Consider the following 72,089-nt stretch of genomic DNA (forward strand, 5'->3'; position numbering starts at 1 on the left):
TAATCTTGATGTGATGCACATTGAGAGAAACGTATTTTTCAATATTTTGTTCACAGTCATGGATACCAAAGGAAAAACAAAGGATACTATCAAATCTAGAAAGGACTTGGAAGTTCATTGTAAGCATAGAGGTTTAGAACTACATGTCGGCAGGACTGGGAACCTTGTAAAGCCAAAGGCACAATATACATTAACCAAACAACAAAGACTAGCTATTTGTCAATGGGTTATAAGTCTCAAGCTTCTAGATGGTTATGCTTCCAATTTGAGTAGGTGTGTTGACTTGAGGGAAGCAAAGTTATTTGGCATGAAAAGTCATGATTGTCATGTGTTTATGCAACGTTTGCTTTCACTCGCATTCAAAGTGTTGCCTAAGCCAATATGGAGCACTCTTACTGAGTTTAGTCAATTCTTTAGAGAAATTACTTCGTCCCTGCTTTCAGAAGAGAAGTTGTGTGTGTTACAAGATAAAATTCCAATCATAATGTGCAAACTAGAACAAATATTCCCTAATATTCCCTCCAAGTTTTTTTTGACTCAATGGAACATCTACCAATTCATTTAGCATATGAAGCAAGAGTTGGTGGCCCTGTTCAATATAGATGGATGTATCCATTTGAAAAGTTAGTTATTATTAATATTAAATCTATTACAACATGCTTATTTTTTTTTGCTTGAATTTTAAGACTTACTTTTTTCATAGGTTTATAGGATCGTTAAAAAAGAAAGTTACAAACTAAGCTTATGTGGAAGGCTCAATTTGTAAAGCATATTTACTTGAGGAGATGTCGACATTTGCATCATATTATTATCCTTCCCATATTCCATCAAGGAGAACAAGAGTGTCATGAAATGATGACGGTGAACAATCTTCTTCATATCCTCCATTGTCAATTTTTAATTATTCATGTTGTCTTTTTGGGAAACGTATCAATTCTACCTTGGAAGAGAAAGAAATGGAAGTTGCACATTTGTATGTGCTTTTAAATTGTCCAGAGATGGTTCTTTACTTAAAGTAAGTATATTTAATATAAACATCGTGTGATAAATTTAAATCAGACTTAAAAATGATTAAATCCTAATCTTGGATATGCAGTATGTACTCACATTTGTTACGGGAATTGAACCCTGAGATAAATGAAGCCAACCTAGACAAGGAAATTTCCATGAACTTTTCTACTTGGTTTAAAACACATGTACGTGAAATGATTATTTTATTTCAAACAAGGTACCTTACTTTATTGGCTTTGACTAACAAAGTATCAAATGTAGGTGCTTAACCCTGATAATGCAGTTGATGATGTGCTTTTAAGGAGTTTGGCATGGGGCCCTATTAGAAAAGTCACAAAATGGCCTAATTGTGCTATCAATGGATACAAGTTTGTAACTAAATCCCAAAATGAGGGATTGAGTACAACAAACCATCATGTTTGTGTGCGAGGAGGCCAATATGAAGTAATGGAAAATGATTATTATGGAGTGTTAATTGATATTTGTGAATTGGAGTACACTGGGTGACCTAACAAAAAGTTGGTTTTATTTAAATGTGACTGGTTTGGTTCCAGTTCTCAAGGGACAAAAATAGATATTTATGAGAATATTGAAATTAAAAAATCTAGGAGATATCATAGCTATGATCCTTTTATACTAGCTCAACAAGTAGAACAAGTGTATTTTACATCCTTTCCTGAGGGACAACAAGGTTGGTTTGGTGTCATAAAAAACAAGGTACGAAATATAATTCAATCATTAGGAAATGATAAATTTGAAACAAATGTTGCTTACCAAGATGATGATCTACAACAAATGCCTTTAGTTGTTTCAAATGATGATTTTCAACAAAGTCTTGTTGATAGTATGGGCATAGCAGGGGAAGTTCCAAATGACATAGAAGAAGAAGAAGAAGAAGACATACAATTGACATAATGAAGACGATTATGATGAAACTTATGAAGATATAGATTCAATTAACTTAATCTCATGTTTCATATTGACTCTTTTATGTAATAGAAGAAGAAGAATTAACTTAATTTCATGTTTCATATTGTCATCAAGTAATGTTGTAATTGTTGTTGATATGTGTACATTAATAGACTTTGATGTCATAATCTTGTGGTTGTTGTGGATATGCATATATTACTATATAGTAAATATTATTTGTTAATCTTGAACTTATTATTGATGTCTTAATAAACTTCATTTGTTAATGTTGTGCATTGTGTATATAGATTGTGAGCAATAACATGACTGATAGAGGAAGAGGGAGAGGAACTGGTAGAGATATTAGTAGAGGTAGGGGAAGAGGTAGAAGTAGAGGTACCACCATTGTGCCACCACCTTCTACTTCTCAGCCAACACATTCTATTGGAGAACCCCCTCATTGTACTACACAACCTACACATGGTTCCACCTCCCAAACGCCTACAACTCCCCAAAGTAACCAAGCTACACCTACCCCTCATGTTACTTCCACTTCCCAACCACATTTAGTTCCTCAAACTAACCACTCTATACCTACCCCTCATGTTTCTTTGACACAATCCCCAAATATGACTGAAACACCACAGACAAATCCCTTCATTGATGCTACTGGTAGTCCAATTGTTGGATCATCATCCTTTATTGATCCATCTTTAGAAATTGGAAGTTTTGACTCTGATGGACGTATTTGGATTTGTCCAGGTCCACAAAACACGTAAGTATTAATAATTCTTTTCTTTTAGATCAATATAAACATGTTTCATGTTATAAGTTATTTTAGTTCTTATATTTTATTTTTATAGATTTGACCCACCAATTCACCCTACACGTGAAATTTCAAGAATAATCAAAGCGAAGTTTGAAGGGTCATGGGAATCATATGGAGAGGTCAAAAGCACTAATGAAGGTGTGGCAAACATGTGGTTTGAAGAGTTTCAGGTATAAAGAACTACAAATATTATAATAACCATTTTATATTTTTCATTGCATTAAATTGCACATTGTTTAAATAAAATTTTAGAAATTTTTGATGTAGAGAAAGTTCAAGTGGTTGCTTAATCATGATGCACAAATAAGAAAAGCATTTGACCATAAAGCATCTAAAGGGCTTTCAAATGCTATGTATAGGGTGTGACGAGGCATTGATCTAGGGAGTTGGATTCCAAAGCAAAAATGTGTAGAACTTCAACAAAAATGGAATGATGAGTGTGACACCCTTCTACCCCAACATTAATATACAACAAATGTAATAATAAAAAAAATTTCTTTCTTTTTGAGTAAATAAAATCTTTCATAGTTGACAAATGTCTCAAATATCACAAGGTAGAAGATTCACATTCATAACTCATATCATAACTCCAATGTAAAAATTACAAAAGAAAAGAAGTTAAGATTTTCAAACAATTTAGTGACAACAAGAAATCATATATATATATATATATATAATAATACAGGAAATATAAATTAACTCCAGTAAAGGTGGCAGTGCCTCCTGGTTAGGAATTTATTTATATTTTCCAAATCATGTAATAAAAATATAACAAAGATATTCATTCTGGTCTTTTATCAAGAACGTTCAAATTACAATTCTTAACATACATTTTCCTTAGATTATAAACTTTATCTACGTTATCTCTTTGTTAGAAATTACAAAAGAAGAGAAACTAAAGTTATTAAAATAATAACATATTAAACTAAGCTAACTATGCCCCGATGTCACATCCTATCAGAGCATGCCCAACTGAAGCCTTAAGCCTCATCACCAATATCCTCATGATGCTGATCACCTGCATCATAATTTAAACATATACAAGAACAACAAGGGAGTGAGAAACATCTCACTCAGTTTCAGGTGCAGAAATAAAGGTTAAATAGCCCACACACACACAACAAATATAAGTCACATGTAAATAACATACATAAATAATCAATATCACATATATATTCATTTATCATGCTATGATGTCATGGACTCGACTCATAAATGCATGCATGTGGCGCCATAAGGAAGTTTCACATATCATCACTGGTGACCCTAAGGTACACCTTGTTAGCATGTTACATTGTGGGTGACCATAAGGTACACCTTATTAGCATACACATCGTGGGTGACCATAAGGTACACCTTATTAGCATATTATATCGTGGGTGACCATAAGGTACACCTTGTTAGTCGTGGGTATGCGGCCTCAGCAGCACACCTGGAGTAATATATGCATATGATGCATGTCATACATTTATAATCTCATTGACTCAACATTTAACTTATTACATAATTTCATTTAGTACATCATGTCATAGTCTCATAATCATAGTTTTTCTCAATAGTCCATTCTTAGGTCTCATATCATTTGTCCATATTTCACATGGTCATGTCATAAATACTCCTCATAAGGTCCGCACAGGAATTCACAAAGATCCAGAGAGCATTCTTGTTCATATTAAAACTCATTTATTATTAACATTAATTTCATATTCATCTATTACTTCAACAAAGAACAAAGTAGAGTAAATAGAAAATCAAACAGAACAACGACACCTTTAACAAAGAGCAAAGTAGAGTAAATAGAAAATCAAACAGAATAACGGCACCTTCAACAAAGAACAAAGTAGAGTAAATAGAAAATCAGACAGAACAACAACAAGGGATTGAGATTACATAATTATTTATTATTTCCAACGAGAAATAAAGTAGAGCAAACAGAAAATAAGACAGAACAACGGCAAGGGATTGAGGGCCAATCCGACAAACAAACTATCCAACAATTATCCCCACACCCCTGAGCGAGGTTTCTTAGTCCCCCCTTACCTGGACAAGCGGAGTTGAAACTTGGGCAGGGCCTCCTCCTCTGGATTCTCTCTTTCTTTCCCTCTCTTTCTTTCTTTCTTTCTTTCTTTCTTTCTTTCTTTCTTTCTTTCTCTCTCTCTCTCTTTCTTTCTTTCTCTCTCTAAGATTTCATTTTCTCCCTCAGTATATAAAATTTTCACCCCCTGGCCCCTATTTATAGGCATCCTGGGGTCCCCGGAACGGCCCGTATTGGATTCGGAACGGCCCGTTCCGGATCCTTCGAACATAGGCAAATTTAGCAACTGGAACGGCCTGTTCCAAAATCAGAACGGCCCGTTTCAAAAAGCAAAACGGCCCGTTCTGAAGTTCACGTTAACACTGATTGACCATAGTTGGAACGACCCGTTTCCAACTAAGGTCTATAGGCAATTTTATAACCTTGGAACGACCCGTTCTGGGAAAACAAAAATGGGCCTTTTTACTAAATTGGAACAGTCCGTTCCACTTTTGGAATGACCCGTTCTGCTACCTCAAAATTAGTATATTTTCTTTATTTGGAACGGCCCGTTCCACTTTTGGAACAGCCCGTTCCGGCGTAAAAAAAAATAGATTTTTATAAAACTTTCACAAATAAATAATAAATACTATTATAATAGTAGAAAATCCGGGGTGTTACAATGAGAATTGGAAACAAAAGTCAATGACTAATACTAATAATAGAAATTCTTCTGATGGTTCATTGCATATTAAGATAGGTTACAGTCAATGGTCTCAAAATTGCAAGCCATACCATTTATAGTATGTAATTTTTTTTATATGATTTGAATTTTTTACTGAATTATGTGAACATAGAATCATTTCACCTTATTGGTTGTGCTCAATTTTAGTTTCATGCAATGTGAAGTGCCACCATCTCTACATCTTCGTTTACTAATTGCTAAATTCAATGAGATTCATGTGTATGTGGTGTTGCATCTAGGTTTACAAGTTACTAATTTCATTGGAATTCATACTTATCTAGTGATGTTGCTCATAAGTTACATCTTAGTCTTTTTACTAAGTATTTTTGTGTGTTCTTCTTGCATGATTCTCTGCATCATTCATGACATTCATGAGATCTTCTATTGTCATTAATGTTTATATACTTTTGTTTCTTACTTTTCTTTTTATTGAATGAATATGAAAGACGGTTATCTGAAAGACAATCACAACAATTATCGGGAGATCATGCTGCCTCTAGTGTACAATCTGAAAATAGTATTTTCTATGATGTTTTTGGTGGTGTGAACAATAAAGGAAGAATATTTGGTTTAGGTTCAGAGGCTGGGAAGTATAAACCTTCTTCTTCTACATTCTTAGATGGTATCTCAAATCCTGAGTATGAACAAATGAAAAATCTTGTTTCAAATTTGCTTGAAGAAAACAAAACATTGAAATAACAATTGCAAAGCCATGTAGATTTGATTCGTGCTTCATAGGAAGAGTCTCGGTTGGTTCGTGAGCAACTGAAGCAATTTATGGAGATGTTTTCTCAATCTTCTCGTCCTCCCCAACCTCCTCCTACACATGATGCTGACACTATACAATCTGATGATAATGAGTTAGATGATGATCATGATATATAGATATTTAGGGATGCATTATCTTTTACTATTATTAATATTTACTATGCTTTAAACTTATAAATTGTTATGTTTAAGTTTTACTATAGTACTTATCATACATTAGGGATCAGCTAAAGTCATAAACTTTGTTATATTTGGTGTTATTTGTATCTATGGTATGCTTGACTTTCTTATATTCGTGTTTAGTTACATGCTTTTATAGAATTGAGAAATTTTTCTTAATTACTTATTTTGTTAATTTTTTAAACAAATAGACAATAAATTCAACTTTTTTGATTAATTAATAAATTATTTGTTATATTCATAATTAAAAAATTATATCACAATTACAGGAGAAAAACATACTCTTCACAAATTTACGAAAAAAGTTCTTTATAAGATCAATAATTCGTAATTTGTGACGGATTTTATTTATCACAATTTGTAATGGATTTCATTCATCACAGCAGTTTGTGAAGGATTTTATTCATCACAGTTTGTGACGGATTTCATTCATCACAGATTGTGACAGATACTATTCATCACAGTTTGTGACAGATTTTATTAATCGCCAATTGTGACGGATTTTATTCATCACAATTTGTGACGGATTCTATTCATCACAATTTGTGACAGATTTTATTCATCATCACAATTTGTGACGGACACGGATCGCTCTCCACTTGTGTAATAAGATACATAATCCCTCACAAATTTGTGATGGAGTTAGCCCCTCACAAATTGCAACGGATTTAATCCCTTACAAATTGCGACGAAGTTAGAGGTCATCACAAATTGCGACGGATTTTTATTAATTTATAAACATTTATTGTTAGAAATTAGTGACGGAAAATATATTATTTGTGATGCCTTAATTCCGTCATAATTGTGACAGACTGAAATTATCCATCACTAATTTATTTTGTGACGGATTTTATAAAATTTAGTGACGGATTTGTTCCTTCTCTAATTTTAATTTTTCTAGTAGTGGAAAAAAAATTGTCATGTAATACACTTTATAATGATATAATATTTATTATTAAAAATTACTTTTATCTACGTTAAGAATATAATATATGTTAGTATATTGTTAAAAAAAATGTGTGTATAAGTTATAGCTACGTATAATATATATTATTAAATTTTATTCAAAATCAATACTAAAATTGTGTATAACTATGTATCAAATAATTTTATACCTATATGTATTGTTATTTATAATAACATTTTTTGTATGTCTCTATATATAATATTTTTTGTAGTGTGTACTCACTTAATTTGACTGCATAAAATAAAGTCCGTTAATAATAAATAATTAATATCAGTATATTATAATATTAATCCTCACTAATTATATAAAATTTCAACATAAAATTCCCAATTATATATATATATATATATATATATATATATATAATTTTATACATGGAAGACACATAAAGTTAGGTGTGCATGCATAGATTCCTCTGTTTGTTCGAGAGGCACATGAAATTATTAATGAGTGCAATTTATTTTAGCTAAAATACCCCAAACACATGGTGTTTACTTCATTTACATTTTGTGAGTTGGCCATTCAATCAAAACCATAAGTTACTCTTTTTCTAGGTCAACGAAAGTTTAATTAGTTCTAAAAGAGACATTTTGACTAACAGTGCATTTAATTTAATTGCTCATGCTATTGAAAATTGCATTTAATTATTCTCTACGCAAAGAACTGTACCTTACGGTCCAATTTTTCCGTACCAAATCATATGGCGAAGAGAGATGTCTATATTTATAATTAATGTAGCCATAATCATTGAAGAGTAATACGATACTATATATATAGTCGATTATACATTGCATATATTATAGTATATGCTTAATACATGCTATCATGCATATGGTTTACATAGCTGACTTTCAGTTAATTTCAAAGGCAATTCTGTTGTTAAATTAATCAACGGACTCTATTTGACTTAACTTTGTGGTTTGTATTATATATTTGTGGCCCATATATACTTGATCATAATGCATTATGTATGCCTCCCCACTAAGTAATCATCTTCATTAGTATTTGTATTAATTAGTTTTTCTAAAATATTGTAGTTTAGTTCATGATTGAGAATTAAACTTGATGGCTTATCACTTAATTTTTTCTGGAAAAGAAACAATTTCATTATAAAGCTTGACTTGGGGCACAAGAACTGCGTAAGGCGAGAGACATAATCGACACCATTTAATTATATATGGATATAAAATTCCATTTGAAGAAGTGCATATGTAATATTATTATATATATGATCACTAACCCATTACAATCCATCTACGCTACAAAAAATCAATATTTTCTTGTAATAAAATGTAAACACAATATAATAACACATTATTTATTATTAAATATTATTTTTATCTATTATTATATTTTTATAATTGTTAAAAATTTAAAATATAAACTATGATAACATATAATATATATTATTAAATTTCATTTAAAATTAACACTAAAATTATATGTAAATATATATTAAATAAATTTATATTTATATTTATTATATTTTAAAAAATATTTTTTATATGTTACTATATATAATATTTTGTGATATTAATTAGAGAATTTTATAGTTTATATGAGATTTAAGTTCAAGCCCAATATATATACAAACAAAGAAAATTATGATCGACTATCAGAGGTTATAGATAACAATAATTTACTTTTAAATAATGCAGTTTGCATGATTGCATCTCTCTCTGGGTGTGTGCAAGGAAGAATAATATGGGAAAGACACTAATTTATTTATTTATTTATTTATTTATTTATTATTATTATTATTATTATTATTATTATTATTATTATTATGAAATTGTTGTTAAAAATGAGGATACGTGCCTACGTGTTTTGATTGCATAATTTATGGATAAGCTTATCAAAGGTTGTGTCTCGTATCCACGTTAACTGAAGGCTAGATCTACCATGTCTTCATTCGCTTTATCAGGTTCATGCATCATGTTCTTGTTGGCTACAAATTATGCTGAATCAAGTTTCGAAAACATGGAGAAAAGCGTGCATTCTTAATTATATATTCTCTGTATTATGATGATATTATTGGAAATTCTTGCAAGTTGTAAGCAAGTTGACGAAAACCCGCCACAACTTGATTTTCTGCTATACTATTACATCAGCCAATAGCAGACAAATCTTTTAAAAGAACATTCACATCACTTGATCTTAACTACAACAATTTTCATATCCTTTAAGTAAAAAAAATTATAATCTTTTAGAGAGTATTTAGATAAATGATTGGTATAGCTAGCTATCCCTCCTTATGATTGTAATTATATAAAGCATTATCCTTGATAAAATAATTAGGGAATTAAATATAATTTTAATCCTTGTAAAATAAATGACTTTGATTTAGGTTTTTGTAAAATTTTTTTTTATTTTTTTTTTCAATTTTTTTAAATTAAATAAATTGTTTTTATTCTTATAGAATATTTGTAGTCTTGTAAAATAAATAAATTTTAATTTTAATATCTAAAAAAAAAAAATTCTTTGATTTCATATTCACAAAAATAAAAAAACAAAAGTGCAATCTAATCTATTAATTATATCTAATGAAAGTGAAAGAGATGAGATGAATTGATTTTGATTATATTATTATGTTTGGATAATTGGGATTTTTTTTTAATTAAATGACTAATAAATCTAATCTTGATCATTCATAGAAATTGTATGGTTAGGATTAATTATTTTCATACTCCCATTTAATATATTTTCTATTGATATATATATATATATATATAAAGCGGTCATGCGCATTTACTATATTTTAAAAGAGTGTGCAGTTAGTCATTTGCATTTTATTAAATTTTTGTGTTCAATTTTATCCTTTATATTGTTAAACAAATGTGTAAATCAAAAAAGAAGACATTTTCTTTATTTATTATTACCAGAGGAAAAATTTACGTCACTCTATTTAAAAATAAAAAATATAATAAATGATTATCTAAAAAGAAAAAAGTTTGAAACAATGAATATTGTTGAAATAGAAAAAAAAAGAAGAAAGAATAAATAAATAATAAATAAGGACGTGATTTAGAAGTAATTATAAAAATAAATTGATCTAAAATTTATATAGCTTAAAATAAAATATATTCTCTATTAATAGTATATGTTATATATTATTCCATATTTATTTTGGATGTCTCTTTGACAAATATATATATATATATATATATATATATATATATATATATATATATATATATATATATATATATATATAGGGAGCATATCAAGTGAGAGAAAATTTGGGGTTTAATCAAGTGAGATGAAATTAATCTAAGGGTTATATTTTAACCCTCTCATCTCTCATAATAAATTTCCTTTCACTTGATATGCTCTCTCTCTCTCTCTATATATATATATATATATATATAGAGAGAGAGAGAGAGGGAGAGAGAGAGAGAGAGGGAGAGAGAGAGAGGGTTCAAACGACACCGGTGTAACTTTTACTAAGTGTTACACCGCTCAATAACTTTTACTATATATATTTTTATTTTCTTTTAAAATTAAATTAAATTACTATCTAAAATTTGACATATATGATCTAAGATATATGAATTTTCAATTTAAAGGTTGAATTTTCAAACTTCACATTTAATATAAAGTTATTGAGCAGTGTAACACCTAGTAAAAGTTACACCAGTATCGTTTGAACCCTCATCTTATATATATATATATATATATATGAGTATTGTTAAATTTCAAGATCATACAAGAAATACAAGAAGCCTAATTCTCACATTTAATTCAAGGGTTGGTGGCTGCAGTAAATATGTTTTTGTTTTTCAAGTATCAAACTCATGATATGAGAAGACATCCAGGTGGAAATCATTCTTTATGGTTTATTTTTAAGGTTTAACTCATTTAAAATGAAAAAAATGTATACAAGTAAGAAATTAAAATATATCTACTATTGATTTAAATTAAAATATCTCGTATACGTCAATCTAAGTCATTTAAAATGAACAGCAAATACACTATCACTTAACCATTATTTATATTCATTTCTTCACTCTAAAATCTAAAATTAATTGTCAAAAACATCTTTGTAACAACTTGTGATATTATATATATATAGAGAGAGAAGAAAGAAAATGAAAGAAATAAAGATCAATTCCAAATCTGCATGAAAAAGACAATAAGCTAGGATGACAACATAGAAGCATGTGTGAAGCTCTCACAAAAGGGGGACAACAGCCACCATTTGAGACTTTAAATTTATGTTATTCAACAGTTTGTCTTGAGGAATGAATTGATTTTGGACCAGTCAAATGGGATATGGACGTTGCATGTGCTATCTCTCTTCACCGCATCCAAATTTAAGGGACTGATGAAACGTTTGTGATTATTTGGCCCACTCCGTTGTGTTGTGGCCCAACGGTATTCAATTCTCCATTTATATTTGACAACTTCCGAGTTCCAATATTGAACAAAGATTTTTAGACATTTCTAGCCTATAGACACTTTGAGAGAGACGAGAAATAAATGATTTAGATGGTTAATATGTGATATGACGGGAAGAGAAATAAAATAAAAATGTTGAATGTTATTTGAGTATTTAAAATTGTAAGGGTGTTCAAAAATATAAAACCATTTCCATCTATTCTAAGTTCAACATACAAGGATACGTGAATGTAGCAACAAGCTGTTGAATATTATAATTCAAATATATAGTCTACATTTGTATGTATATTCTATGTGTTTTGTCTGTATATATAGTGTGAAAATTTTAGTTTGTACATATATCATTTGAAGGTATCGTTTAATGGTATGGTCTGATGGTATCATTTGATGTATCTAGAGCTTGATAATATAGTTTGTAAGTATCATTTATATGTCGTAGTTTGTTAGTGTTATATATTTGTATCATCTATCAATGAATTCTATAAATACATGTTTGTATTATTGCTCATTAATAAGAGAGATGGACAGTCATGTGTAATATACAAGTGTGATAATAAAGTTTTTTCTATTCAATTTTCACTCTCTATTCTCTATTATGAGTACGTGTGTTTCTATGAGTGTCATCCCCAACAAATTGGTATTAGAGCTTGTTGATTGTGAGGTAGCTATGGGTAGTGTGTGTGAAACCCACTAGGTTGCAAGGTATTCTATTGTGAGGGAAACTCTTTCTTGTTTGAGTTTCTATTATTTGTGTATGGATACTTCTACTTTTTTGCGTGGTGTTGGAAGAGTGAATCATAATTGGTTCTTATGGGCCTTTCCCTACCAACTTACTTATTTTTTATGGCAAACACTTTGACTAGTGGTGTGTGAAGATGGGTGTCATTTTTGATTTCCAAGAAGTGATGGAAATTGATGGAGTATGGGCCAAGGGACCTATTACAAGGGCCATGACAAGGAGAGCCCAAAAGGGATTGGGTAGTTTAAAGGGAGGTAGGCCCATATTGATTTTTAGTTGGGCTAATACATGATTTTAAGTCCAAACCTTCCTAATACTATTTTTGATTTTGTGTTGTATTTTGCTTAACCCTTTGTATTTTGGGGCTAGCTTAGTTAGGATTTATTTGGGGAGTGTATTTGGGCCATTAAATAGGACATAGGCCTAACTAGAAGGGGGTAATACATTTAAGTTTCATTTAGGAGCCATTTGAAATGCATTTGGACTCCATGTGGCTGACCAAGGGTGGCACACATGGCATGTGCCAAATGCATCCCCAAATGCCTTCTAAATGACACCTAAATGCATTAGCCTAACTTCCTAGATCCAATAGCACATGGGAGGGAAAGGTTACGCTCCAAATTTGAATTTAAATTCAAATTTGGTAGGCCTAAGAGTCAAGTAAATCATACCATGGTTTAACTTGACCTTAGGCTTATAACCTACCTTCTCCAAGAGCCACCTAGCTCTACATAAGGCCTCCTTTACATGTAAATTGATCACTTTGGGTTACATATGAGATTTTCATTCAGAATTATCTCTCAAATCTAAAGCCAAATAGCTTATGGAATCTAGCTTCCTTAAGTTCCTTCAACAAGGAAACCTTCTTTGTACATTTGTGCTTCTTATTCTTCCTTCCTTGGAAGACTTTGAGCGTTCCTTGTCCTACAATTTTTCCTTCATTCCATTTGCTCAAGATCATCTTTAAGCCTCAATATAGACGTATGGATCATTGGAGTTCAAGAAGAGTGGATTCGACTATGCATTCACTAAGGAATTCCATCATTTTTGGTATCTCAATCCATGATTTCTTCTTGAAGTTTAAGTATTTATTTCCAATTCTTTTCATGTCAAATATGAAATGTGATTGTCTTATATATGTTTTCCTTGATTATATCTAAATTTGTATGCTTTTGATAGATCTAAATGTCTTAAAACAATTGGTTCATACAAAATTTGATCTAGTAATCTTAAACAATCTTGTGGTGCTTTAGGTGTTTTATGCCATGTGTGCTTTGTTTTGATAGTTTTGGGTTTTGATTCAAATTTTTGTTTTGGTCATTGTGTCTAGTATTTTTTTGATTTTGAATTTTGAATCCTATGTGTGTATAGAGTCATGTGTAGTCATTATGTGTTATGAATTCCTAGTTTAGCCTATTTTGAAATTTGAATTTGAATTGCTTTGGCCAATAATGTGTATGTTTGAGTGATTTTAATTTTCAAATTTTAGTTCAAAATTCATCTTTAGATCATTGGAGAATTTTCTTAGTGTTAGGCTTCCTATATGTCATAATTTTTTTTTTTTGAAATTCAAATTGAAGTTGAAAATTTGGCTCCAAAAATTTGAAAACAAAATTGAATTGAATTTGGATTTGGTGTATGGATCTAATTTGAAATTAAAATTCGAAATCAACACATGCAATCACATGGAAGTGAATTGAAGTGTATGGAATCATGTGCATGATTTTTGGATACAAAGAAAAACATACCAAAAGTATGCATTTAATTTGGAATTCAAATTTTAAGTTGCATTTGAAATTGTTGGACTATTTCTTTCTTGTTTGGCCAAGAACTTGATCGATACAAAAGGCAAAGTAGCTTCTAAAAAATTTAAACAAAAGATTGAAAATAAAATTTAAAAGAAAAGATAAAAGGAATTTAAAATAAAAAGTCGAGAAGACTAGAAACAAAATATTTAAGTCACATGAAATAGTCCTACGCAACTACTAGTTTTTACAAATTTTGATTTCCTATTCTTTTATTTTAGTTTTCTTCGTCTAATCTAGAGTTAGAACTATTACTTTTGAGTGCCTCATTGAAATTTGCTTTAATTTTAGTTTGTCTAATTACTTGAAATCCCTTGAAATTTGTCAAGTTAAATCCATTTGAGTTTAGCAATTTAATTGTGCTTTTATTGATTGTCTTCCAAACTTCCGAGTGTTTCTTTGATGTGCTTATTGTCACTCTTTTGAAGGCTTAATTCAAAAGGTAGCATATCCGATTATTGTATGAAGGCCTAGGAGGTGTGATTCCTTTGGTGGCTTTGGCATTGGAGAAGAAAATATTCAATCTGAGAGCAACACACCAAAACACTTGGCTTCAAGAGTGAATCCAACACCTTAAGAATAGAGTGAAACAATGGAGAGGCTAACCATTCTTTGTTTACTTGTCCAAGGATTGAATCAAAGAGTAAGATTTAGTAACAAATTTAGAGATGTAATTTTTTGTCACAAAGTTTTTCCATTACAAAATTCGTTGCAACATTCGCCTCTAATTTTGTTGCTAATAATGGCAGATTTGTTATTTTTGTTCTCTAAATTTCTTTCTTTTCTTTTCTTGTAATTTGACATGTCTTGGGAAGCCTTTTATGTTATTCCATCTCCCCTATTTTAGTCTTAGTTAAAGTAGTTTATGTTTTAGAATTGTGGAAGTGGCTACAAAATTTTGTATGCTTCAAGTTTCCACATTAAAAAATTCAACTAGTATATGTTTTATTACTTTTATGTTTAGGAGTATTTGATAAGTTCGAAAGACTTATTCAAATACATAGAATCACGATTAGTTAGTGTAGTATTTAATCTTTTCTTTGAATCACATTAATTTTTAGTCTTGATTAGCTTACTTCACCATGAGTGATCAATATTTCCAACATAGTGGAAATGATTCAAGTTCTCCAAAAAAAATTTCTCAACTTGCTCAATAACTTAAATTACTTAAACTATGGAGAAAGTAAGAGGCTATTATAAAAAAAAATTGAAAGACAAGCTCATCTTGCTATGCTTAAGGAGAAGATAAGGTTGGTGAAGCAAGAAAAAAAAAACTAAGGGAAAAAAATATAAGTAGCACTTCACAAGGTTCTACCATTGGCATAACCAATCAAGAAGGTAGTTTACACATGGGTGAATTCTATGAAACCTAGGAGGATAAAAAAATAAACCAAAGTTAGTGAAAAAGTTTTATGTATATAAAAAGACTACAATATTTCTTTTTAAAACAAAATATTTCTCTCATTCTATTTCTCTTTTTTTTTTCTTTCTCTTTTTCACTCTCATTCCCCCTTTCATATCCTCTCTCTCTTCGTCTCCTCCTTTCCTTTCCTTCTATTATTTCTCTTTCTCACTCTATCTCTCTCACTCTCACTCTCCCTTTCCCCCTCCCTCCCATATATCTATTTCTCTCTCTCTCCCTTTCTTGTATTTCATTATTTCTTGATCTTGCCAATTTTAATAATATTATTAAAATCTATTTTGTTTCTACATTTTAATGGTATTTGTTAACATTTTTTTATTTTGTTTTTTATTTGAATAAAATAAAATAATATATTTTTATTCTTCTTAATTATAATGTGACATTTTATTATTATTTTTTGTTGTTGAATTTAATGTTTAAATTATTTTAATAAGTTTTCAACTTTTTAAAATAGTTTAATATCATATTTGTAATAAGATATAACTAAATAAATATATATAATGAGTTTATTTTAGTAAAGGATATTTTTGTTAAAAATATTTATAAACCCAAAAAGATACTATTGTAACCATACATGAAAATTTTTAATTCTCAAGAATTATGTATGAATATTCCCAGGAATTTTTATGACTAACCAAATATATTTTAGTTATTTTCAAGAATCATGATTCTCAAGATTTGTAATTCCCAAGAATCATGATTCCTAGGTGTGAAAAGACTTTCCCTACCAAACACCTCCTAAATGTTTAGGTAGAGACTATATTGCTTCTCAATGCCCAAATAAAAAAAACTATGATTTTAAGGAGTAAGGACGTTTATAGTAGCTAAAATGAGGTTTCTACTTTCTCTTCTTCAAGTGAGAGTGAGGAAGAAGAAAGTGTGATGGAGATCTTCTTATGAACAAATAAAATATATAACTATAATAGCATGCGAACAAGATATGCAAGGAGGAAGACATTGCTTATACAAATAATAAAGGAAATTATCCTTAGGGCTGTTCAAAAAAAGTAAAAGAACCAAATTGAATTTAAAACCAGACCAAACCATTTAAAAAAAAAACCAGAACCAATTATAATAAAATTGAACCGGATTTAATTTTTAAAATAAAACTTAAAAACTGAACCTATTTTTTTAAAAAGGTTTGGTTCACTAAAACTGTAAAACGGAACACGCATGCTCAGCCAGCCCTCTCACTCACTCTATCTCGCAGTCTCGCACGACGCACAACAAATAAACCAAAGCCCCAAATTGCTCAGCCACGCTTTCGCACACTCTCTCTTTCTCAGACTCTCGAATCTCAATCTCTCACAACAAAGTCTCGCAATCTCGCACTGCACTCATTCTCAATCGTTGGCAATGGCAGTACCCAAAGCCCTAAATTGCCAAGTGAAATTTCAGAGGAAGAACCCTAAGGTGTAGTTTCACAGGTTCAAAGAGGTTAGCTTTCGTTTCCTTTTCTGTCGGAACTCTAGTTTTTGTTGTACATAGCTTATGGGTTTTAATTAGCTTCTATTAATTTGATTTAGCCTATCGTTTTGTAGTTATAAGTTTACTTTGTTTATCGGGTTAGTCATGAATGATTTTATTACTTGAGCATTTGAATAGTGATGCTAGAAATTGTCTTTTTGCTTGGCAAATTTTGTGCATAGGAAGGGATTTTAGGTCTATGAAGGAGTTTTTTTTAATGTGTTATTGTGATTAAATTTATTACTGTTCAATCTACAGATCTTCAAGACAACTACATCAATCAATGGCTGATCAAGATGGCATTTTGCCCTTTGAGACAACAAATCATTTAGTTTCTCCTCCACCTACTGCTGTCTCTAACACAAGTAGAATGGCACCTCCTCGTAGTTTTGATTCACGTAAAAATCGATCTAAAGTATGGGATCATTTCACTAAGGAATCCAATGAAGATAAGATAGCTAAATGCAACTATTGTGATAGGTTGATTAAATTTGAAAGTGAAACAAGTGCAATGCGAGCTCATCTATGTAGATGCCAAAATAACCTAGATAAAGAAGCAAGAAAGAAGCAAAAGTCAAATTCATCCACAAATGTTGTTTCTTCTCCTTCCTTGGCTAGGCCTAAAATTGACCAGGAAACATGTTGGAATGCATTGGTCAAAATGTTCATAGAAATGGAACTCCCCTTTCGAAATATTGAGCATGAAGCTTTGCGAGAATTTTTAAGCATTATAGCACCCTCTCTTACTGTCTACTCACGCACTACCCTAGCACGTCATATTTTGAAACTTTGGGATAGTGAAAAAGCAAAGCTAAAAAAGTTTCTTTCTCGACACTATCATAGGGTTTGCCTCACCACTGACATGTGGACTTCACGTCAAAATCTAGGTTACATGTGTTTGACAGCTCATTTCATCGACAATAGCTGGAAGTTGCAAAAGAAGATATTAAATTTTTGTCAAGTCACAAGTCACTCAGGAAAGACTATGGCTAAGACAGTTGAGCATTGCTTGAGTAGTTTGAGCTTGAATCGGGTCCTTAGTTTAACAGTTGATAATGCCTCATCGAATGATGTTGGAATCCAATATCTCAAGAAGAGGCTAATGTCATGGAACAGTTTGTTATGAAGGGAGATTATGTTCACATGTGTTGTTGTGCACATATTCTTAATTTAATTGTGAGAATTCGTGCCGCTATCAAATATGTAAGATCTTCCCCTTCTAGGCTATCTAAATTCAAGACATGTGTTGAGCAACAAAACATTGAATTTAAAGGGCTTGTTTGCCTAGATGTTGAAACCAGGTGGAATTCTACATACTTAATGTTGGAAGTTGCATTAAAACATCAAAAGGCATTTGAAGAGCTTGAGATGCAAGATAAAAAATACATTGAAGAGTTGGAAAAAGGGAAGGGTGTTCCTACATTTGGTGATTGGGAGTTTGTGCGTGGTATCTTACCATTTTTAAAGTTGTTTTATGATGCTACTATGTGTATCTCTGGTTCATCTTATGTGACTAGCAATATGTACATATTTGAGGCCTTCGGGATTGGAATAAAGATTAAGCAAATGTGTGCTTCCAAGGATGTGATTATAAGTATGATGGCTAAAAACATGAAAAAGAAATATGACAAATATTGGGGCAATCCTGATCGACTGAACATGTTATTATTGATTGCTCTTGTGTTGCATCCAAGATATAAGTTAAAATTCATGCATTGGTTGATTAATCAAAGTTTTGATGGTGTTGTGGCATCTAATTTGAAAGACAAAGTGGAATCAAGTATAAGATTACTTTTTGAAGAGTATAATGGTGGGAGAATTGAGTTTGAAGCTAACTCACAGGAAGCTCAACTCAATGAAGAAGCAAGTGACGATCCTTATGGCTACAACCAGTTTTTCAAATCAACTAGATCTCATAAATATGAATTAAGTAAATACTTAGAGGAAGCCTTAGAAGAGAGTCAAGGAGATTTGGATGTTTTAAATTGGTGGAAGCTAAATTCGGGTCGATTTCCAATTCTTTCAAACATGGCAAGAGATTTGCTTGCTATACCTGTTTCTACTGTGGCCTCTGAATCTGCCTTTAGTACCGGATGAAGAGTTCTTGATGCATATTGTAGTTCTCTTACACCACAAATGGTGGAAGCACTTATTTGCATGCAAGATTGGCTCAAAGAGACACTTCCACCATTGTCCTTGAATGAAATAGAGGATTTTGTGGAGTTTGAGAAATTTGAACAAGGTAATAATTTTTTTTAATTGCCTTACACTATTATTTTATTATCTACTTAATATAACATGACTAGCTACTAATTGAATATTTTTCTTTATGTTGCAGATATTGTCCTTCACAAGATGGTGCTTATTCAGTCTCCTCCGTTACACTTGATGATGATTAGAGAAACACTTACATTATAGTTTACATTTGGTCTGATGTGTACAATGGAATATCTGATGTGACTTTGCAATCTGTTTCTGTTCTTAGTTCGTGCTTCATTAAGTTACTCAAATTTATTCTAAGTTTGCAACTTCTTTTGAGCGCAAAGGCTTAGAATGTGTTAAACAAACTCATGTCCTGATTCTACTGAACTAATGCTTGAACTTCTTATATATGAAAAATGAGAGCAACTGTAATATTCTAAATTTATGATACAATGTTATATTATATATATATATATATATATATAAATATATATATATTTAAAAATAATATTTCTTTTAAATTTTAGTTACCTTACTTAAAATAGAATTGGTTGTATTATTTTTTAGATAGTTATAATTCACATTTTTAGAATAATATTTTAAACATCATGTATATATAATTATATATATATATATAAATCATTTTTATATACATATATATATAAATATAAATATATATATATATATAGATGACATCCAATAATATTATAAATGTTTATAATATTATGATTATATATTTTTATATAAAAAGCTACGATTGGGAATATATATATATGCAGGGAATGTGCATCATGACTACCAAAAATGTGTTGTGCAAAATTCAATACCATGAGCATTACGTGGCAAAAAGAGAAACGTAATGTGCAACGTGACTACCAATAATGTGATGTGCAAGTTCAATACTGTGAGCATTACGTGGCATAGTACTGTGAACATTTACATGGCACAAAGACAAGGAATTAAAGAATTTACTCTGAACAGCTCAGAGATAAGAACTACATTATCTGCACATGCTAGCAATACACCTGGGTCAGTGAATTCTTTCTTGCATCAGAGAATAACAATGTTCATAAATGCTTAAGATTATCTTCAGGGTAAATATTCCCCGTACAAAAAATTACGCAAGCTCTTACGAAACGGAAAAGGAAACCGCGCCTATAAATAGTGCTTTCACCTCAACGGAAAGTTGAAAAACAAGAAAACATTGTAACAGCGGTGAGAAAAGAGAGAAAGAAGAGAAGAGAGAAAGAGAGCGAAGTAAGAAAATTCCTTTTACACAACTCCTTCTTGATAAGTCTATGTTCAAGGTAAGGGGGAGGAGAACTTTGTTTCTTTAAAATTTTATTTACTACTATGTTTATTATTTATGTTATTCTATTGATACATTTATCTAGTGAGGTGTCCCTAACCTCATTTATTTGTTTAATTTATGATTATTTTTATCTATAATAATTATTAAGGTGTTCATATTTTATATTGTTTAATTATTTTATAATGATTGCCATTTTTATTTATATCATTGGTACTCTTAATATATTCTTTTACGTAAACATATTTATTGTAAATATATTTTATAATCAATTATATTATAGTTATGATATTTTGGATTTATTTCTTCATGTATTTATATTCATAAATATTGTTCTATGGCCATAGAAGATAAAGTTTGAATTATTTATAGCTGGAGGTTTGACCTTGGGGATTTAAATGAGTAAGCATTTATGGTAAAATATTCGGTTGATATTTGATTGATATTACAATAATACTCATTTATCCTGACTAGTCACTATTAAAATGATTCAAATTTTATTATTTAATTTTTATGTTACTATAGACAATCTTGTTCTTTTAATTATATTTGTTAATAAGTGTTCTCACTCCTTATTTCTTGTTGTAAATAAATTAACATATCATAAAATAGATGGATCTACCAATCCTACCAGGCCCTTTCACTTCCGTTATCACTGTAGTTTTTCTGGGCACCAGTTGGGCCATTGGCGCATCTGCCAATGCCGTTACATTTCAAGGAATAGGATTATCATCTTTTGTGTTTTCACCAACCCAGCAAAATCCCGTTGTCATAGATGGTCAGATAGTAGTCACTTTTTATCTCCCTCCAACCAATCATGTTAACCCAATAGTGAACTTATATCAACCTGATATGTAAACATCATATAATTAATGTAGGAAATAAGTAGATTATAATAATGTAGATTAATGTAATTTTTTTTAAAGATATGATGCAAATATAAAAATCTATATGTAAGCGAGGGTATGAAAAATAAAATTTTGGTTTAAGTATAATGATATTAATTATATAAAGTATATTATTACTATATTAAAGTTAATATTAACACGACTAGACGTTACAGCAACGTTTAGCCTTTTGTTGCTTTTACAGCCTTTAAAATTTCCACCTTTTTACTCACATAGTGTGATGATTAATAGGTGCAAAGAAATCTCGCGAAATTGTTTTCTCTGTTCTATGTGATGCATGCATTGATGGTGATCTCTCAATTCCTGAGGCTGTGGAAGCCGCAAAGGACATCCTTGCACGAAATGCAATCCACTTCTACAAAATTAGTTCAGCTAATAATGTTGTTAGTTGTAAACATTTTATTTATTTTCTATTCAATAGGTTTTTATTTTGTTCAGTGATGGGGCTATCTACGTGCTTTGTCTAGTTATTCCATTTGGAAGGTATTTTATGGCTTATATTTTATTTATTTATTTTTTACTGCAGAACTGTTTGGAAAAACTTATTTAGGCTTATCTTATGGCATAAGTACTTGTTTAAATCTTTTGGATAGCTTATGAAAATAACTTCTGATATGCTCATAAGATGTTTTTAGCTTATATGAGAACAATTTAACCTTTCCTCTTTGATTATAGAAGCAACTTATTGTACATAACTGCTTAGATGCAGTCACTTATTCAATATGTGCTTAATTAGGCTTTTTACTCAAATGCACCCATATATTTGATGAAGATTGCTCTACAACATTGAGGTCATGGCCATTTGCAATGTTAGTTGGTTTCATGCCAGATGCATTTATTTTCTTTAAAATGCTCATATCATACCCATAGATATTTCTAAATTTTATGACTGTTTTCTCTGCTTATCCCCAGTCTCTTCAAATGTGAGTGTTTGTTAGAAATATTCAATGATGTTCATACATTTGGAATACAATCAGCCAACTTTGTTGCGGCGAGTAATTCAAAGCTGGCAATCTCCTGGTTAGAAGAAACATTTCCTGAGTTACAGAACCAAGAAATTGAAGGAGATAACATGTCTTTGTTAAGAGCTCATGCAAATGCTTTATTTGATGCATCCCTTATCTTGCAGGTATAGACATTCAAATCTGGAATTCTGCATTATCAATATATGAAAAAATGCCTTTGACAGAATGTTCCATCAGTTGCAATGTTATATGATGACTTTACTTCTTTATGTTCTTGATTTTCTAGGGACCTCTGCGAAGAGTAGGTCAGGATGGGAATGAAGATTCAGTTGGTCAAAGTGCAGAATGTGAAGGTCGCACAATTAGTTTTCTCTACAATTTAGTCAGCAAAGACTCTATTTTGGTGACTTCCTGGAGTGGTGGGAAATTACAGATAGATGCTCTAGCCAAAAATATTTATGATTGTTTTAATAGAACAAGTATAATTGGCATTTGGATTTAGGTTGTGAATTTGTAAACTTTGGATTTAGTATGGGAAAACAAGCATAGGAAAGAAGTAGAACATTGCAATTGGGAATCACTAATTCCATTTGTTTTTTCACTTGTGAACTAAATGTTATATACGAGTGACTAGTCCCAGATAGATTTGAAGTACTAGTATTACTTTTTGATGTGCAATCTAATATAATTTCAATCTTTTTGGTTATTTGAAGTGGTGAAGGTTCACACCTGTGTTCTTAGATGACATAATATTACATAAATATTAATTGCATCACATACTTCATTTGTACTTCTTAATTATCACTGGTTGTCCTCCAGAAAATACTAAAATGAAGATGACTGATTCGTTATTTTTCTGAAGCTAGTTTCTATGTAGCAGCACCACTCTCGCTGTGTGGCGATTGTGCAGTAGAGGTCTTTAACTACCTAGGAAATCTCCTGACCGAGTTCATTGTCAAGGGCAAGAATCAGATGCAAGTAACAGAATTAGAATTCTGGCAAGTTGTGAATCCTCTCTTCAAGCTTGGGTGGAAGCATTGGATTGGTGCAGCTGTTTTCAAATGGGGTTGGATTCATCAACTCCAGTGCCATAAGATTCTTGTATGCATCATGTACTTGATTGACATCTAAATCTTTGGTTTGATCAGTGAAACCACGGCTTCATAACTTCTAGTTTCAATCATTTATATCTTGATGGCTTCTAATTGTTATTTATTTCATATCATATCACTGATATTATATTATATAATATTAATGGTACCGAGACGCGGTAGATGATGAATTTGGTCGTAGAAATTATATATATATATATATATATATATATATATATATATATATATATAATCTTCATTTACTTTTCATTTGGAAATTTGTTTGGCATTTTGTAAACTAATATCTACATGCAATCATTTTTTAAAATGAAATGTTGGAAGTTTAATGCAAATATGTCATTTTTGTAACGAGGTGGATTAAGTTATCTTAACATTGTTGCAAATATGGAGGGATTGACTCAATAGTTTTGCATTTTCTTCCATTTACAAGTCAGACAAATGGCAAGGACGATACAATGAAAACACCATCTGTACACCCTGTTCTAAATACTTGCCAGAGTGGATTCACCTCAGAGCCTTCACTTTGTGGGTTTGTGTCATTATCAGATTCATTTGGATATTCGTGGATTGTAGCTATTACTCTTTCTCAAGAATGTGTTGTGCTTGAGATGAAAAGTTGGAACCTCTTGCTTCTTGTAAGCATTGATACAGAGAAGAAACCTTATTCTAAAACTGGTTTATTTATTAAAACTGGTTCAAAAACTGGTTTGGTTATGAAACTGGTTTTAAATTGATTATAAACTTGTTTATTAAAGTAGTTCAATTTTAAAATGGTTTGTTAAAGTAGTTCACATAATTTATAAACCAGTTCATTTTATTAAAATGGTGTGGTGCAGTTTTTTTAAAAAACTAAATCATGCACACCCCTAATTATCCAATTTAGCATACAAGTAATAAAGGAAATTATCCTATTTAGCATCTATATTATTTGGACAATTTTATTTTTGTAATTACTTTTTAAACTAATTCTTTACCCACCACTTTTTATGTAATTTTTTTCCTTTTTTCTACTTTTCAAAACCACTCAAAAATTACAACTACTTAAAAATGTTATTTTTTTATTTAATTAAATCTTATTACAAATAATAAAGGAAATTTTATTCTTTTTAATTATAATGTAACATTTTTTTTTGTTGAATTTAATATTTAAATTATTTTAATAAGTTTTCAACTTTTTAAAATAATTTAATATCATGTTTGTAATAAGATTTAAGTAAATAAATATATAATGAGTTTTTTTAATAAAGGATATTTTTGTTAAAAATATTTATAAACCCGAGAATATATTATTGTAACTAAACATGAAAATCTTTAATTCTTGGGAATCATGTATGAATATTTCTAAGAGTTTTTCTAAGTAACCAAACATATTTTACTTATTCCTAAGAATCATGATTCCCAAATTTGTAATTCTCAAGAATCATAATTCCTAGATATGAAAAAAAAAAATTCCCCTACCAAATGTTCCCTAAATGTATAGGGAGAAACTACATTACTTCTTAATGCCCTATCAAGAAGACTATGATTTTAAGGGGTAAGGACATTTATAGTAACCAAGGTGAGGTTACTACCTCCTCTTCTTCAAAGTGAGAGTGAGGAAGAAGAAAATGAACAAGAGTCTAATGTGGAATCTACTTATCCTTATGATGGAGATCTTTTTATGATATGGAGAGTTCTAGGATGTCAACCTATTGAAGAACACCTATCATAAAGGGAGAACATTTTTCATGTAAGATGCAAAATTTTAGAAAATGTATATTCTCTTGTTATGGACAATGGATCTTGTTGTAATTGTTGTAATACTAGGCTGGTTGAAAAGTGAGCCTGCATTTGTGCTTCAAATTTTTACTTCATATTTTTATTTCAAGTTCCAAGCTTGTTAGTTGTTGCTAACCTCGAAGTTGATTTCCGCTGTTCGACACCACACTTCTCCTTCCGTTGTGCACTTCTTTTAACGATTCCTTTCAAATTTTGCACGCTACACACACTTATATCATTATTGGTCTTAAATTTTATAGGTCTTATCACCATTTTTTGAGAGATAAAGAAGACTATTTTTTGAGAGGATACTCTTACTATTTTCTACTTTTTGCTGCTAATCATGATGCTTTTGTGATAATTGCACTTGTTAGTTAGTATCTCTATTGCTTATGAAAAAATATTAATTATATGTTTAAATATTTTTACATGAATTATTATTTTTTATATTGACCCCTCTACAAAAAAATCTTGATTTCGTCCTTGATCTTTGTTATATAACTTACATAACAAATCGATAGATCATCCGTGAATAATGTAAAGTTTATCTATAATTTTTTAACTTTTATTGACAAGTCAATTTTTTTTTTTATAGTATAAATAAGAGTGGAATTGAAATTTAATGGAGGAAAATGCTAAGAGGAAAAAAATATAACTCAATAGATAAAAAAAATTCAAATAATATATATATATATATATATATATATATATATATATATATATATATATAAATCTTAATATATAACTATTATTTTTATGAACAAATAAAATATATAACTATATTGAATACAAAAGATAGCATACGAACAAGATATGAAAGGAGGAATACATTGTTTATATACAAATAATGAAAGAAATTACCCTATTTAGCATCTATATTATTTGGACTTTTATTTCTGTAATTACTTTTTAAACTACTTTTTTTCGCACCACTTTTTATGTATTTTTTATTTTTTATTTTTTCTACTTTTTAAAACCACTCAAAAATTACAATTACTTAAAAATTATTCATATCTTTAACAAATTACTTTTATTTTATTTTTATTTTTTAAGTTACTAATGACCCACTTTTATTCTATATTTTAAGTAATCTATAACTATTAATAAAAGAAAAATGATATTTTGTTCATTTAATTATATAATAACCAAGATAAAATGAAAATAATATATATATATATATATATAATTATTACTGACACAAAGTGTTTGAATCTCTAAGGCTTAAATATGTTTCTAGTCGCTCAAATTTAGCGTAAATTTATTTTTAATCCCTCAAATTTAAAATTGCTATTTTTTTAATCCCTGTAATTTCAACAAATCTTATTTTAGTCCTTATATTCAAATTTTGTTAAAAAATTTATCAAATATTATTACATAAAATTTATTTATTGGTGTTTCTATTAGTGAAAATATCACATTAAATCCAGTTGATATTGCATAACTGTTTTAATTAGTCACTTTTAAATATGTTATTAGTGACCTAAAGGACAAAAATAAGATTTTTAAAAAATACAGAGACTAAAAATAATAATTTTAAATTTGAGAGACCAAAGATAAATTTAACTTAAATTTAAAGGACTGAAAATATATTTAAGTCAATCTCTAATTATTAAATCAACAGGATAATTCAATATATTGTTTATAGGATAAAGGGACTACAAAAGAACTTTATATGTTATATATGTAATAATTAAAATAAACTTAAAAAATTAGGGATGACTATACCACTTATTCATTCACTCTGCCCCTGAAAGTAGACATGTACCTAGACTCGTCACAAGCGCACCACGTGCATTGTGCATGGTGAATCTTAGTGTTTCTCGAGACCAACCTTTCAATGCTTGTTTTGGCTACGCATTTTTCGTGAGAACCGTAGAATTGTTCTCAATCCTCCAAATTCCTTTCATCCTGTACCAACTTGACTCGAGCCGAGTTAGCCGAGTTCATGAGTTGACTTGACCGAGGTGATCTCTTAAGCAAGCTGAAATAAAACCATGAAACGCTGACATGTCACATCAGATGAGGAGACATCAGCAAGACACCTCGGCATGTTGATAACGTCATACGCAATTCAACCACCTCCAGAAGATAACCATACAGCAGTTACACGGTTACTCAGAAAAACCACCATAGGTAACGATATAAGCAATACGTGAAAGAGGAGACACGAACTAACTTGATCGTCAGAGTCCTTTTTGCAGGTACATCCGAGGCGCTCGAGCAAGGAGACCAGAGAGAAGGAACTCGTCCCCGCAACCGATTTCATACCATCTCGGGTAGATCAGAGCAAGGAAGATGACTTATCCGAGTTAGGAATCCGACCTGATTCGTGTAAGTACATTTGGCGCTAGGGATCTTCTACCGGTGGTTAGAATTTGGTCAGCCTTGGTGCATGCTAACATTCTCCCGTGCTCCCACGTTTCTGACCTGCACTGGACCCGGTCCATGCTTATGTACTGTATCATGACTCAGAGGACCGTGGATCTGGGGGGCATTATCTGCATGGAGATTTCTGGCTGTGCCAACTCTGCGCCTGGCTCCGCCCTTGGACATCCATCTCTCATCACGCAGTTATGCCAGTTGGCAGGTGTGGATGTCCACTCGCCGCCATTTGAGGGTCCTGGCAGGGCCATTGACAACAGATACATCTCTGCCTATTGCCAGGACCGCGCGCCACCAGCAATCCCTGCCCCCGAGCCTATTCATGTTGCTGGGCCCCAGGAGGACGTGCCCATGGATGATGCTGCTGTCCCAGACCCTCCACTCACTATCCATCAGCGTTTTGACGCCTTATAGGGTCGCATGGCCACATTCATGCAGCGACAGGAGGACCGCCTGGATACTTTTATGCAGAGGCACGAGGGCCAGATGGAGTCTCTCCACCGTGGACAGACCTTCATGTTTGATGCCTTCAGGAGTTTCACGCTGCACTCTGCCCCTGATTACCAGTTCCCCACCACCACTGATTATCATGCTTACACGGGGTGGCCTGAGGACCAGGCTCCTTTCTTTGAGGGGGGTGGAGCTGCCGAGGATGCTGGAGTTGCTGTTGAGGAGGGTGGAGCTTACCCCGGACATGATGACCAGGCTCTGTGATGGATGCAGATGGAGCTGGCCTTGGACCATTTTACTTTTATTATTTTTTCATTCAATTTTTCTGTTTCTCAGTTGTAGTTGTTTAACTGTTCTAGTCCCAAAACTCTATTTTATATATCTATTTCTTTTTGGTGATTACACTGTTGGTTCTTTTTGTGAATACTCTGCTTTAGCACGGTTCTTAATTTTGTTGATACTTGTTTTGCTTGTGGTTGAGTCTAGATTGTGGTTTGCTTGATGTTTGTGGTGCGTGTACCTTAGACATTTTCAAGTCACGTTAGATCTTTAGTTCATGACTAGTTGCATGCGGGTTTCAATGTTGATCATAGAACTGAGCTGAGTTTGATAATTTATGGATGCATAGCCAGGTGAGGTTTAAGCCTAAATACTTATGAGTGAACTACGCTTAAGTTGCATGATAGACTTTGCTTGAGTTTCCCTGGTGGTCTGCTTATGTTGTGTACTTAGGTGATCAAGGCATTCATATTTTCCCTTATTTTGCTAACCTCCTAAACCAAAAAGCCATTTTCACCTCTCACTTGACTCATACTTTCCTAAGCCCAACATCACACCTCTACTTGTCCCAAACCATGAAAAATTAACCATAACCTTTGCTTTGGTTAAGAGAGCAAATTGATGACATCAAGTAAGTTTGGGGGAGTTGTTAAATGGGAAATTTTGGGAAAAAGGAAGTATGTGGTCAACTATCCAAAAAAAACAAAAACAAAAAACAAAAAAAAACAAAAAAACAAAAATATTAGGATGCAAAAGTGTAAATATGCATCTTATAAAGGCTAATGGCTTGGATCCGAGAAAGGGCATGTGTGCTAAATTGTTGTATTGGGGTATGGAGAGGGATATCATTGTAAAAATTCCAATTTCTCTCTTAAGCCATAGCACCCTCAATTCTTGAAAAACCATAAGACTACTACTGCTTGACCCTGCTTGACTCAGATTGCCCTAGTAAAGACCTTGTGATAAGTTCCTGCATTTGTTTTACCACTGGTTTCATTTGGAAACGAAGAACAAAGTTGAATCATGTGGCGTGAGTAGTAGACTAGAGAGAAACACTCACCCTTATACACTAGTGTGCATAGAGAGAAACACTTTCCTAGTGAGAATGCATCTATAGATAGTCATCACTCTTCTAAGCTCTTTGATCTCTTTTGAAACCTTTTTTGCACCTTGTTATGTTCCATTGCAATAATTGTGACTGAAAATTCATTTAAGGTTCATGCTTGCGAAAAGAAAATACAAGTGAACTAGGATGTAGAACTTGACACACTTGCATTGTTTGTTATCTGCTAGATTAATTACCTGTTGCTTGAGGACAAGCAAGGTTCTAAGTTTGGGGGAGTTGTTAAGTCTCAATTATACCTCTTTTTGAATGAGATTTATTGAACAATTCTACTCATTCTTAACACCATTGCAAGATAATTGTTCCCTTTTTGATTCATCTTGTGTGCAGATATAGCTAACCCATTTTAGCTAACAATACCTTAATACACCTCATTTTTTGTGCAGGTATTGAGCTAGAGATTTGAGGATTGAAGATCTTTGGGATTGGAAACATAAGGAGCCAAGGAGCAGAGCAGAGTGGCTGCGCCGGGCGCAAGATGACGCCGCGTCGGGCTTGAGAAGAACAGAGCAGTGGACTTCTGGAAGTCATACATGCGCCGGGCGCGAGACTCCACCACGCCGGGCGTGATCGAGGCAGAGAGTACCTCAAAACTCTCTGGAACGAATTGCGCCGGGCTTAATAGAGAATTGCGCCGGGCTTGCTCTAAGGTAGAGAATGCTTGAAAGCCTCTGGAAGACACTGCGTCGGGCGTAAAAAGTAATTGCGCCGGGCTTATAATGAGGCAGAAAGTGCTCAGAAGACGCTGCGCCAGGCGCGAAGACTTATACGCCGGGCGCGAAACCCTAATCTGACCTCCCAGGCTCGTATTTGAAGCCATTTTCGAGGGTTTCTCCCTCATTCACACATTGAACGAGTTTTAGGAGCTGTGGAAGGGATTCCCGGAGCTTGGAGCTGTTCGTGTGTGGGTCTTTCCTTCGGTTTCTTCATTTCTCCCTTCATCTCTATTTTTTTTTGCCCTCATTTTTGAGTGGTTCTACCCATTTTTTGTGGGGTTAGATGTAACCAACGAATTCTAGTGTAATCCTCACATTTTCAATGATATATATATATATATATATATATATGTTGTTCATTCATTGTTGTGTTGTTTCTATTCTTAATGCTTGCCTTGGATTGATTCTCCTTGCATGATATAGGTTCCATGGGTATTGGAAAGTAACCTTTGAAACTAGCTCTGAAACAAATGCCTAGTGGGAAATGTATCTAGGAATGGAGCTTGGCCCATTAGTAGTCTTAAACCCTAGCCCATAATGCGGGTGTAGATATTGGATACTCAAGGGATTGATATTCAATATCCACACCTAGGCTCTTGCTCTAAGGGATTAGGTTTGAGTAAACTATTGGGTTGACTAAGCAATGAATTTAACAAGAGATTAAGGATTCATTAGTTTAACGTTTGGTGAAATCTGACCCCACAACCTCACAATACCACAATATCATTTCTAACCTTTTCCACTCACAACCAAATATTTTTATAATTTTCATTCCAGTAGTCATGATCTTTAATTCACATTCAGATGACAAACTACAAATTGGAATCATTCTTTAGTCACGAATAGTCAATAAATGCTTATGTTACCTTCTAATCCCTGTGGATACGATATTTTTACTACTTGAACGGCCGGTATACTTGCCGTGTTTGAGACCGTTAATAGAATCTAACTGATTTATAGATTAAAACAAAAGTGTTTAAACGGAAATCTCAACATCGTGTTTTGCAGGCGACCGAGCAGAGGTATCAAACTATTGAGAAGTTGGCTCTTGCCCTAATAACCTCAGCTCAACGACTTCGGCCTTACTTCCAAAATCATCAAATCGTAGTCAAGACCGACTATCCCATCAAACAGATACTTCGGAAGCCCGATCTCACAGGTCGGATGACAGCTTGGTCAGTTGAGCTATCTGAGTACGGAATTAAATATGAAAGTCGTGGACCGGTGAAAGCTCAGTGTCTTGCTGATTTCATAGTCGAGCTCACACCTAGCGTTTCATTGGAAAATCAATCTTGGATTTTACATGTTGATGGCTCATCTAATACCAAGGGTAATGGTGCCGGAATCATCCTTGAAGGCCCTAATGATATGATGATAGAGCTTGCAATCAAATTTGATTTCCAAGCTACTAATAACCAGGCAGAATATGAAGCTTTTTTGGCAGGTTTGAGATTGGCCAAGGATGTTGGTGTCCAGAAGCTCAGATGTTGTAGCGATTCCAAGTTAATTACAGAGCAAGTAGGGGGAGGTTATCAAACAAAAGAACCACAACTCCAAAGGTATAATCTCATGGTATCTCATTTAACCTCCTCCTTTGACCATTTTCAGATTGAACATATCCCACGAGCACAAAATGTTAGAGCCGACTTGCTATCCAAACTAGCCAGTACTAAACGTCCAAGACAGCATAAAACAATTATTCAAGAGACAATTAGTACTCCCAGCTATGATTCTGTAACAATATTTGCCAACAACCCTGGTCAGTCAAGTTGGATGGCAAGCATTTGGCAATACCTCATAGATGGTACTTTACCAGGTGACAAAGTGGAAGCTTCAAAAATCAAAGCTAAATCTAGTCATTTCACAATTGAAGCTGGTGAATTGTTCAAAAGGGGATTTTCGGTACCCCTTTTAAAATGTCTTGATCCAGATCAGGATGAGTATGTGATGAGCGAGATCCACCGGGGTATATGTGGCATGCAATCCGGAGCTCGGTCCATGACAGCAAGAGTAGTCCGAGATGGCTATTATTGGCCAACTATGAGATCAGATTGTAAAGCTTATGTACAAAAATGTGAAGCTTGTTAGAAATTTGGCAACCTACATCAGCTACCTGCAACAGCACTCCACTCCATGCAGTCAGCATGGCCTTTTGCATGGTGGGGCATGGATATACTTGGTTCTTTCCCAGTTGCCAAAGTCCAATTGAAATTCTTAATTGTAGGGATTGATTACTTCCCAAAGTGGATTGAAGCTGAACCTTTTGCAAGAATTACAGCAACTAATGTGCAGTGGTTCAAATGGAGGAAAATCATTTGTAGGTACGGCCTACCTCAAGCAATTACCATAGATAATGGCAAGCAATTTATAGACAAAAATTTTGAACAATTTTTGACACAACTTGGAATCAATCACAAAGTCACCTTGGTAGAGCACTTACAAACAAATGGCCAAGCTGAAGCAGCAAATAAGGTGATTCTCCGAGAACTTAGGAAAAGGCTAGGATCGTCAAAAGGAGAATGGGTTGAAGAATTACCTAGTGTCTTGTGGGCGTACCATTGCACACCGCAGACCACCACTCAAGAAACTCCTTATAGGTTAACCTATGGCTCAGATGCAATGATACCTGTTGAAGTTGGTGAACCAAGTCACAGAAGATTGACGTTTGATGAATCCCAGAATAGAGCACAATTGAGTTTGGACCGAGACTTACTTGATGAAACAAGGGAACATGCTAGAGTACAAGAAGAAGCATGTAAACTTCGAGCTTCCCAAAGATACAATTCCAAGCTCAAACCGAGATCCTTCCATGAAGGAGATCTCGTCTGGAGAGCTACGGGTGATGCTAGGAAGGATACCTCGGCAGGGAAATTCGCTGCTAATTGGGAAGGTCCTTTTCGCATCTTAGAATACTTACAAAATGGAGCGTATAGACTAACAGAACTCAATGGAAAATTTCTCCCTCGAACTTGGAATGCCACTCATTTGAAATTTTATTTCAGTTAAACGCATGTAAACCCAGGTACTGTACTCTTTTTCCTACTTCAGTCTTTTTCCCAAATAAAAAAAAAGGGTTTTGGCTGAAGAGGTTTTAACGAGGCATGTCTGAGGTAACTAGAAGAGATGTAACTGACCTATAATTTTATATCATAAGTACTCTCTTCTCATCCTCTCTTCTCTTATTTTTATGTTTACTTTTATTCGGTTTTAGCTGATTATCATAAAATCAACCTCATTTGAGGCTCGGCCAAGTTTGAGTCGAGATCATCATCTGATATCATCCATGTTGAAATTCAGAAGGCATTGATTCCTTAGCCAAACATGAGCTGATTTCTAACCTCGGTTTATATTTTGCCAAATGTGAGCCGATCTCCTAATTCGACCACCTAGTCATAACACATTGGCCAAGATTGGGACGAGCTCCCTATTTCTTAATAATCTAGCCAAGTTTGAGCAATAATTTAGCCAAGTTTGAGCAATAATTCAGCCAAACACCTAGTCATAACACATTGGCCAAGATTGGGACGAGCTCCCTATTTCTTAATAATCTAGCCAAGTTTGAGCAGTAATTTAGCCAAGTTTGAGCAATAATTCAACCAACCACCTAGTCATAACACATTGGCCAAGATTGGGACGAGCTCCCTATTTCTTAATAATCTAGCCAAGTTTGAGCAATAATTTAGCCAAGTTTGAGCAATAATTTAGCCAAGTCTGAGCAATAATTCAGTTCAGTTTGAATTGATTTCATGATTTGCAACGAGCAATAATTTAGTTCAGTTTGAATTGATTTCATTATTTGCAACGCAACGCAATAACCAATAATTTAGCCAAGAACCATTTGTAAAATATGCGACCAAGTCAGAACCGATTTCGTTTTATCAATACCAGGCTAGTTTCATTCAAATATCTATGTACTAATCTCAAAGCATAATACCATAATTGATTAGAGCATTCATGAAGAAATTCGGAACATTATAAAGATTCTCAAAAGTCTAGCCTTTGAAGGCAACAGTAAATTAGAACCCTAAGTACAAACCATACTACTATGCTGTAAAAAATATATAACTATCCATTGTTTTCTTCACTGCTCATATCATCCGGGATGTCATCTTTGTTAACAAATTTCCCCTTAAAGACATCTTTGCTGATGTGAATTTCTGTCAAATCGATGTTCGGGGCAACACACTTCACCTGTCATAAGGCTTTAGAAAACCCCTTCTTATGTTCTACGACTACTTCATACTCGGTAGCCTCCATCTCGTTCTTCAACCTCTTGTTCTCATTCTCCATTTCTTGGATCTTCCTCACATTAGCGGCGATAACTTCTTGACAAGCTTTATTTTTCTTATAAAGGTCCACCATCTCGCCTTTCAAGCTCTGCATATTCCCCTCATGGTCCTTTGTTTTCTTTTCCAACGCCTTCACGGTTTCCGCTTGAACTTCCTTTTCTTTTTTTAACAAACTCACCTTCTTCAAAAGGTCCTCCACCTTAGCAGCATATGTCTTGTTCGATCTCACAGAAATCTCAAACGCCTTTGAGTTTTCCTCCAATTTTTTCTTTAAGTTACCAACCTCAGCATTCAACGAGCCAATCTAGACATTCTCAGTTCTCAGCTTAGACATCAGTGCAACATTTTTTTCCCACTTTTTCTTCCAATGATCTACCACAGCGATAGATCTTTGTAGAAACACTTGCACAGAATCTAAACCTTGAACAGGTCCAACCTTCTCAACCAAAGCTTTATCAGTGATATAGGCTGGATCTTCCTTATAAAATGCTTCCGCAGTCAACTCGGCATTCCAGAAGGAAATCACGTCGGGTGACATACTTACATGATCCAACCTAGCCAGAGGATGCTCCGTATCATATCTTTGATGTAACGATCTCGGACGGTTGTTTGATCCAGATTGGGACGACCTCCCTTGTGAAGTCGGCGAGTTAAATCCCTACACAGGCATTGATACATATATATGCACGGAGGAGTAGTAGCTACTTGAAAAAACACCCGTTCCTCCGCGGAACAGGGTTCAATCCAAAGCCGTTCTAAATACAGAGGAAGACAGAACTTCAATTTATGCTGTAATACACTAGCCTCCATTTCGCTCTTAATCCTACTTTCATATTTCCCTACATCTCCCCTCACCCACTCATAACCAGTGGCAAGGATTTTTGGGTGGGAGTCTTTTCTGTTATTTCCACCTCTCTTTTGCACACTTGATTCTTTCCCTTTACTCCCAGCGATTTTATCTTTCGCTTTACCCATTCCAATCCCAAATACAACACAAAGATCAAAAGATAACGCTTGATACCTGGAAATTGTATGCTCCCTGCAATCCCTTATTCTTTGCGAACGAACTTGCCCACTCTGACTATGGCGGATGTTACACGGACCTCTCGTCTGCTACACTTATAATCGTAGCCACTTTCACGCCTTCTGCACTTATATATATACGCACTCCAAATCTCTTTGTTGCCTTCTTGAGCATTGCGCCTCTTCAACACGACGTTTCGCCCTCCTCCACATCTCTCGCATTAAATGCTCTGCACCAAAACCCTCAAACATAATGATTGAGCGTCGTACATGCTCCCGCTTCCCCATAATAGAGCTGTTACACACATAAAGTTACGACTTTTCAAATCTTACACGTGTATCTCTTCAGCTCGTAACGTTCTGGCTCTTTACGCCCCTTTTCCACTTTATTGGCTGGCGTCTTTCTTCTCCTCAGCTCTTTCATTCTTACATCACTCAGAGCTTGGGGGGCTTATGTACCAACCTGACTCGAGCCGAGTTAGCCGAGTTCATGAGTTGACTTGACCGAGGTGATCCCTTAAGCAAGCTGAAATAAAACCATGAAACGCTGACATGTCACATCGGATGAGGAGACATCAGCAAGACACCTCGGCATGTTAACAACGTCATACACAATTCAACCACCTCCAGAAGATAACCACACAGCAGTTACACGATTACTCGGAAAAACCACCATAGGTAATGATATAAGCAATACGTGAAAGAGGAGACACGAACTAACTTGATCGTCGGAGTCCTTTTTGCAGATACATACGAGGCGCTCGAGCAAGGAGACCAGAGAGAAGGAACTCGTCCCTGCAACCGATTTCATACCATCTCGGGTAGATCAGAGCAAGGAAGATGACTTATCCGAGTTAGGAATCCAACCTGATTCGTGTAAGTACACATCCCATTAGGTTACATGCATTATCTTGAAACTATATTTAGCCTATTGTTTTATGCATTTATAATCACTTCCCTGAAAATAAACTAAAGAGTCCAAATAACATTCATAATTTTGTAATTCTTAATAGCTTAATAGGTCCAGAGAAGCACTACTAGAATTTCTCTTATTATATGCGATTTTTTCATAATGTTGTTTTTACAAATTTTTTTTTGCAAAATTTTATCTCTAGGTAATATCCTTTGTGGATAATATGTTTCTACGAATCTTAAAATTCGCAAGAAATTTTCTTGCAAAAAAATTCACAGGAAATTTTCATACCAAAAAAATTTGTAGGAAAGTTTCTTATGAAATTTTTTGCGAATTTTTTTCCAAGAAAAAAAATCAAAGAAATTATTATTCAGGGATAATTTTTGTACAATTTCTATTAATAATTATCTAATTTTCAAATGCTTACGATGAATTCATCTGAAGCATGTAAATTATAGGTCTAAAACTCAACCATACAAAATCAACTTGTAAGGTAAGTGTTGTCCCAACTTATATACTCTTTAATTGTTTTATTTCTAATCGATGTGGGACTTGAGTTAAATCTTTTAATTCTTAAACTTATAAATATATATTTTTTTTTATTTTTCCTGCAAATTATAATTGGCAGGAAAATCTGCAAAAAAAAGTTACTTGCGAAATTTTTCTACCATTTAGTAAACATTACTTGCGAATTTATTTTTACAAGAAAATCTACAAGAAACAAGATAAAATTCTTACAACATTTTCTACAAATTTTTATCATGAAAAAAATTTCTATGATCATTAAAATTGTAGCAAAATTTAAAAGAAAAAAATTTATGAATTATTTTTCATAAAAAAAATTGTAAGAAATTTCTGTAAATTATTTTTTGCAAATAAATTTCCAGAACTCAAACTTTAAACTCACCAACTAAAAATTATTCACTATTTAATTTTGTAAAGTTAAAAAGGCCGATACAAAGGTTCGACATATAACTATTCCATCTCAAATATAAAAGTCTTTCTTAAATTTTATTTTAGGTTTTTGTCATTGTTAGACAGGTTCTGGATATAGACATCACATTATATATAACTGGTCCATATAATATGCCAATATAAACTTTGAATAGAGCGCTGTAAACAAACTGCTATATTTTAAGGTTTTTTTTTTGTATTACATAGGCAACGTAGTTTGTCTCCTAAGTATGTTTAGTAGAGCACACCATCTTGAGATTGCTTTTAAAAGCCTTAAAAAATTTAGGCACGTTGGGTACCAAAACACATCACCTTATTTATGGACACGGTTTCCACCATGTAACTACAACATGTCTACAACGTTTTCTACACACATACTCTAATTTTTTCACCCACATGTCTCCTTGTTCACAAAATGATGCATCATTTTAGGCACCTAGAATAACTTGTTTTGGATTTAGTTCTTTGAGATCGAGTCATTTAATTTGTTATTCACGTGCCGGCAACTTTTTTCTATTGTCATAACGTGCTTGTTTACGTTGGATTTCAAGGTCATTGGCTGGATGAAATTATCTTCACTCTTCAGCCACCAAGGAACTTTCAGTTCTATGAAGCAGTTTCCAAGATTATCTTTGCACTAACTTCATTCTAGCCCTTTACAAAAAAAATATATATATATTTTTCAATTGAATTAACTTGAGATAAGTTCATAAAATAATCAAAAATTATTTACTTTGACGTGTCTAATTTAATTCCACAAAACTAATTTGTAAGTAAAGATTAGTAATATTTTAATCATACCAATAAGACATATGAGATTTCCAACATATCTTATATCAAAACAATTTCAACTCCAAATTTTTATAATGCAAATATGTTGTATATGTAACTTTTTTCCTATCAGTACAATAGGTAGCAAATCAATCACTACTTACACAAAAGGATATAAACAAATATACTAATTAGGGCTAGAGGAATGATTTCTGTATCATAATTAAGGAAGAAGGAAATTTTCAAAACTCAGGTACAAATCTGAACACAGAATTCATATATCTGGGACTCGGTCGGATAATTTTGCATATAATATGTACTGAAATTTCCATTGCTTGGGCACATCATGTTCAGCTGGTTGCCAATGTATGTTCTCTGCAGTGTGGTATTTAACAAGCATTAATATACACCATCAACACAAGTATCACAACAACAATAGTACATCTTATAAGAACAAAACAAGTTAATTAAAGGTTAACATCAAGGAAATACAGAATAAGTTTATAGTGCAATGAAAATTAGTCTAGCTGATGCTAGCTAAGATCTATATGTATTGAAATTGATTATTTTGGCATACAGATCAATAAGTTTGTATATTCAGGCTATCATATTCATGTGCCAAGGAAGTGGTTATAGATTACCCCTTATGGATGCCGTTCCTAGACATTCAGGGGACTTAAGACAAGATTTTATATTCGATTAATTATCATTTTATTTTTCTAGTTTCTTCAAAGTTTTACCATCAAGTAAAATTAATTAATATTAATAAAAGTATTTTATAAGCAATTCATGTATTTATATATAAAAAAATAATCATTTTATGTATAATTTAATACTTCTAATTGGAGGTATTAACGTCCTTTATTATTCCTTTAACGCCTTTGATTTTGAAAATAAATTAATAGCATCAAGATTAAAAATACTCACTAAAAAATAAAAATAAAAATAAAAATTAATATGATCATTTTCCATTGATTTCCCAAAGTTTTAAACTTTCAGAATTCAAATAGAAAAAATTTATGGTTTAATATTTTAGAGAAGGTTTAAAGCAATTCTAAGTAAGTTAAAGAAATATATATATATATATATATATATATATATATATATATATATATATATATATATATATATGTGCGCGCGCTAAAACAAAGTTTTGTTCGACCATTTTTATTTTGGTGAATTCTCTGAAGGACCACTTTCACAAGTGGTCCATGGGTGCATCATCAATTTTCACCCTTAGATGCATCTAAACTAGTAGACCATAATATACCTTACCACACTGGATCTAAATTTTCGATTTTTTTACTGATTTTTTTTTTTTAAATTACCCAAAAAAAAAAACACGTGCCAACAGACGCAGCTGCTACTGACACTCGGAACGGGCCGTTCTGAAATCAGAACGGGCCGTTCCAAATGAATAAATAACACATAAATATTGGACCAGAACGGGCCGTTCCAGATGACAAAAAAACACATGAAGAATGGAACGGAACGGCCCGTTCCAACATCAGAACGGCCCGTTCCGAATTCAAAAATGACACATCAATAATTAAATCAGAACGGGCCGTTCTGAAAACGGAACGGCCCGTTCTAACTACAAATTTGTCACACGAATTTTTTAAAGCAAAATAATATATTTTTTATCCATTCTACTAAATTACATCTACACCCTAAGCCCTAAACCCAAAAAATCTTATACTAAGGTCCATAATACAAGACCAAACAATATAAACTCTTGTACTACCAAATATATAAGAAAAGTGGTCATCCACTAAGGCTCATAATACAAGACCAAACATTATAAACTCCTATACTACCAAATATATGAGAAAGGCGGTCACCCATGTAAAGTCCAAGTAAAGAGAACCTTAGGCCCACCAAACCCATTGGGCTCACTAAGCTCAGAAGTAAACAAAAGCCCAAAGGCCCACAAAGCCCAAAACTAGGCCCAATAAGTTTAAAACCCAAAAAGTCTTATACTAAGGCCCATAATACAAGACCAAACATTATAAACTCCTATACTACCAAATATATGAGAAAGGTGGTCATCCATGTAAAGACCAAGTAAAGAGAACCTTAGGCCCACCAAACTCATTGGGCTCACTAAGCTCAGAAGTAAACAAAAGCCCAAAGGCCCACAAAGCCCAAAACTAGGCCCAATAAGCTTAAAACCCAAAAAGTCTTATACTAAGGCCCATAATACAAGACCAAACATTATAAACTCCTATACTACCAAATATATGAGAAAGGTGGTCATCCATGTAAAGACCAAGTAAAGAGAACCTTAGGCCCACCAAACTCATTGGGCTCACTAAGCTCAGAAGTAAACAAAAGCCCAAAGGCCCACAAAGCCCAAAACTAGGCCCAATAAGCATAAAACCCAAAAAGTCTTATACTAAGCCCCATAATACAAGACCAAACATTATAAACTCCTATACTACCAAATATATGAGAAAGGTGGTCATCCATGTAAAGCCCAAGTAAAGAGAACCTTAGGCCCACCAAACTCATTGGGCTCACTAAGCTCAAAAGTAAACAAAAGCCCAAAGGCCCGTAAAGCCCAAAACTAGGCCCAATAAGCTTAAAATCCAAAAAGTCTTATACTAAGACCCATAATACAAGACCAAACAATATAAATTCCTATACTACCAAATATATGAGAAAGGTGGTCATCTATATAAAGCCCAAGTAAAGAGAACCTTAGGCCCACCAAATCCATTAGGCTCACTAAGCTCAGAAGTAATCAAAAGTCCAAAGGCCCATGAAGCCCAAAACTAGGCCCAATAAGCTTAAAACCCAAAAAGTCTTATACTAAGGCCCATAATACAAGACCAAAACAAAAGCCCAAAGGTCCATGAAGTACAAAACTAGGTTAGTGAGCCTAATGGGTTTGGTGGGCCAAAGGTTATCTTTACTTGGGCTTTACATAGATGACCACCTTTCTCATATATTTGGCAGTATAGGAGTTTATATTGTTTGGTCTTGTATTATGGGCCTTAGTATAAGACTTTTTGAGTTTTATGCTTATTGGGCCTAGTTTTGGGCTTCATGGGCCTTTGGACTTTTGATTGCTTTTGAGCTTAGTGAGCCCAATGGGTTTGGTGGGCCTAAGGTTCTCTTTACTTGGGGCTTTATATAGATGACCACCTTTCTCATATATTTGGTAGTATAGGAGTTTATATTGTTTGGTCCTGTATTATGGGCCTTAGTATAAGACTTTTTGGATTTTAAGCTTATTGGGCCTAGTTTTGGGCTTCATGGGCCTTTGGACTTTTGATTGCTTTTGAGCTTAATGAGCCCAATGGGTTTGATGGGCCAAAGGTTCTCTTTACTTGGGCTTTACATAGATGACCACGTTTCTCATATATTTGGTAGTATAGGAGTTTATATTGTTTGGTCTTGTATTATGGGCCTTAGTATAAGACTTTTTGGGTTTTAAGCTTATTGGGCCTAGTTTTGGGCTTCATGGGCCTTTGGACTTTTAATTGCTTTTGAGCTTAGTGAGCCCAATGGGTTCGATGGGCCTAAAGTTCTCTTTACTTAGATTTTACATAGATGACTACCTTTCTCATATATTTGGTAGTATAGGAGTTTATATTGCTTGGTCTTATATTATGGGCCTTAGTATATGACTTTTTGGGTTTTAAGCTTATTGGACCTAGTTTTGGGCTTCATGGGCCTTTGAGCTTTTGATTGCTTATGAGCTTAGTGAGCCCAATGAGTTTGGTGGGCCTAAGGTTCTCTTTACTTGGTCTTTAGTATAGGAGTTTATATTGTTTGGTCTTGTATTATGGACCTAAGTATAAGACTTTTTGGGTTTTAAGCTTGTTGGGCCTAGCTTTGGGCTTCATGGGCCTTTAGACTTTTGATTGCTTTTGAGCTTAGTGAGCCTAATGGGTTTGATGGGCATAAGGTTCTCTTTACTTGGACTTTACATAGATGACCACCTTTCTCATATATTTGGTAGTATAAGAGTTTATATTGTTTGGTCTTGTATTATGGGCCTTAGTATAAGACTTTTTGGATTTTAAGCTTATTGGGCCTAGTTTTGGGCTTCATGGGCCTTTGGACTTTTGATTGCTTTTGAGCTTAATGAGCCCAATGGGTTTGATGGGCCTAAGGTTCTCTTTACTTGGGCTTTACATAGATGACCACCTTTCTCATATATTTGGTAGTATAGGAGTTTATATTGTTTGGTCTTGTATTATGGGCCTTTGTATATGACTTTTTGGGTTTTAAGCTTATTGGACCTAGTTTTGGGCTTCATGGGCCTTTGAGCTTTTGACTGCTTCTGAGCTTAGTGAGCCCAATGAGTTTGGTGGGCCTAAGGTTCTCTTTACTTGGTCTTTAGTATAGGAGTTTATATTGTTTGGTCTTGTATTATGGACCTAAGTATAAGACTTTTTGGGTTTTAAGCTTGTTGGGCCTAGCTTTGGGCTTCATGGGCCTTTAGACTTTTGATTGCTTTTGAGCTTAGTGAGCCTAATGGGTTTGATGGGCATAAGGTTCTCTTTACTTGGACTTTACATAAATGACCACCTTTCTCATATATTTGGTAGTATAGGAGTTTATATTGTTTGGTCTTGTATTATAGGCCTTAGTATAAGACTTTTTGGGTTTTAAGTTTATTAGGCCTAGTTTTGGCTTTTATTCATAAGATGTTTGATGTCATTGAGGAAGGGGCTTCATATCTCGCTCAATTGAAAAACTATACTTAAATTTTAAATGTGATTTAGTAGAATGAAAAAAAAAAAAACAAATATGTAGCCAGAACGGGCCGTTCCGAATTCAGAACGGCCCGTTCTGGTTTAAGTAATCATATCTTATTTTTAAAACTGGAACGGGCCGTTCAGATTTCAGAACGGCCCGTTCTGGTGTAGTTTATCACGTGTTTTTTTTTCTTGTAGAACGGCCCGTTCTGGTGCATTATTCCTGTGTTATTTTTTCATCTAGAACGGGCCGTTCTGGTTTCAGAACGGCCCGTTCTGGAAGTGACAGCTGCTTCGTAATACGTGTTTTTTTTTATAGGTAATTTAAAAAAAAAAAATCCAGTAAAATATTCAGAAATTTTATCCAGTGTGTGAAGGTGTACAATATATCTTCTCACTAAATCACAATCTCAACCATTCATTGTTTTTAATATTATATCTATGGTGATTTTAAATGCACCATCCATGGACCACTTACTAAACTTCACTATCAGAGACTTCACCTCAACTTTGGTCCCTATAATATTTTTATTAGTTAAATTAATCCCCAATCAATTTTTTTGCACTAATAATGTTAATCTTAACTAGTGTGATAAATTAACAGAATAATCAACTTGGTCTAAGAAATAATTTAACATCTTTGTGCGATAAAAGTGATTTAAAACAATTTTTAAAATCAGATGAGTTATTGAATTGGTTTAAACACTGATTCAAGGTTTGATGATTCAATCATAATTGAATCATTATCAAATTGGTATTAATAAAATAATAATAATTATTATTAACAATAAAAAAATAATATTAAATAGATAAAATATCATAACTTTATAACACTTAAAAATTAAAATAAAATATTATTTATAAATTCTTAACATTTAATGTAATATAATATTTAATTTCTAAATAAAATATAATATAATATTTAAGTTTAAATTTTAATAAAATATAGCAATGCCCACTAATAATAATAAATTTATATTTAGAATAAAAAGTATCAAATTAATATAATATAAATTATAAAAAAATCTATTAAAAATCACAAATTAATATAAATGATTAAATTATATTTTAAAAAATAAATATTAAAATAAGTTATTTTAATTTTAATTTTTTAATTTTTAAATATGTATTTTTATTAAAAAAATTCTAAATAAAATTTCAAAAATAATAAAATATTTTTTTTAATTGAACCCGTTCAAACTAGTTGATCAATTTTTTTAATGATTTTGATCCAATTTTCTATCAAACATTTCTGAGACCAATCAAACCAATTAAAGATTGAGAATCAAATTTTTAAGACCATGATTCAAACAACAACAAAAAAAAACTAATATAAGAACTTTGTTCCGTTAGTTTTCACAGTTTTGATGTCTTGAATCCAAGATTTCATCGCTTAACAATTTACTTAAATTATATTCTTTTAAGGGTTTAAACAAATTTTTGTGGCCTTAGATGACCACCTCGTTTGTCTTACAGTAGCTACTGCCATTAGATGACCACCTCGTTTGTCTTACAGTAGCTACTGCCATGGACCCTAACCCAACAAGGAGTGATCATATATCACTTTATTTTGTTACTATTATTTTCTTCACCCAGGAAGGGAAATAAAGGATTAAGAAATAGGGATTAGGTAGTTAAAAGAATGTTACCACACAAGATGAACTTTTCGGATTGCAACGCCATCTTGAAGTTGGAACACAAGACAGATAATGGCACCAGGAGCAGTAATCATTTGCATTAACACCACGCAGAAGTGCAACAAGGCCAGTACTAAACCTGTCATGCAAATATTTACGCATGAACACAACTAAATAAATCAAAATGACATAATCAAAGTAAAAAAAGAAAAAAGAAAAGTAGGGACTGTAACATTAGATTTTGACATATAGGTTTGTATTTGGATTCTAGCCCAAGTCAAATAACACTGCTCCTATAAATATGTTCCTTTTGGTTCACTAGATGTTGAATCTAAAAACAATGCCCAAAACCAATGTATCAACATGATTAATAATTTCCAAGTCCCTTTTCGTATACATTTTTTTTTCTGGAGTAAATTAAATATTACAAAAGTGAGACTTCTGCATACCCAACAATTAGCAGGATCAGGGCTAGGACCCAGGAGATACACTGATATTTGTTGAATTTTGGTTTAATTAATGTTTGAGAAAATGGTTGTGGAGCATTTCGTTGCTTAATCCATCCAAACTGGGGACGGATCAAGAACACAAATCCAAGAAGAAATCCTGAAAGAAACCCTCCAATGTGAGCAAAGTTGTCCACATGTGGAAGAACCCCCACTGCTAGATTGATAACAATGATAAACACAAGGGTGAAGAGTGCTCCTAGCTGCACATGACAAGAAAATCTGAATCAAATCAATAATATATAGTTTACTTTCAAGAGCATCACTCTTCCTTTTGTGATATTCACACTTCAAGTAAAAGCAATTTAGCATGGCACCTTTTTTTCATACAAAGACCAGTTAGTAAGGAGTTCTGAAAGCATGCCTCCTAGTAAGCCAAAAAGAGCACCAGAAGCACCCACAGAGATTCTTTCCCCAATGAATAGAGCAGAAAGCAAGCTACCCCCAAATCCAGAAATCACAAATAGCAGTCCTATAAGCACTGAAATTCAACTACACAATAATTAGGAAAAAATTCTTGGACACAAACAAGGTTTAAGCAACGGTCAATGTCCTTCTTAGAATATCAAAAACCACAACAAAAGAGAAACTAAAAATATACTGTCAATGTCCTAGTGAAATTATCTTAAAGATTCTTCAGGCCTTTACTCTTAGAGAAGAACCTGATATTTGCTAGGCACATATGAATATGTGACACATACCGAACCCAAATTCTTTTTCAAGCCGAATTCCAACGACCAGAAGACCAAACATATTTGCCAAAAGATGGAATACTCCACCATGTAACCACATGCAAGTGATGAGACGCCAACCCTGATGTTCGTAAACCACTTTATGCACAGCCAGAGCCCCCATGTTCAGTAGCCTGAAAAGTTAACAACCACAAATTCTTTAATTTGTAGCTTTTTACTGACGTAACAAATAATCTGTGACTAACATAACCAGTATTTCTGTCAAAATCAAAAACATAATCAGTTCACCAATACTATTTATAACACCAATATCATGTCAGCAATACTTGTTACGAACTAACCAAATCTCTCATGCTAAAACTATTAAGACGCTAAAATGGTCCTATATTAGAATTAATTGGCCTAAATTCAACTATTTAGTATGTGTTTGGACACCGTCCATTACGTGAACCAAATCATCAATTAGCCTGATAGTTTCAGTTTTGACATGCAAAACCACGTTTAGAATTAGAACCAAACACACGCTTATTAGAAGAATAGAGGTAAATCTATCTTATGTTATTGTTTACATTATTCTTTCAAGGCTTCCTTTAGAGAATCGGTATTCGGTACATGAATGCACATGACACTGGATTTGGTATATACACAATTATTGCGAAAATTCTGTAACTATGAATCAAACTTCAAACATAGAGACTGTGATAACATGAATCAACTAAATCTATTAGGTTAAGACACATGAATCTTTTTACGATTCATATCTAAACTTTACTAGTACTGCAAAAAAAATACTAGAACAAATATGTAGCAGTAATGTAAAAAATAAATAAATTATGCTGTCATTTAATCATAATCTGTCATATATATGTGTAAAATCTTTTATACTCATGCCTATACTAAAAAAACTAATAAGAATTTGACATGATTTTGTAAGTTGAAGTGTGATTATTGGAGAAGATGAATTGATTAGAGATGAGAAAATTTTCAACAGCAGAAGTGGAACTAGGCCAAGAACTCACGTCAATGCTGAGGGTCCCAGAAGAGGGTTCTCACTGAAAGGCTGAAAGGAGAAACGACCTAGGAAGGGGGCAATGCAACGGACCCTACTCTTGGGGCATTCATTGACATACATTGTGATGATGAACACAATGACATTGAGAATGACAAAGAAGGGAATCAACCAAGGAAACCATTCCTTGAAATGCTTCACTTTCCTGTATTCAACTTTTGAAGGCAAAGATGGGTTTATCTCCATTGGATACACCACCTTACACCAATTCCTAGAGTTTACCCTCAGTTGAACCTCCCCCTCCACAGCCATTGAACTATGTGGACTAATATGCATAAGAAGAATTAAATATCTTGAACACTTTTTCAGGCCAAATTTGATCAAACTCTAGTCATAGCAAAGTGGGAATAATGTAATGAGGGTAGTGACTTGATCAAAGGTTTCATTTCACAATTTGACATTTGTTTATACATATTTTTCTCGACATTGCATAAGTTCTCATTTGCTTAAATCATGTTTTCATTATTGAGGGACAGATTTGGAGGCTTCTACTTGGAGATTCCTTTGTTGAAGAAGGACTATAACCGTATAACGTTTCCAACGTACACATCAATGTTCCATGCCTTTGTTGGAAAAAAGAAACAAAAAAAATCATGTTATTGCACAATTGACATTTGGATGCTTTAGGTTCTCAATAGAATTTCTGTGACTGGATATTAAACGACATATACAAAGAGACAGAGGATGGGGTGAAAGTTGAAGCTGGCTGACTCCATGATTCCACCCATAACAAACAAATTTTGGGTCTGCTTCCCAAAATTAAAAATTAGGTCTGCTTCAGTGACGTGTATATATATATATATATATATATATATATATATATATATATATATATATATATATATATATATTTATATTTATTTATTTATTTATTTGTTTATTTATTTTTATATTTGAGGGGATAATAATTATACCGCTGTAATTTTTACTAAGTGTTACACCGCTCAATAATTTTATATTAAATGTGAATTTTGTAAATCCAACCGTTAGATTGAAAGTTCATATCTCTTAGATTATATATACAAAATTTTATATTAATCCAAGATGATTTGATACTTCATTCTTATAAAACAAAATTGACGTAATATATTCATTTCAAAATATACTAAAATATGAATATTTTGATTCCTTTCAAGTTGTTATTCAATTTTAACAAAATTTGATATATATGTATAAAGTGATATGAACTTTCAATTTAACAGTTGGATTTACAAAATTCACAATTAATATAGAGTTATTAAATGATGTAATACTTAGTAAACACTAGTATAATTATAATCCCTGTATATATATATATAGTGTAGTGGGACAGAAAAATACAAAATGGCTGAAAAAAAATAATATTAAAATGTAGGAGTACTTTTTCTTTTTTTATAATGTCGTTGAAATTAGTGTAAATAAATGTCCATTAGGGTTAGGGAAATATACTTGGAATTGAGATTTAGAATTGGAATTATGATATTTGGAAGCCTATTTAGAATTGAAATCACAATTGTAAGATTTAATTTTGTAGAAATTTAAAATAACTAAAATTAATATTTTCCAAATGTTAACGTTTACCTTGTGAATTACAATCTGTAACCCTACTCCCACCTTCCGTGTTGAAATTTTGGTGTTTTAGAAATATAGAAAGATAATAAAGTGCATAGACTTTAAATAATATTTATGATGATTTAAAATAATAAGTAATGTGATATTAAAGTCTATAACATTTGGGGTTTGTTTAAATAATTTTTTTTTCAAATATAGAAGAAAAAAATAGGAAGACAAAATGAAGCGAGTTAGTTTATACATAGAAGTTGTCATTCTATTAACTACTCCAAAATTTCATTTTTAACTTATGCATTAGCTAATTTTAACTTATGGAGAAATTTATTTACATTTATTTTTGTAACATTGTAAAAAAAAAAAAAAAAAAAAGAGGCTGATTCAATAGCCCAGAACGGGCCGTTCCCAAACTGGAACGGGCCGTTCCACACTACTGAATTGAACTACATATTGTAGTTAAGAACGGGCCGTTCCGGCAAGGAGAACGGGCCGTTCTAGGAAGGAGAACGGGCCGTTCCGGAGGGAGAATGGGCCGTTCCGGAGGGAGAACGGGCTGTTCCTGAGGGAGAACGGGCCGTTCTGGATGAGTCCCGGAACGGGCCGTTCTGTTTTCAGAACGGGCCGTTCTGGGCGTGGATTTTGTGCGTGATCTGGGAGTTCAGAACGGGCCGTTCCGGTATCGGTACGGGCCGTTCTGGCCACTCCGGATTGCCTATAAATAGGGGTGAAGGGGGGGCCGTGAGGAGTTCTGGTTCTAGAGAGAAGTTTTAGAGAGAAGGTCTCTGGGTCAGTGAGCTCCTTTCTCTCCCAAATTTCTCTGTTTAACTCCTTTTCTCCTCTAGATCAATAACTCCTTCTGTCTTTTCTTGAATTTCAGATTAGAAAACTTGTTTTGGGAGGACTGAAGTTTCGAGTTGAGCCTCGAGGGGAAATTATACTTTTGATTCAGTCTTTGGCTATCTGAGCCAATCTTCAGGTAAGGGAAGCTAGATTGTTTGCATGTGGCTGAATTTGTTAGTTTGGATGAGAATTTTGAACTCTCTGAATAGTTTTAGGCCGGGCGCAGGTTGAGCGTATCAGGCGTGGAAGAGCTTAGAGCTCTTGCGTTGGTGTTAGGCCAGGCGCGAGTTGACGGCACTGTGCTTGAATATATTTATGAATGAATTGATGCTTATGCATGTTTAAAGTTGAAGTTTTAGATCATGTATGTATGATATATGATGTATGGTGAGGTGTGATTCATATGTATGCTTTGTGATGATATATATGAATGTTTGAATATGATACGTTCATATGGTATGTATTGATCATAATGGTAGGTAGACCATTTATGATGTATGATGCATTATTGCATGTGATGTCTTATGACATGTGTATGGTTGTTGATCATGATGGTGGGCAGACCATTATGATGTATGATGCATGATTGCATGTGATGCCTATGGCATGAGTCTAGCCTAGGACTTGAGGAGAGGAAAAATATTTCGAACTGGAAGAGCTCACATAGAGTCTCTTGAGAGTGGTGCTTGGATAGGCCACTAATATATGAGAGTGGTGCTCTGGGAGGCCACTAGATTTGGGAGAGTGGTGCTCAGATAGGCCACTGGGTTGGGTGAGTCTCCTCTAAGTCCTTAGCTAGTGTTGGAGCGGGGTATGAGGTCGAGGGTTTTTCCCGTAACCAAGTACTCGGGAAGGTGCGTGGATCCTTGCGGATAGTCGGTGGGCGAACTCCACAATTGACTTGGTTAATGCATGCCAAGGTCGTGGTAAGCCCGTACCCAGCTGTGCTATACCTGATGGTGGATCTGGACTTCCAAGTGTGTAAGTGACATCATCCGAGTAAACCCGAGGGAGGATTATATCCTGTTTAGCTGTGACCGAGCGGGCGCTTTGGGCGTGAAAACGGTTGGGGTGGTTTCGGTAGGATGGAATGTCACTTATACAGCTCTATTGTTATGGAGATCTCCTAGGTGTATGCGTGACGACGCATTAGATGATTGATATGTATGTCTATCTGTCATGAGTTGCATTCATTGCATGATTATTAATATGATGAAGTGTGGTGTTTGACTTCATGTTTGGTGAATGAATGATTGATTGAGGTGAAAGGTTCCTTAGGGACAGGATTTGGGATGCATGTGTAGTATAGAATTTTTATTCTGTACTTGTATTATTGATCTTTGAATTCTAGCTTACCCTTCTGTTTTCCATGTGGTGGAACTGCGATGATCATACTTGGTATGGGAGCAGGTCAGGGATAGCTTGGGAGTAGAGATGATCGTTGTGAGACGAGGAGCTGAGTCTCGTGTTTTGAGTTACTATTCTGGGTAACATTTTTTTTGTCAGTGCTTGACCGGCACTAAGGAATATTTTGGGATGACTGTACATATATGGTGCTATATTTTATATACAGAAACTTAATTATTTCGATCTTTATATTTATGCCTGTATGTATGTGTTATCCAGTTTAATATTCTCTTAGTTAACTAGTTGTAGTGCGATTCCACTAAGTGTAGAGACCGTGGCGGGTCGTTACACTTTTATGGTATCAGAGCCGGTCAAGTCTTTTAGGATACTATGTGGGGAGTGATCCTTCTAGGTTTCTGTTGTGTCATATCTCTGATATGTGTTAGCCTTTGGTGAATTGTGGGGGTATTATGTTACTAATAGGATGTTTGAATTCTTGTAGTATGGTGAGACCCCAGTATGACCAGATTGCTAGGGCCATGGAGATGATAGCCATGGCGATGCAGCAGCAGAGTGCTCACTTTGCTCATATGGAGGCAGGTAGAGCTGCGGCTGATGCAGCTAGACCGGTGGTCTCTCAGGAGGGGAGAGATTTAGCAGAGTTCAGGGGATGTCAGCCTCCTCAGTTCAGAGGGGATTCAGATCTTGATGTGGCGGATCAGTGGTTGAGGGATATGGAGAAGATCTTTAGTGTTTTAGGATCTTCTGATGAGAGAAAGTTGGCTTATGCAGTTTACATGCTGGGGGGCGAGGCTGAGTACTGGTGGAGAGGCACCAGGCAGATGTTAGAGAGCAGGGGTGTGCCTGTTGACTGGGATTGCTTCAGGAGGGTCTTTTTGGAGAAATATTTCCCGGATAGCGTTAGATACGCTAAGGAGGCAGAGTTCATGAGATTACATCAGGGGAGCTTGTCTGTTTCTGAGTATGCTATGAGGTTTGAGCATCTAGCTCGTTTCTACTCTCAGGCCATATCTGAGGCTTGGAGATGTAGAAAGTTTGCAGAGGGATTGAGGCACGAGCTGAAGAGGGTTATAGTCCCCATGTCCATAGTAGAGTTTCCTGCCTTGGTTGAGAAGGCAAAGACTGTTGAGAGTTTGGAGAGTGGTGGTAGCAGCGGTAAGGCTGCTAGAGTTCAGGAGGGATCATCTGGGTCCAGGAGGGGAGGCCAGCAGAGGGGACCTTATGACAGACCTGTACAGTCTCAGAGAGGAGCTGTTAGTAGGGGACCTCGACCTGTTACTCCTCAGGGCGGAGCACAGTCAGTGCGGTGTTATCGATGTGGAGGAGCACATATGGTGAGAGATTGTTCCCTTCCGGGGAATGTTTGCTTCAGATGTGGTAGGCCAGGCCACATCTCTAGAGATTGTCAGACACCGGCGACTTCATCTGGGAGTGCCCCGAGGCCACCCAGACCTACAGCTGCGGGGAGAGTGTTTGCATTGTCAGGTGCAGAGGCTTCTACTTCATCAGACTTAGTGAAGGGAAAGGGGAAGGCAGCAGGTGAGGATGTTTTATTTTTATTCGATTCTGGAGCCACGCATTCTTTTATTTCTGTTGATTGTGTGAAGAGATTGGGTTTGTCAGTATCTTCCTTGCATGTTGATTTGTTTGTGTCTACTCCGGCTTCAGTTTCTGTGGTGACGTCGGAGATGTGTGTGAGATGCCCGATAGAGGTGTCTGGTAGGAGGTTCCGAGTGAACCTGATTGTGTTGCCCATGGTGGATATCGACATAATCTTAGGGATGGATTGGTTATCTGCCCATCACATCCTTATAGATTGTGCTCGGAGAGAGTTGATGTTTCCTCAGTTGGAGGATGAGGTGTTGGTATCAGCGGGTCAGGCTGAGCAGTTGATGAGGGATGGAGCTGAGTGCTTCATGTTGTTTGCAACTTTGAGTATTGAGACAGAGAGAGCTATCGCTGGGATCGAGATTGTCAGTGAATTTCCTGAGGTGTTTCCAGATGATGTGCCAGGATTGCCACCCAGGCGTGATGTTGAGTTTAGCATTGATCTAGTACCAGGTGCAGGACCGGTATTTGTGGCTCCTTATAGGATGGCTCCAGCTGAGTTGGTAGAGCTGAAGACACAAATTGAGGATTTGTTGGAGAAACAGATGGTGAGGCCCAGTGTTTCTCCTTGGGGTGCTCCGGTACTGTTAGTGAAGAAGAAAGATGGTGGGGCCCGTTTGTGTGTTGATTATCGGCAGCTGAATAAATTAACGATAAAGAATAAATATCCCCTTCCAAGGATTGATGATTTGATGGATCAGCTGAGGGGAGCTTCAGTGTTTTCAAAGATTGATTTGAGATCCGGATATCACCAGATTAGGGTGAAGGAGAGTGACATACCGAAGACTGCCTTTAGGACTAGGTATGGTCACTATGAGTATGTGGTGATGCCTTTTGGTGTCACTAATGCTCCAGCAGTGTTCATGGATTACATGAACAGGATCTTTAGACCGTTCTTGGACAGATTTGTGGTGGTCTTCATTGATGATATTTTGGTGTATTCTAGATCATTGGAGGATCACCGTGAGCATTTGAGGTCGGTTTTGGAGGTGTTAAGAGAGAGACAGTTGTATGCCAAACTGTCCAAGTGTGAGTTTTGGTTGTCCGAGGTGAGATTTTTGGGGCATGTGATATCGGCAGAGGGGATTGCAGTTGATCCAGCCAAGGTGGAGGCTGTGATTCAGTGGGAGCGTCCGATGACTGCTACAGAGATTAGGAGTTTTCTTGGGTTGGCGGGTTACTATCGGAGGTTCATTGAGGGTTTTTCTCGAATAGTAATGCCTTTGACTCAACTGACTCGAAAAGATCAACTTTTTGTTTGGACGGACGTTTGTGAGCAGAGTTTTCAGGAACTAAAGAGACGGTTAACCACTTCTCCAGTTTTGGTGTTACCTAACACTGGTGAGCATTTTGATGTGTTCTGTGATGCTTCTCACCAGGGGTTAGGTTGTGTGTTGATGCAGGGAGGGAGAGTAGTGGCATATGCTTCGAGGCAACTGAAGACCCATGAGAGAAATTATCCTACTCATGATTTGGAGCTTGCAGCTGTGGTATTTGCCTTGAAGTCGTGGAGGCACTATCTGTATGGTGCGAGATTCAGTGTATACAGTGATCACAAGAGTTTGAAATATCTGTTTGATCAGAAAGAGTTGAATATGAGGCAGAGGAGGTGGATGGAATTTCTAAAGGACTTCGATTTCCAGTTGATGTATCATCCTGGAAAGGCGAATGTGGTAGCTGATGCATTGAGTAGGAAATCCATTCACATGTCGGCTATGATGATTAGGGAGTTGGAGTTGATTGAGCAGTTCCGAGATTTGAGACTAGAGGTGGAGGTTGTTCAGGATCACATTAGCTGTGGTATGATCACCATAACTAATGAGTTCTTGAAGCAGGTGGGAACTAAACAGTTACAGGACCCAGAGTTGTTAAGGACTTTGGGATTTCTTGGTACTGAGAGGGCAGCTGGTTTTGAGCTTGGTACTGATGGGATTCTGAGATTCAGAGGTCGGATTTGTCTGCCTTGTGATTCAGAGTTGAGGAGAGCTGTTCTAGAGGAGGGACACATGAGTCGTCTTAGCATACATCCTGGTATGACTAAGATGTATCAAGACATCAAGAAAAGTTTTTGGTGGCCTGGTATGAAGAAGGAGATAGCAGAGTTTGTAGCCGCTTGTTTGACTTGTCAGAAGGCGAAGATTGAGCATCAGAGGCCCGGAGGGGTTTTACAGTTGATGGAGATTCCTGAGTGGAAGTGGGATAGTGTCACTATGGACTTTGTGGTTGGATTGCCTAGGACAACTAGGAACAATGACTCTATCTGGGTGATTGTTGATAGGTTGACAAAGTGTGCTCATTTTCTTCCTGTCAACAAGAGGTGGTCCTTGGAGAGGCTTGCACAGTTATATATCCGAGAGATAGTACGGCTGCATGGAGTGCCTTCCAGTATTATTTCTGACAGAGATCCAAGGTTTACTTCAAGGTTTTGGCAGACTCTACATCAGGCGTTGGGAACGAGATTGAGGTTGAGTTCCGCCTATCATCCACAGACAGATGGTCAGTCGGAAAGGACAATTCAGTCACTAGAGGATCTTCTGAGAGCTTGTGTGTTGGACCATCTGGGTAGCTGGGAGGAGGTGTTGCCATTGGTAGAGTTTACCTATAATAATAGTTATCATGCGAGTATTGGCATGGCACCTTTTGAGGCTCTATATGGCAGGAGGTGTAGGACTCCATTATGTTGGTATCAGGAGGGTGAGTCAGTAGTGGTTGGTCCAGAGTTAGTTCTTCAGACTACTGAGATGGTGAGACAGATTCAGGAGAGGTTGAGAGCTACTCAGAATCGACAAAAGTCTTATGCTGATAAGAGGAGGAGACCTCTAGAGTTTGAGGAGGGAGAGTATGTGTTTCTCAGGGTGACACCCACTACTGGAGTGGGAAGGGCTGTAAGGGCCAAGAAACTCACACCGAAGTTCATTGGTCCTTATCAGATCCTTCGTCGTGTAGGTCCAGTAGCTTATCAGTTGGCGTTACCTCCGATTCTGTCCAACCTGCATGATGTGTTTCACGTTTCACAGTTGAGGAAGTACATCAGAGACCCGAGTCACGTGATAGAGATGGATGAGGTGCAAGTTAGAGAAAACTTGACTTACGAGAAGAGACCGGTAGCTGTAATTGATCACAAGTTGAAAGAGCTTCGAGGCAAGTCTATTAGCTTAGTGAAGATTCTTTGGGATGCAGCTACTAGTGAGGCAACCTGGGAAGAAGAGAGTCGGTTCAAGGAACAGTATCCATTCCTCTTTTCAGGTAAGCCTATTTTCGGGGACGAAAATTCTTATTTGTTGGGGAGTATTGTAACATTGTAAAAAAAAAAAAAAAAGAGGCTGATTCAGTAGCCCAGAACGGGCCGTTCCCAAACTGGAACGGGCCGTTCCACACTACTGAATTGAACTACATATTGTAGTTGAGAACGGGCCGTTCCGGCAAGGAGAACGGGCCGTTCTAGGAAGGAGAACGGGCCGTTCCGGAGGGAGAATGGGCCGTTCCGGAGGGAGAACGGGCTGTTCCTGAGGGAGAACGGGCCGTTCTGGATGAGTCCCGGAACGGGCCGTTCTGTTTTCAGAACGGGCCGTTCTGGGCGTGGATTTTGTGCGTGATCTGGGAGTTCAGAACGGGCCGTTCCGGTATCGGTAATGGCCGTTCTGGCCACTCCGGATTGCCTATAAATAGGGGTGAAGGGGGGGCCGTGAGGAGTTCTGGTTCTAGAGAGAAGGTCTCTGGGTCAGTGAGCTCCTTTCTCTCCCAAATTTCTCTGTTTAACTCCTTTTCTCCTCTAGATCAATAACTCCTTCTGTCTTTTCTTGAATTTCAGATTAGAAAGCTTGTTTTGGGAGGACTGAAGTTTCGAGTTGAGCCTCGAGGGGAAATTATACTTTTGATTCAGTCTTTGGCTATCTGAGCCAATCTTCAGGTAAGGGAAGCTAGATTGTTTGCATGTGGCTGAATTTGTTAGTTTGGATGAGAATTTTGAACTCTCTGAATAGTTTTAGGCCGGGCGCAGGTTGAGCGTATCAGGCGTGGAAGAGCTTAGAGCTCTTGGGTTGGTGTTAGGCCAGGCGCGAGTTGACGGCACTGTGCTTGAATATATTTATGAATGAATTGATGTTTATGCATGTTTAAAGTTGAAGTTTTAGATCATGTATGTATGATATATGATGTATGGTGAGGTGTGATTCATATGTATGCTTTGTGATGATATATATGAATGTTTGAATATGATACGTTCATATGGTATGTATTGATCATAATGGTAGGTAGACCATTTATGATGTATGATGCATTATTGCATGTGATGTCTTATGACATGTGTATGGTTGTTGATCATGATGGTGGGCAGACCATTATGATGTATGATGCATGATTGCATGTGATGCCTATGGCATGAGTCTAGCCTAGGACTTGAGGAGAGGAAAAATATTTCGAACTGGAAGAGCTCACATAGAGTCTCTTGAGAGTGGTGCTTGGATAGGCCACTAATATATGATAGTGGTGCTCTGGGAGGCCACTGGATTTGGGAGAGTGGTGCTCAGATAGGCCACTGGGTTGGGTGAGTCTCCTCTAAGTCCTTAGCTAGTGTTGGAGCGGGGTATGAGGTCGAGGGTTTTTCCCTTAACCAAGTACTCGGGAAGGTGCGTGGATCCTTGCGGATAGTCGGTGGGCGAACTCCACAATTGACTTGGTTAATGCATGCCAAGGTCGTGGTAAGCCCGTACCCAGCTGTGCTATACCTGACAGTGGATCTGGACTTCCAAGTGTGTAAGTGACATCATCCGAGTAAACCCAAGGGAGGATTATATCCTGTTTAGCTGTGACCGAGCGGGCGCTTTGGGCGTGAAAACGGTTGGGGTGGTTTCGGTAGGATGGAATGTCACTTATACAGCTCTATTGTTATGGAGATCTCCTAGGTGTATGCGTGACGACGCATCAGATGATTGATATGTATGCCTATCTGTCATGAGTTGCATTCATTGCATGATTATTAATATGATGAAGTGTGGTGTTTGACTTCATGTTTGGTGAATGAATGATTGATTGAGATGAAAGGTTCCTTAGGGACAGGATTTGGGATGCATGTGTAGTATAGAATTTTTATTCTGTACTTGTATTATTGATCTTTGAATTCTAGCTTACCCTTCTGTTTTCCATGTGGTGGAACTGCGATGATCATACTTGGTATGGGAGCAGGTCAGGGATAGCTTGGGAGTAGAGATGATCGTTGTGAGACGAGGAGCTGAGTCTCGTGTTTTGAGTTACCATTCTGGGTAACATTTTTTTTGTCAGTGCTTGACCGGCACTAAGGAATATTTTGGGATGACTGTACATATATGGTGCTATATTTTATATACAGAAACTTAATTATTTCGATCTTTATATTTATGCCTGTATGTATGTGTTATCCAGTTTAATATTCTCTTAGTTAACTAGTTGTAGTGCGATTCCACTAAGTGTAGAGACCGTGGCGGGTCGTTACAATTTTCTTAGAAATATTTTTAGAGAAGCTAGTTCAAAAGAGATCCTTGTCAGGAACTGTTGGAGTAGGATGAAACAATGATAGGCTACTTGCTTCTTTTGGCCTCCTCCGTTTGTATTGATCTTTTCCTTGAGCAATCCACCGAATGAATGAGGAAGGAAGACTAGAGACTCGGATAGAGAAAAGTCCTAGGCTAAGGATGCACTACAAGGAAAATGATAAATTGCGACGGACAAATTGCAACGGTTATTTAGAAACCTTCATACGACAGTTTTTCAAAACCGTCACAAAATTGTTCAACATTGCGACGGATTATCGTAAATCGTCGCAAAATTTGTAGAACATTGCGACGATTTATGATAAATCGTCGCAAAATTTGTTCAACATTGCGACGGTTTATCGTAAACCGTTGCAAAATTTGTTGAACATTGCGACGGATTATGATAAACCGTCGCAAAATTTGTTGAAGATTGTGACAGTTAATCATAAACCGTCGCAAATTTTTTTAATATTGCGACAATTAGTCATAAACCGTCGCAAAATTTTCAGCATTGCGACGGTTTACTATAAACCGTCGCAATCTACAAGACAATTTTTTTTATTAAAATTAATTTTTTTTTGAAGTATTATGTATATTATCTTAATAAACTTATATTTTATTAACAATTTTATATATACTTCCTTTAACATGAGGTACACGATTTTTTTTTCTTTATATAATTTCAAAATCGTGACTAAAATATAAATTTATCTTTCAACAAACTTATGAATTTATCTTGTATGTAAGATGTGTTAGAGTATATAAATAAGTATAATTATCATTTTATAACTTAATTTTTGAGTTATCAGATCACATATTATTGAATAATTTACAATGTTAAATTTTATAAATTTTATTTTAAATTCTATCTATATAACACTATTAAAAATATAAAAATAAATATGTTAAATTTTATAAAAATTCAGTTTAATTTATTTATGATATAAATATGTTTTTAATATATAATATATATTTTAAAATGATAATTTATTTTAAAATATATCTTATAATAACAATTCTAAATGGAACATAAATCTTCAGATTTTTCTTATTTTGATTTTTTTAATTAATATATACAATTTTACTATTTTGATTTTTCCAATCAACGTATACAATAAATAAATAAAAACAAAAGATAAACATGCATGGACAAATTTTATTTTATCAAAAAATTATTTATTTTAATATATTACATTATATATGTGAGTATTAAGACATATATATATATATATATATATATATATATATCAATATATATATTATAATTAAACTTTTTTAAAAATTAATTCATTATTTAAGAAAAAAATTTTATCACATGAGAATTAATTTCTTTCAAAAATTTGACAGATATCAAATAAATAAATATTTTTTTCAGAATCTATATTTTATTTTATTAGAATATAATTTGTATTTTTTAAAATATATTACTTTTTAGATAAAAAAAATTATGTATCTGTCAAATAGTAGTGGGGGCAAGTGCCCCACTATTCCAAACGTGCATCCGTCCCTATATATATATATATATATATATATATATATATATATATATATAATATAGGGGGTTATAATTATACCGGTGTAACTTTCACTAAGTATTATGACGCTCAATAACTTTATATTAAATGTAAATTTTGTAAATCCAACCGTTAAATTGAAAGTTCATATCACTTTATAAGTGTATATCAAATTTTGTTAAAATTGAACAACTGAAAGGTAATCAAAGTGTTTATATTTTAGTGTATTTTGAAATGAATATATTACATCAATTTTGTTTTATAAAACTGAAGTATCAAATTATCTTGGATTAATATAAAGTTTTGTATATATAATCTATGAGAGATATGAACTTTCAATCTAACAGTTGGATTTACCAAATTTACATTTAATATAAAGTTATTGAGCAGTGTAATACTTAGTAAAAGTCACATTTAATATATATATATATGAGGGGGGTTATAATTACATCGGTGTAAATTTTACTAAGTGTTACACCGCTCAATAACTTTATATTAAATGTGAATTTGTAAATTCAACCGTTAAATTGAAAATCTTTTACTCTTAAATCATATATACAAAATGTTATATTAATCGAAGATGATTTCTTATAAAATTAAATTCAATCTGTCAGAAAATTTATATTTTCGATGAGAAAATTTTTGTAGGAAAAACTATATTATTGATGGAATATTTCAGAAAAATTTATATCTGTCGAAAATGTAAAAACTGGTTTTAAATTTGATATGAAAATATTATGATATAATTAGATAAGATTTTAAGTTAGTATTTTATTAATGGTTGATAATTAAAAAATAAAACAAGGATAAATACATTTTTTGAATATTATATGTTTGATTTAAGATAACTTACAAAATAACTTTTGGTAAAGTTATTCCGCTCAATAACTCATGGTGTGCGTTGAATTTCATCATCCAATTAATTGTTAATTTAAAAGTTATTAAATTTTACTAATAATTAATATAAAAAAATTAATTAGTTTTGGAATAAATTATTTTCTAATTAACAATATAATTGAAACATTAATTATTTTAAATTATTTAACTAAAATCTTATTGACAATTTACTATATGATCTTAATATTTTTGTATAACTAATATCTGCTTTTAAATTTGATATGAGAATATTATATATAATTAGATAAGATTTTAAGTTAGTATTTTATTAATAGTTGATAATTAAAAAATAAAACAAGGATAAATACATTTTTTTGAATTTTATATGTTTGATTTAAGGTAAATAAATATATTAAATTAATTAATAATTATTTAAAATATTAAAATTAAATTTATAAGTATGTAATAAATAAATATTTATAATTTTATAAATTATATTATCATTATAAATTATAAAATTAAATAATTTAAATTATAATTTTAAATATAAATAAGTAGATGTTAATTATAAAAGTAAGTACATATAAATAAAGAATAACTAAATATATTATTATTATTATTATTATTATTATTATTATTATTCATAATATAAAATTATTATAGTACAAATATGAGATTGTATATTTGAGGATAACTTAAATGAATTAATTTGTACAAGTTATACTGACAACATACATATACATTTCGGTAGCCTACTCATCAGAACTTCACAGTTAAGCGTGCTTGACCTGGAGTAGTACAGGGATGGGTGACCTTCTGGGAAGTTTCCCAGAAATTGTACAAGTAAGGATAAAACACGTTAAATAGTGAAATATTGTGAAACAGAACCCTTGAGAGGCCAAATATGAGGATTGCTACATTAATAAATTTATTAAAATTAAAAAAATTTATAATTTTCGACGTTAAATAGTGAAATATTGTGAAACAGAACCCTTGAGAGGCCAAATATGAGGATTGCTACATTAATAAATTTATTAAAATTAAAAAAATTTATAATTTTTGACGGATAAAAAAAGAATCGTAATATTAATTTAGAGACAGTTGATGCGACAGTTGATGAAAGGGTCGCAATGTTAATATAGAGGCAGTTGGTGCGACAGTTGATGAAAGGGTCGCAATTCCAAGTTTGCGACGGTTCTGATAACCGTCGCAAAATTGCCTGGTGACGGACAATTCTACGACGGTTCCCAAACCGTCGCAATGTTGTCTTTGCGGCAGTTCTAACCGTCGCAATGTAGGCCATATAACCGTCGCAAAATCGTCATTTTCTTGTAGTGATGGAAGTATCCTAGCCAAAAGAACCAAAAGAAAGCTCACTTCAAGTGTAGGAAAATTTAAGGGATTCCTAGAACTATAGAAGGCTTTTGGTGACCTTTGAGAGAGAATAGGTTGAATGGAATTTTCAGAAGTCTCTATTGATTCAAAAGTGTTTTACAAGCATGAGAGGTTAAGCATTTAAAGGCCACGGATCAATGAAATTGGCGCCATGTCCATGTGCACACAAAGTGGCGCCAATTTTGAATTCAAATTCAAATTTGAATTCAAATTTGGACGTCCACTTGCATATGCCATGTGCAACCATCCCTTCTAGAATGCTAATTGCATTTAGAGGTAATTTAGGGTTCATTTAAGTGTACACATTGTCGCAACCCGAAAATTTCCGATCTTGCGACCTATGGTTTAGACATCTTTTTAAAGATCTCATCAATTAAGGAATGCCCAAACACCAAACTAATCCTTAATTAATGGTTTTGAAAATAGGTTCATGGAGTCGCCACCAATATTTTACTCAAAACATTGGAAAAAGAAAAGGTTTTTAAAAGTCCAATAATGGCCTTGATAACCAGAATTGGGTTCGGGGGTCGGTTACGTGTAGGGAAGGTATTAAGCACCCCTACAACGCCCTTAATCGGTACCCTATGACGAAGTTTAACATTATAAATAATAATAATATAAATATTAAATCCCCTTTTATTGATGACTATTTACATGCTTGAAATTTAAATTAAACAATTGACTCTAAAATATCTACATGATTATTTTTATTATAACGATGTAAAATAAAAGAAGAGAAAGATAAAACAAGAGATTGATGAGTAATACCTCGTAACAAGCTTTATTGGATCTTCAACTATGGGAATTTTAGGTGCTTTGTGGCAACCTTTCACACTACAATAAGCCTCACAAAACTCAAGAAGTACAATAAGAGAGAGAGAGAAAAAAAAAAGGGAGAAATTTCGAGCTCTGGACGAAATTTGGAGTCCCCCAAACTGCTGGCCGAGATTCTTTATTTATAGGCATCAGATGTGGGCCGGAACGGCCCGTTCTGGATTCAGAACGGCCCGTTCCGGATCCGAACGTTATGCAGTACATTTGCACCCTAGAACGGCCCGTTCTGAAACCAGAACGACCCGTTCCAGGGAACCAGAACGGCCCGTTCTGATTTCAGAACGGCCGTTCTGGGGTACAGATTTTAAGCCCCCTTGATTGGTTCGGAACGGCCCGTTCTGGTCTAGAATGGCCCGTTCCAACCTATATTTTTTTAGGCTTTTTTAGAAGCCCAGAACGGCCCGTTCTGATTGGGAACGGCCCGTTCCGATTTTGGAACGGCCCGTTCCGGGCCACTAAAAAATTAGTTTGGGCCTTTGGGCCCTCTGATGTCCTATCTTGTTATTTGTATGCCCCCCGGACGAAATTGGGTGTCTACAACTGCCCCTCTTTACTTGTCCTTTGGAATAGCTGTGTTGCTTTTCCAAAGGCAAGTAAAGACGTAGACATTTCGTCCGGGTCTTCTTCCCGTCTCTGTGTTGGTGCTTCTGCGTTGCTTCCCTTGGATAGGTGTATTTGCTCGTATCCTCACCCTTTAGAGCAGTTGAGCATTGATTGCGTACTCAAGGTTGATAAACTGTACACCTGATCTTCAGTCTTCGAGTAGAAGCTCCATTGTTTCTCTTGTGATAATGTGTGCCTTTATTTGTTGCTTGTTGAAGAGGGAGTATATTATGAGCTCAGCCTCTCCAGGCTGGACTGATATTTAGGGCTTCAGCCGGCCCACAGGTGGGAGCTCGATGGCAATCCCGATTTTGACTTTGAAGAACTCAGCGGTACCCTCATTGTCATTCACTGATTTGAGAGGCTCAACGGCGGCTCTCGATCAAGCTTGGCTGATTTTAAGGCTTCAACCAACCTATGGTGGGAGCTCGGCGGCATCCCGGTTTCAATTTCGAGGAACTCGGCGATACCCTCGTTGTTGTGGTAGTATTTTCGTAGCCTCTTCAGGCCGTAGTATTTTCGTAGCCTCTTCAGGCCATAGTATTTTCGTAGCCTCTTCAGACCATAGTATTTTCGTAGCCTCTACAGGTCGTAGTATTTTCGTAGCCTCTTCAGGCCGTAGTATTTTCGTAGCCTCTTCAGGCCGTAGTATTTTTGTAGCCTCTTCAGGCCGTAGTATTTTCGTAGCCTCTTCAGGCCGTAGTATTTTCATAGCCTCTTCAGACCGTAGTATTTTCATAGCCTCTCCAGGCCGTAGTATTTTCATAGCCTCTCCAGGCCGTCTGCTGGTGTTGATGATGTGATTGCCCCTTGACGAGGATTGTTGATAAGTGGTGCCCTTGTGTTGGTGGGCAAAGGAGTAGATGGTTGACAGAGATTCTGGTGTTGCCCCTGCCATGTGAGTATTGTGATGCCTCTCCAGGCGAAATGCTGAGTCCTTTTGATTCATTGATTGTTGTGGAATGAAAGACTGCCCCTAAGTGGATGGGCAGGAGATGTTTGTTGTGCCCCTGTGTTGGTGGGCAGAGAAGTGGATGGCTGGCGGGGATTCCAGTGTTGCCCCTACCATGTGAGTATTGTGATGCCTCTCCAGGCGCTGCTTGTGATAGATTTTTTTTGAAGTTCATTTTTGTTTAGCTTCGGCTCTTTCATGTTTGAAGCTTTCCTTTTTCTGCTATTTTTATAAATGCTTCGACTTTTTTCAACATGTATGAAGCTTGCCTTTTTCTGTTTTTTTTTATCTTTTGTTGTCATCATTGGTGAAGGGATCACATGATGATGTTATTTGTTGAATCTTTATTGATGAGTGTTATTTTGGAAGCCACTCCTGGCTTTGGTTAGGAAGTCATTCCTGGTCTTGGCATTCTCTTAGATCATCCTTCATTCGGTTGGCGCGATGGCCTCTTCATGCTTATAGGCTTTCTTGTTTGATTGTTGAGCTTTTATGAATGCTCCGGCCTCTTGATTCCTCCAGTAAGTGATGGATAGACACACACAAAGAATGCAAGAATGCAAAAAAAAACATGCAAAGCAGAAGTGGATTGGATTTTTTTCAAATTTCTTTTTTTTTTTAAATGAACTTATACCCTTTTGTGCACGCTTGTGCCATATGCATGTTATGCAGTGATGCTTCTATGCTAATGCTTAAAATGCAAATTTATTTTTACTTTCAAGAAATTAATTTATGCGCATTGATCAATGACATGGACTGTTAGCCTTTAGCCCTGTCGAATTCAGTGTTGCTTCTTGAACCTGAGGTTTGTGTAGTTCTGCCCTCTTGCTTGTACCGAATATGATATGTTAGCTCTTAGATTAGGTGTACCTAGACTCTGTTCTAGGACACCTCCATCTTCTCCTTGTGAATTTTCACTGTGCATACTCCGTGTATCTCTCAAATTTATCTTAATGCCATATAGGTCAAGAGGAAAGAGAGGAAGATGATATATATATATTTTTTGTAAAAGTTTTGGTAGAAAGGATTTTTTTTCAAAAATGGTTTATAAAAGAATGGTTGGCCGAGGTAGGCTAGTGGTTTAGGCTGATGAACAAGGACATTCAAAGTGAGGAAATCATTTTCTGCGTTAGCTTATTATTTTCTTCAAAGTTAAGCGATGACTTGGGATTGCATATTGATTAAATGATCTTCTCGAGCCGCCTTTCAGTTTTCAACTCGGGATGCTACTTTGTCCTAACTTTTGCCTAGGTTACTTGAGATGTGTTCCCTAGCGGACATTTTCTTTTGATCCTTACTTTTGCCTAGGCTACCCTTTTTGTTTGTGAGTCTCCTAGCGGACGTTGCCCTAATTTTTGCGCAGCCCCCTTAGTGGGTTTCCTGCCAGGCTTTTGTCTTTGCAGCATTTGTGATCATCTTTCATTCATTCAGTAAAGGGGGATGCCCCTTGCACTGATTTCATTTGGACTTTTATCCACAAGTCATGCCCAATTCGATTGATCTTTATGTGTTTTTTTTATTGCGTATTAAGCCATTGTTTCTGACGACGTCCTTATTTCAAATGTACTTGTTCATTTAAGGTTTGATGACGAGGCTTAGAGTAGATAAAAGGGAGAAGAGAAATGAAGTAGAAAAGTGTATGGCATTAAAATATAATTGTCAATTTACACGTGCCCATTTAATGTAGCTTGAGGGCCCGGGCATGCCCCAAGTTCGTGATTCGTACACAAAGGAAAAGAAGGAGGTTGCCCCTTAGAGAGGCTTAGGTCATCTAACTGTAGAGCTAGTCCTTCACTTGCTTGGATGTGGCGCTTCAGAAAATTTTGTGTAGAGGGAGGGCCTTCGGCTTCTTCTCTCATGAAGGTTATCTCAACCCATATCTTTCCTGAGATGTAGGAAGAGGTAGAAGCGATGATAGAGCTTTCTATGAAATCTCGAGAGGAACGTTCAAGCTGTCTCTCAATTTTCAGCTCGAACAGACAGTTTTTTTTTAATTTATTTATTTATTTTTTTTATTTTTTTGCCTAGAACGCCCTTTGCGGGTTTTCATTCTAGCAGCTTCTTAACAAGCAATGCTTCTCTCTTGTTGAAATCATCTTTCGAGAAAGCTCTAATCGTTTTGCCTCAGTGTTTGAGAGATTCGTCATCCTCAGGTTCTTACAACTCGTTAGGAGTGTGGGTTCGTCCATCCCTATTCCGCCTAGATTTCACGATTGCACGACACGGCTTTGTCCTCTTAGGGCATCTTGATGATTTACCCTAAACTCTTTATGCACGGTTTGCTTCCATTACTTCCGACTAACGCACATAGGTTAATTTCCCTTTTTATTCTCATTTATTCTTTTTCAAGGAGGGATATGCTCTAAATGAATGTAATGCAAAATGTATAAAAAGTTGAGAATAATAAATATCAGTCTCATTGATTTATTTATATGTGAATGCTCAAATAGATTTTGACAGTATTAAGTGAGAGTCTATATTAGATTCTAAGAAGACTTACTTAAAAAACATATCAAAGCAAGTGCCCCACCATAGTATTTTTTAAAATCGATTTGGGCTTTTCTTTAGAGCACAGGTACTGTCGTATATTAGAGCATTCACTTCTCTTAACTTTCTATACATACTGCAACCTAATCCTCCTTAGCTAATAAAAAAATGAATGAAATTAATGAGCTAATCTAGAATGCATGTCATCTTTTTTTTGCCTAATCTTTATCATGTTTCTATTATCTAAAAGGGAATGATGCATGGTAAATAAGAGACTTCTTTTATTGATTTTTTTTTTTTACAAAAAGGAAACTATCTATATGATGTTAATGGAATGCTGACCTAAGAATGTACAAAGGGGTATAAAATTTTTATTATTATTTTTATTATTTTATTATTATCTATTTGCTCATTTTAAAATTCCAATCCACTCTTATTAGAAGAAATAGTACAAACAAATGCACACACATGCTCAATCAATGTACACCCACGAACGATTGTGTTCAAATCCTTAGTCTGTGGTCCCTGTCAAGAAAAGTGTGTGGTATAGGACGGTTCTAATCTCACTCGTCTTTAAGGCCCCCAAGGTGCCCCCATTACAGGGACCCAGTATCTCTGTCGCCGTCACCTGGCAAACTCTAAGGTCTGTCACAGTATTTCAGGCTAGAGTAACCGGTTATCACCTTGAGTGTGATTTCCGACAAGGCTCGCAGGCTCTAAGGCCAAACTTGGGCCGGTCGTACGTCAACCACTCCCTATGGTTAATACCCTCATGCCCCCGGGTGTAGGGGGAACTGTTGTGTGCAAAGATTTGTGTACAATTTTATTTCAAATAGGTGCGAAATTTAAATAAGCAAACAGATATCAAAGCCAAACAAAGAAAACAAACAAGGTAAAGGGGAAAAATATTTAAATTATTATTTTTTATTTTATTAACTTCATTAATTAAATGGGCCTGACCCTCTTTAAACTTCCCCAGTGGAGTCGCCATCTGTCGCAACCCGAAAATTTCCGATCTTGCGACCTATGGTTTAGACATCTTTTTAAAGATCTCATCAATTAAGGAATGCCCAAACACCAGACTAATCCTTAATTAATGGTTTTGAAAATAGGTTCATGGAGTCGCCACCAATATTTTACTCAAAACATTGGAAAAAGAAAAGGTTTTTAAAAGTCCAATAATGGCCTTGATAACCAGAATTGGGTTCGGGGGTCGGTTACGTGTAGGGAAGGTATTAAGCACCCCTACAACGCCCTTAATCGGTACCCTATGACGAAGTTTAACATTATAAATAATAATAATATAAATATTAAATCCCCTTTTATTGATGACTATTTACATGCTTGAAATTTAAATTAAACAATTGACTCTAAAATATCTACATGATTATTTTTATTATAACGATGTAAAATAAAAGAAGAGAAAGATAAAACAAGAGATTGATGAGTAATACCTCGTAACAAGCTTTATTGGATCTTCAACTATGGGAATTTTAGGTGCTTTGTGGCAACCTTTCACACTACAATAAGCCTCACAAAACTCAAGAAGTACAATAAGAGAGAGAGAGAGAAAAAAGGGAGAAATTTCGAGCTCTGGACGAAATTTGGAGTCCCCCAAACTGCTGGCCGAGATTCTCTATTTATAGGCATCAGATGTGGGCCGGAACTAGGGATGACAAATATACCCGTACCCGTGGGTAATACCCGAACCCGTCCCGACTTTGACGGGGAATACCCGGTTTGACCAGGTACGGGTACGGGTACGGGTAAAACCCGATATATTGAATCGGGTACGGGTACGGGTACGGGTATGTACTTACCCGCCCCGTACCCGTACCCGTACCCGTCCCCGTTCTCATTTTTAATTTAATATTCACTTTTAATTTAATTATATTAAAAAAATTTAATATTTTTTTTATGTATGATTATTTATTATAATGTGAGATAAAAAATAACCTAATTATAATTATAATATAATAAAAAAAAATAATTTAAAAATATTATTTTTAAAAAGAAAATAAAAAATAAAAAAATTGACGGGTACGGGTACGGGTACGGGTATACCCGATACCCGACGGGGATGGGGATGGGGATGAAAATCCATACCCGACGGGTATGGGGACGGGGATGGGGATGAGTTTTACTTGCGGGGACGGGGACGGGTATCATGAAACCCGTACCCGCCCCGCCCCGTTGCCATCCCTAGCCGGAACGGCCCGTTCTGGATTCGGAACGGCCCGTTCCGGATCCGAACGTTATGCAGTACATTTGCACCCTAGAACGGCCCGTTCTGAAACCAGAACGACCCGTTCCAGGGAACCAGAACGGCCCGTTCTGATTTCAGAACGGCCGTTCTGGGGTACAGATTTTAAGCCCCCTTGATTGGTTCGGAACGGCCCGTTCTGGTCTAGAATGGCCCGTTCCAACCTATATTTTTTTAGGCTTTTTTAGAAGCCTAGAACGGCCCGTTCTGATTGGGAACGGCCCGTTCCGGGCCACTAAAAAATTAGTTTGGGCCTTTGGGCCCTCTGATGTCCTATCTTGTTATTTGTATGCCCCCCGGACGAAATTGGGTGTCTACACACATGTGCAGCCACCTTTGGAACAAATCATGTGACTCAAATGAAACTATAATTATTCCTAAATGTAATTAACATTCTATGATCTATGCCTAATACTTATTCCTCTTAAATTCCTATTCTAATGGCCTAAATACAATGGCCAAGCAAATACGATGGAAAGGAAAAATTACAAAAATGAAAATGAGCCCAATATTGGGTACTAAAAGCCCAAAGGCCCATGAAGCCCAAAACTAGGCCCAATAAGCCTATGGTCCAAAATGCTACTCTATGTGATCCAAAATATAAGACCAAATTATATGAAACCTATACTAATATAAAAACAATGAATACATCAATGTATGGCCCATGTGAAACTCATATTGGGCCTTCAAAGCCCATCGGGCCCATTGGACCTTGATTGACCCAAACCTTCATGCCTAGCCCATTCCTCTTGGATCTTTCAAGTTATCACCCCTGACCTTCCTAGGCATGATTCCATCATCCCCTCCCTCTTGAAAAAGATTTGTCCTGAAATCACGAGGATCCATGTGATAGGAATCATCACCTACATGCACAAAATACCATGTATAAGAGGTGAAATGTTCATGTGAAGAAAATGGATTGTGTATCCTAAGAGGACTCCATCTATCAAACCTAGCCAAGAAATCTATAATGTAACGACCCGGCTGGTCACTACACACACCACTGTACACCGGAAATGCCAGACAGAAGGACAAGTATATAAATATAGGGTCTAGAATATAAATATATACAAAGTCTATCCGACTAGAGTTAGAGTGTACAACACAAAGTACAATCAATGCTACTATCCCAAGTAGCTACATAACAAAATAGTCACAAAAATGATCAGCTCTACTGGTCCGCCGAAGACTCATCCTTAGATGCCCACCTATCCCTGCTCTGCTCCCATACATAGTATGATCATCGCAGTCCAACATCATGGAGACAACAAAAGGGTAAGCTAGTGTAATTAAAATTCAACATACAAATATATATATATCAATATAAATAAACAACAGATACAATTATCAGCACACTTATACAGCTTATACCACTCAACAATATCAGCACCGCAATGCGGCAATATCAGCACTGCCTTAGCGGTTAGAATCAGCACCACATATGTGGCTATAATATCCCCCAACTCAGCACAACCCAGCACAGCACAGCACAACACTTCAACACATCAATCAACTTAACAAAATTCATTTAAAGTATCACATTATTTAGCCATAACAGCACACATCTTCAGCATACAACTCATCGATCTTACAGCATAATCAGCAATCAGCACACAATGCGTCGTCACGCATATCAACTCGGAGATCTCCTACAGCAACTCAGCCATTATGGCCTACAACAACTCAGCCATTTTGGCCTACAGCAACTCAGCCATTATGGCCTACAGCAACTCAGCCATTATGGCCTACAGCAACTCAGCCATTTTGGCCTACAGCAACTCAGCCATTATGGCCTACAACAACTCAACCATTATGGCCTACAACAACTCATATCAACATTCAACACAACACAACGTTTGCAACTCAGCATATCAACTTGCAACACAACACAACTGTACAACTCAACATCAACTTTCAACACAACTCAACTGTACAACTCAACATGTCAACTTGCAGCACAACACAAATATACAACTCAACATCAATCAACCAACATCATCCATTAGTCATCACATTATATTCGTCTACAACTCAACTAAGCATAAAACAACATTAACCAACATATATAAATTTCTCATCTCCGCGCCCGGCGCACTCATGGTCGCGCCCAGCGCGGTACAACCAGAGAGCACCAGGGGCTAGCGCGCCCAGCGCAGGTATGCCTGCGCCTGGCGGGGCTCAGCCAGAGAGCCCAAGGCTCACACGCGCCCAGCGCATGCCAGGCAGAGACTCCTAGGAGTCTCGCACGCCCGGCGTGCCCATACCCGCGCCCAGCGCGGGGAAGGCAGAGACCTTCCCTTGGTCTCGCGCCCAGCGCAATTCAAATTGCGTCTAGCGCCCACAGGGCAGAGACTCCCAAGGAGTCTCACGCCCAGCGCGACAAGGGCCACGCTCAGCGCAGCACATCAATATCAGCATATACATATGTATCCATTACAGCGTAGCATTTCATCATCAACAGCATAAAATAGCATGATCAACAATTTCACAACGTACGACATGTTCAACACATACTACGACCCAATCCTCTTATTTACAACTCATCTATCTTGTCAAATTACCCACCCAAACAACACCAATCAACCTAAGCACCTAAAACAACTTTAAACTTAACTAAATCACTAAATGGAAAATGGCAACCTTCACAGAAAATAGTACATCATGAGTTATACTACTCCTACCATGCTCATCCTTATCTCATATGAAATATAATCAAATTTCCTACAACTCTCATGAATACACCAAGTCTTAATTCATTCATCTACCTTGTTAAATATTCTAAAAACCGCAACAGCTATAGGTAAAGCTGGCAGCCTGACCCCTCTTCACTAAAACGGCCATATCTGGAGTTCTAAAACTCCTTTTTGAGTGATTCCAGTGCCATTGGAAAGCTGACATCCAAGGCTACAACTTTTATGAAGACTATAAAGTCAAATTCTGAAACACAAATGCGCGCCCAGCGCGTTAAGTTCTCGCCCGGCGCAATTCTCAACCAGAGACCTGTAAATTCTATTGCGCCCAGCGCTGTCCTCATCGCGCCCAGCGCGATTCACCCAGAAACTTCCCATGTCAAGTCGCACCCAGCGCGAAGAACTACGCCCGACGCGAATTCAAACGGGGACCCTTACCTGCTACGAAAATTTCACCAAAACCTGCGAAGAATACCAGGAAAACAACATGCAAACCATCTAAAAGCTTCCTCTTTCATCAAACATCAACAAAAAAGTTCCATTTTCGACATGCAATCACAAAATCATCAAAACCCCAAAAATTTATCCAAACTCTGAAACCCCCACCAAAACCCATTT

At 35.0% G+C, this 72,089-nt stretch overlaps 2 protein-coding genes across 2 annotated transcripts; one reads left to right on the forward strand and one right to left on the reverse strand.

The window, feature by feature from the left end:
• Window positions 1-18,575: 18,575 nt before the first annotated feature.
• LOC145957410 (zinc finger BED domain-containing protein RICESLEEPER 1-like) lies at window positions 18,576-19,352 on the forward strand. Its single transcript, XM_083073662.1, has one exon. The coding sequence runs from the start codon at window positions 18,576-18,578 to the stop codon at window positions 19,350-19,352; it is 777 nt and encodes a 258-aa protein (XP_082929788.1).
• A 19,009-nt stretch (window positions 19,353-38,361) lies between these two features.
• Window positions 38,362-47,612, reverse strand: LOC109816622 (RHOMBOID-like protein 2). The gene is made up of 6 exons (XM_020381696.3): window positions 46,973-47,612; window positions 45,963-46,126; window positions 45,579-45,742; window positions 45,205-45,464; window positions 44,768-44,894; window positions 38,362-38,784 (listed from the first exon to the last, which is right to left on the reverse strand). Exons 1-6 carry the CDS (start codon window positions 47,296-47,298, stop codon window positions 38,659-38,661), a joined length of 1,167 nt encoding a protein of 388 aa, XP_020237285.3. The 5' UTR covers window positions 47,299-47,612; the 3' UTR covers window positions 38,362-38,658.
• Between the last annotated feature and the right edge of the window lie 24,477 nt (window positions 47,613-72,089).

This window comes from Cajanus cajan, chromosome 4 (assembly GCF_000230855.2).
Source record: "Cajanus cajan strain Asha chromosome 4, NIPB_CcT2T_4, whole genome shotgun sequence".
NCBI lineage: Eukaryota > Viridiplantae > Streptophyta > Magnoliopsida > Fabales > Fabaceae > Cajanus > Cajanus cajan.

Coding starts and splice junctions, on each gene's coding strand:
- LOC145957410 (XM_083073662.1), top strand. CDS start 18,576: ATGTTGGAAGTTGCATTAAAACATCAAAAGGCATTTGAAGAGCTTGAG.
- LOC109816622 (XM_020381696.3), bottom strand. CDS start 47,298: ATGCATATTAGTCCACATAGTTCAATGGCTGTGGAGGGGGAGGTTCAA. Junction 45,465..45,578: donor GGTCTTTGTATGAAAAAAAG/GTGCCATGCTAA, acceptor TGTCATGTGCAG/CTAGGAGCACTCTTCACCCT. Junction 44,895..45,204: donor CTGATCCTGCTAATTGTTGG/GTATGCAGAAGT, acceptor TTTGCATGACAG/GTTTAGTACTGGCCTTGTTG.